A 69,171-nucleotide genomic window follows, 5' to 3' on the forward strand; every position below is an offset into this window, starting at 1 on the left:
GTTGATCCCTACTTGCGGAATTGTACATACAGGCATTTATAAGTGTTGAACATAGGCGAGCACTTCTATTTCATTCACACTTGCAGTGAAATAATGAAGCAGGGATAAATGCGTAATATGTTGTGCAACCCAGTCTCTAAGTGCAGGATGCACAATAGGACTAATGTGGCAACGCCACAACTTTTCTATGCCCACATACCTCTTAATGCTCCTTTATTGATGGATTGATTGATTGTTTGGTTGATTGATCTTTCGTTTGTGGGGAATCTACACCATTTGGGATAAATAAAGTGGTCTGAACATAATTATTGGTGCTTTTGGTAGTTTTCACGTAGAATCGGAGATACACACTTGATGTCTTCAAATCATTATTTTTATCAAAAAAAATTTTGCGGGGGGGGGGGGGGGGGGGGGGGGGCACACTAACAGCCTCTCTTCTGATGGACTTTCTGAGATTTTGCTTGGTGCCTCTCACCCACTGCTCTCACCCCCTCTTGCATTAAATGTGTTAAAGAGGGTAAACGCACCTCCCTCCGTCAATTTTTGTTCTGTGTGGATGCGTGCTTTATATCCCCACACGCTAACAACAACTTTGTAAAACATGCAAAGCTCCTAAAATCTCCTGCACGCGACCCTGGGCTCGTGCGCGTCGCTGCAGCCAGGCAGGTGCAAGGGGCGCAGGGACCCGGCGTCTTGTGGATGGGGGGGGGGGGGGGGGGGGGGGGGGGCAGGCTCGTGCTCCCCAGAGTGCACACAGAAAGGAAAAGAAAAGAAAAGGAGTTACAAAAAAAAGAAAGAAAAAAAAAAAGAAATGTGAAGTCTGACTGAATTAGAAACATTTGCTTTAATGCCTTAAATCAGCAAAGCACATATGAGAGATCTGCAAATAAAGACAGTAGTGCTGAATAGGACACGTAAATAACTTTCTGTAAAACAAATAGTGTGACACTTTACCAACAAGCGTAGTTTTTCGAGATGTTAAAAATGGGTTGTTGTTTTTTAATGGTTCTGTTTGGATTGTTTTAAAAACTGCTTAATTGTGTGGATTTCTTGTAGGAGATTCGTTTAGGACATGCAAAGCTAAAAAGGTCATATTTTATTATTTGAATTCAATACTCTATTGGTATGACTATTATTTTTGTGGGCCCTTATGTGAACCTCTCCCTTATATGTATATATTTATACATTTATTGAGCGTTTTATGGACAAGGGGAAGTTATAAATGAATAACATTAAGATACTTTAGGATAGATAAAGTGGTCTGAAGTGAACTTTTGATATCAGCAGTTATTTATAGATATATGTCTATAGGCTGTATGTGATGAATAGACAATGATCAAATTAATTACATAATACATATATTTTTTAAAGTACATCAAGAAATTTAGACACTGAGATAATTTATTATTATTATTATTATTATTATTATTATTATTATTATTATTATTACTATTACTATTACTATTATTATTATTACACTGTATTGTTGTTTCTTAAAATGTGATTATTTGTGAATGGACTGCCTTATTTTAGTGTGCTGGTGTGTTAGTGCGTACTTGTTTTAGTAATCCGCTTTTTTTTCCTCTGGCTCTTTTGCGCAGACTCCGCTTTGGCTGCGCGCTGGCTTTTCGTCGGGGAGATATTATATGCACACTGCATTAGATGCCGGGGCCCTTCTCCTTCTGATTATTACCAGGGGTAATATTTCATCGGCACCACGCAATCTTTGTTCTCTGTGAAGATAATAAATGGCCTAATCGTTATCAGCAAACTGCTGGGGGTGTCAGCGCCGACCGAGGCTGGGAGCGGGGTCCAAAGTGCTGCTGAATAAATTGGTGTTCCTTATCTCTCACTCCCAGATTATCGCCGCCTTTTCAAACTTGCACAACAAATACATTCAATGCATCTAATGCATCATTTGTGGGGGGAGATCCCGCAGGTTGATAGAGACAGATAGGCGCGGGGAATGAGATGTATTTACACGTTTTACGCGCTGCAGCGGTGCAGCCAATATATAGGCTCTATTTGGCATTAAAGCGAGTTTATTGACTAGACCATTGGGACACGCACTTTACATATCAATGCAAGCCATATTAAACATACATCACTGTGATATGATGCCTATCTGTATGATTAGTCTCATCTATTGCCCTGCAATAAACGAGGCCCCCTTTTAAGTAATATAGGCCTCTTTTTTTTTGGAAGTGTTGTTTTAGTGAATTAGACCATAGTGTCACAGATTTACCAGCTGAATCGCGTACAGTTTGGTTTACAGTTTATTTACACTTAGACGCAATTTAACATCGCAGAGGTTATCTTTCAGAATATATTGCACAGATAAAACAAGATAAGCTCAATTTTCAACTATAATTGCACTTGTGAAAATGATTCCGACCTAATAAACACGTCGAAACATGATAGCATTATCTTCATTTCCACAACAGGATAAGCCGCTTAACATGCACCGTTATTTTTCCTCTGATTTGGTTCAGTGTGGTCAGCAGGCCCACTTCTCCCGACATCTGACAGGCCTCACTTCATGCAGGCCGCCGTTATCGCTCCTAGAAACTGTTGTGGCATTTTCCTGATTCTACTACAATTTAAAATACAGAAGACCTCCTAAATTTGACAATTGATGTCAGGCAGTGCTATTTGATTAAATGTATAATGACCGCAACTTGCATGGCTCGCCCCTTTTTCACTTTGCTCACGACTGACCTTTTCCCTTTTCTTTTTTCTTTTTTTTTTTTTTTCTAAATTGGATTTATAATTTCAGACATGTTGAAGGCGAAGGTGCAGGGGAAATGGTTGTAGATCCACCAGCATATATAATGCAGCATTTATGAGTGACACTCGTGACAAAAAATAAAAAAAGGAAAACATTTTCCAACAAACACACACACACACACGCACACACACACCTTTTAATACCGTGGCATCTCCACCGGCCCCGGTGCTCTGATGGTCTCCAAGACAACCGAGATAACGGTGCTGCAGTTTTCCATATCGGTCCCGGAGTCTATTATAGCTCGGGATTAGCTCTCTTTCCGAAAAGGTCATACACAAAGTCACCAAACCTGCTTTTTGCTTCCCTTCCATATGGCCCCGCGTATGAGGGCACATTCATAAACATGCATGTGCCATTTCACTTAATGCCATTAGACTAATAAGCACTGCACATTTTTCCTTGTCTAGTAAAAAAGATTAGTGATGTAAAAAGAGCTTGTGAGGATAAAGCGGGGGGCTCAGTCTCCCCGGGCTGCTCTGCAGACTGGGGCAGCTGTGCAGGAAGACATGCGCTGTTATATGGCGACCCCTGGCGAGGAGGGCGCGTACTGCAGGAGAGTAGCGAGTGGGATTCAAACCCGAGACCGGGGCGTCTGCAACCCCACATGAGCAAATAACAGGTCAAACGGGGCAAATGAACCAAAACGGTCAAACCGCTGAAATTGCAAAGGAAAAAATTGAAAACAGTCAAAGATTGTTGAACTTGCTTGATTACAAAAAAACCCTCACAGAAACATGGCCAAACCAGTGGAAAATCCAAAATAAATAAATGAATGAATAAATAAATAAATGTAAACAATAGCCGAATCAATGAAACATATACTCAAAATTAGCTGAAGTAGCAAAATTGTTGTTATAAAATGTCATAATTACAACAAAGCAACAGTTATACTGTTTATGACGTGTTATCCTCAATCAAAAGGTGGAACAGGTTTTGTGGCTCCAGACAAATTTCTTTTTAGTAGAAAATGCCCAAAACAGCTCTTTTGCTCATAAAGGTGGCAGACTACCACATATTTCACCCATTCATTATCTTTGCATCATTCTTAACTTCATAGAGAAAACAGACGTTTGCTTTCTAATTTATTTATCGATGAAATCCCCCAGAAATAGGACTTCATTGATGCACTGATTAAAATGTATCAAGGAAATTGGCAAGTCACTACAAACCTTCAATGCCTATTGTCAGCCTACCCGCTCTTCCATCCCTGCACTCTCTGGTCATTATTCTTTATAGGGCAAACACAGAGAGAGTGACACACTCACGTTAGACACATTTTTTAGAGTGAAAACACACACTTACCAGACTCGATCTGGGGTTGTTCTCAACATGAGGCTAAGAACGCAATGACTTGAATACAGTTTGAGATGGATTGATCGTGGGGGAGTTGCCTGCAAGCCTTCTAACAAAATGAGCCATTTTTGCCTTCTTCTAATAAACTCAGTCTGTCTGGAACTCCAGAACATCAAAATGAGAAAAGTACAGTTTAGAACCTTTATATACAGCGTATTTATACACAAACTGTTGTTTGTGTTACATATGAAACTGAAGATCTCCAAATAAGACCTGTGGATTTCATTACTGTTTTTGGCTGTTTGAGTCTTAAACCGATACTTTTTTCTTTGTTTGTTTGCTTAATTCCCTTCTGCATTGTTGACTTTAAAGCCAAATTAGTCTGTACAGATTGAATGAAACGTCTCTATTTTCAATTTAGAAATGGTTAAAGGGGGAAAAAAAGAATAAAACAAATAAACCCTCAAAATGCAGTGAAGTGACTTTTCTCTTGTAATCATCAAATTATGAAACATTCTTTAATCTGTTACAGTTGTCACATGAAACTGTGAAACATTGTCTGCCGTGCAACAATCTTTATCTTAAAATGATTATTTACTTATAATTTTGTCAAATCCATCCGTGCATTCATTTTCTCCCGCTTATGTGTTTCCGGGTTGCGGGGGTGGCAGTCTGAGCACCGTCACCCAGACCACATTGCACCGATGAAGAACTTTTCCTGCAGGTAGTGAGCCCATGAGAAGATTTTGTCAAATAGGCACACATAAAGGTTGAAGACCACTGCCATTGGTGAAACACAATGTGCCTGGTAATTATTCATGTGCAGGCTACAGGCACTTGTTTCTTCATTTACAGTAAGTAAAAATGGTGTTATGATTTTAGTACTTTTACAATATAATACTATCGCATATGTAATCGAAACACCTTGCATTAATTGTATTGATTTGGTACTTGCAAAAAAAATCTCTGAAATGTGTTATTATAGGATTTCAGTGATTTTTTTTTCTTTTTTGTATCATTTGTATGCTTTTGCTTTGTCAAACTGATTTCACCCCACAGATTAGTCAAATTATCATAAGTTTTATCTATATAATTAATGATTTGTGCCATTAGTACTTTTCAAAGGGGCACATGTACAAATGAAAACACCATAATAGTCAGAACTAGATGAATCCAACAAAGGAAGAAAGGTCTCCAAACTGAACGTGATGTCTCTGACTGCAGCTGTACAGCTGAAAGTGAACAAAATACCACAGACAACATAGAAATTCAGAGCAGCAACATATTTCACACTCAGTTTTGTTTAACAGAAATAAAGGTCCTTTTTTTTTTTAACTTTGAGTACTTTTGTAATATGTTTAACTCAAATAGCCCTTTGTGTTATTTCAAGTAGCTCTCACTTTCAAAAAGGTTGATGACCCCTTTTCTAGACTTTGACCTGAGTTGTGATCGTTATTAGCAGCTTGCTGAGCTTAAAAGAGGTGCACTCATTTCCACAGATTGGCTGGATGATCAACCCTAAGAAGAGCACAGCTCCTTCAGACTTTTTCCACTTCACAGCGACTGAGGCGTTTGAAGTGGGACGTTTATCCTCAAGTTAAATTTCCACAAGACTTACATTAAAGAGTCCTACTAAGAGTTTTGCATGGCTTTTGATCTGACGTGCAATTAACCCAATGATACTTAAAACACTGGTTGTATTTGACCACAGTTTGGATTCATAAATGAAAGACTTCAATGCTATCGGTCCATCAAAATCCACAAATAAAAAAGATTAAATATAGATGAATCAGTAAATATGACTTTGTCATTTACCTAACAATATAAATACACACGGCAAAGGATGCCAAGTATAAAGATGAACTAGTCATTTCTGAATTTCCTATATATGCATGTGTCTCTGAAATATTAAAGAAGAAAGCAGCGCAGTGAAAGATGGCGACTAATGTCCAGCTGGATTGTTCCAGCTGGGATTCCCGGTGGCTGGATAGGAAGTTAGAGGAGCTCTGACAGGAAGTGTGTTCTCAGGGAGGGTCAACATCGTGTGGAGAGAGAAAAGGGGGGGGGGGGTTTCCTGTCGGTTCTCTCCTCGTCTCACTTATTCTTACCGCGCCCCTCTTTCTGGGTTCACTTCACACCCCACATGACTGCGTACCGGTATGGAAATGCTCCTGGAAGCATCCGCCCATGCACACCAAATTATCGGAATGCTTTTAGAGGACAGTGGTGAGCCAAGAGAGTAAATCATATACTATAGGGCAGGATTGTGTCACAGGATGCAGATGTCACCACATGAAGTGAAACTTCCTGCCCATCAAAGCAGTCAGTCCAAGTTTAATGGACTCGCAATCTGTAGCCCACAGCAGAAAGTGAGTCTGCGCTCATGGAAATAAGGCCAGAAAATTTAAAAAGAGAGAGATGGCAGAGGAAAGGAGGACAGAGCAAGTGGGGAGGGATATTGTAGGAGAGGAGATGTGATGGAGCGATATGTGGATTGCAAGAGGAAAAATCTCTTTGTCTCCTCTGAGCTCAGTGGACAATCAAAGTTTCCTATCAGCTCTGGAGTAGGGGAAATTGGCTGCCCTGGGAAGGAGAGGGCCACTCTCACAGCCAATGGGAAGTGCCCCTGTCACTCTCATCAGGTCTGATAGAGAGAGTAGGAAACGTGTGTGTGCGTGTGTGTGTGTGTGTGTGTGTGTGTGTGTGTGTGTGTGTGTGTGTGTGTGTGTGTGTGTGTGTGTGTGTGTGTGTGTGTGTGTGTGTGTGTGTGTGTGTGTGTGTGTGTGTGTGTGTGTGTGTGTGTGTGTGTGTGTGTGTGTGTGTGTGGAGAAGAGTGCTTTAATTTAACAGAGAGCAGCTTTGTTTCACTCGTCTTCATGTGATCCCAGATGATACAAAGTCTAAAGTAGACCTTCATCTGCAGATTATCCTGTGCTACTCTGGGACATACATGAGCCACACGCGGTGCGTTTTTTGGCAAAACTTGCCCTGAGAGGCATGACCATCAGTGCTTTGATGGAGCGCCATGTGGCAGAGATCAGGGGGTCTTAGTGGGAGCTGTGGACAGTTGCACACAGGGGCAGCAAGGGAAGAGGATTACTGTCTCATCAATACAAATCCATACCGTGAGGGAGGTTGACATCAATATGCACACAGATACAGGCTCGACGTGGAGGCTCTGAAGGAAAGCAGGCACAAAGTAAACATACTCTTGCAAGGAGCACAAGGGTGGACTTTTGCTCCTGGGTTTCTTTTTGTTTTGTGGCATCCATCTTTCCTGCTGTCCCCCTGTCCTCACCTCCTTCATGCCAGACAAGAATGTGTCTCTCTGCACCCAGAGTCCAATCCTCTGTTTGAAGTCCCATCTCCGTCTCTGCGCTCCCCAGTGCTGTCCTTCCTTTCCCCTGCCTGTCGGACCGTCTTATCTGTCAGCCGCGCTCCTCCCTGCCTCCTGCAGCTGCAACCTTGGGCCACAGACGCCTTCATTGTCCTCCTCTTCCTCGCCCTCACGCTTCTGCACCCGGCCACATCACACCTGCCACCTGCGCAGGACACCGAGCCCTGGGGGCTTTTCATCCGCCCCTCACCTCGCCCCTTCAGAGCCTCTCATCCCCTCGTCCCGGTGCCCTGTCACTGAGGAATGGTTGGAGCACAGGAGGCCGGGGGAAGAGCCGGGCACAGAGCTCCTGTTGTGGTGGCGTGTGTTTTAAGCAGAGCCAGAGAGGATCAGCACAGGTGAGGTGGTGTGCGTTTGAAGCAAGTTTTATGCTTATATTAGACTCATATTTCTTCTTTTTGATGTCACGGCTGAGAGCAGGACTGGATGAATTGGATGAATGTATGTTGTGAGGAACGTGGACCTGGGAGTGTGTGCATAATAACGCACTGACAGTGAGGGTGGTGGCTCTGTCTCAGTGATTTATGAGAGTGTGCTGTGAAGGGTCTTCTGAGCAGGATATTGTTCCCTGACTGGTGACTTCTGCCTCTTTCTCTTTCTACCGTGTGTGCGTATGTGTGTGTATTTCAGAGCAAGAAAGATTAAGAGGGAGAATACGGCAGGTGAGCCCTCAATGTAATCAATCACCACCACGTCACAAGGCCCAGGACTTGTGGATTACCCCCTTCCACTGATAGCTACTTTGACTGCATTTCTTTTTTCTTGCATATTCATTATTTCTGGCAGATAAAGAAAGAACACACACTGCATCCTCGCTATACTTCAGGAGAGGGAGATAATAATCAACCCTATGCCTGAGCAAAGGGGAGGACCATGACAGCTCAACCACAAGGCCCAGCCAGTCCAACACCCTGCACAAAACCCCAGCATCCACCTCACACACACACACACACACACACACACACACACACACACACACACACACACACACACACACACACACACACACACACACACACACACACACACACACACACACACACACACACACTCTCACACACACACACACACACACACACACACACACACACACACACACACACACACACACACACACACACACACACACACACACACACACACACACACACACAAGCACATAAGCACGCTCGGTTTGCCACATCAGGATACAGAGCTGCACACAAATTCCGGTTCAAACAGTATTCTGCTTGGTTTACACCAACAGATAAACCGCAGCTCTTCTGTGACCGGTTATCATATCCTGGGCGAGAGCAGAACATACTGAACAGACCTGCCATCAGCCCCAAACACAATAATACCCTTTGCTGATGAAGTGTCACAAAAAGGCAAATAAAACTCCAGACACACTCGCGGATTTCCATCGATTACACTGGAAAAACTAAGGACATAGTTCTGACTTTGTTAGCAGCAGAGTTATAAATGGTAACTCTTATACTCAGATTTATAGAGAGAATAGATTAGGTAGTATACTGTGTGCTTCCATCACAGAGTTCGACTCGTGATCCAGTTGGATCTGCTTTTAAAGTCCTCATGCTCCTGTGGAAGGAAGACATGTGGAGTCGGTATAAACCGTACAGTTTGTTGTTTGTGCTCCTGTAACATCTCTCTGACGATAGATTCCTTTCTTTTGAATGGCTACCTGATCAGTCACATCTGTAATAACATTCATGCATTCGGGTGAGTGTCAGAAGAAACCCACATTGAGTGGCATTGGGCGAGAGCCATTCTATCACAGAACAATAAGATGCAGTAACTAAAAAAAAAAAGAAAAAGATAAAATCCCACTGAGGGAATTACAATCCCTTTTTGTCTTACTGTGAGGCAAGAGTGCTAAAAACTGAAAAAACTATGGAATCCATTCGTATGACACAGACACATCTCAAAGTATAAGAAAGTATTAACAAAAATCTATAGTTTCATCAGTTGTTTCTACACTTGAAACATAAAAAGCAAAGAAAAAGCATTATTTCTTTTTTGATGGTGGTAATAAATTGTAATGATTTATTTGTGATTTTTCCTGACTTAGAAGTCAAATTTATATTATTATTAAAATATATATTTCTTGAGTGTAAAACATTTTTACAGTTTGAACTAAAGTGTCATTTTGGGATAAAGATTGTTGCTAGAAATATCAGCAAGAGGTTAAAAATAAATAAATAAATATTTCCAAGCCCACGATTTGTGCAATCGGCTATACGTGCCGTTAATCATATTATTTAAAAGAGCTTCATTTAAATCAATATTTTCAATATATTTAGTGAAATCAAGTTGAACTGTCCAAAGAATACCTTGAAGTACATTTATTCTTAGATGAAGTAACGTCCCAAATCACCTTTTGGCACCTGACATGCAGCCATCAGGGAATCATCGCTGCTGATATTCAGCAGAACAGCACTCCCTCTTATGTCTTACTGCTCTTGTAGAACAGTTAAACTAAGAAGCTACAAATGCCTCTACCGCCTTTTTTCCATGTCTTACTTTTTGTATTTCTACAATACTGCAGATTTCACTCCTTTGAGAAATCTATATTTATTGAATTTTCTGAGTTTGCTGTCATTCTTGTTATTACTTAAGTATAAAGCGCTGTCTCAGTGCCGCCATGCTGAACATCAGCCTCTCATTCAGACAGAGTATTCTCTATGAAGTAGCTGTTTTATTATTGTGCTTGAGGTTTCACAAAACGTCTGGATCAACAATTACAACCAGTGAAAATGCCTTAAACGAAAGCTTTAAGATCTGTTTTCACGCCACTTAAATAAATCCATCAAATGTCACACATTTGTTCTCTCAGTTTTTTTCACTGTATGAATAATACATCTCTTCTTCATCAACTGTAGAAATTCATTTCTTCACTTGTTTTGCAAGAAAATAAAACAAAGTGTTTCCTTTTTCTTTCTTTTTTTACAGTTTGGCTCAGACGAGTGAAAATGTCAAATACTGCTTTGTTTGGTTTGTGAGTCTGGACCGGTGATAAGAATAAATCATTACATTTGTGTCGGTTATCCTCAGAGCTCAAGGTTGTTCGCTTTGACCGCACAGATTTTGTTTTTACTGAAATACTTAAACATAAACTTTAGATATTTGTCAACTCCGGAGACGTTTCATGCTCTCCAAGAATTAAATCGAAATGTATTACAACTTTACGTTCACAAGAAAACATCAAGTTAACTGGTGAAGCAATGTGGCTCTTTGTCCATTTGCATGTTCTCTCTGAGCCTGCGTGGGTTTTTCCCCAGGTACTCCGGCCTATTTAAAAAAAAAGAATCTAGATATATGTTCTATAAGTGGCTCACTGACTGTGAATTTGTGTTGGTGAAGGTCTCTCTCTTTGTGTGGGACCTATCAAAGCTTTGGCATTCCCCCCCAAAACCTTTAGAATCGGACCCATTTTAGTAGCGTTGACAGATTTTCAGTTTGATGGCGTCATTACAAAGTGGAGCGCAGACGTGAGCTCAGTGGTCTCTGTGTGAAGGTGGACGTGTGCGACTTGTTCTGCGCTGTGAGACTTCGCCGCTCCCCGACTCTCCTCCAAATCTCCGCTCGAGCACAAACACACAACAAAAGTCGCCTTTGTGTGGCCTTTCACCGGCACCGAGCATCGGCGCTAACAGACATTGTCTTTGCCTTCTCCCCGCTGTGTATTTTCAGAATGATTATTGTATGGCACATACAATATGCCAACGCCATCATTGTGAGGGGAACTGGAGTGTTATTATGGAGCAGGAAATGACCTGCCGGGACCCCTGGTGACCTTGCAGGGAAAGTGCTGACCTCAGACTGACCCCTGTGTTTGTCCTGCGCTCAGACTGAGATGGAGGCAGGTCGGCGGCTCTGCTCCTGATAGGAGGGGTTACTCTGAAACCAGGACTACAACAATGTGCTGGGAATCCCCCCCCCCACACACACACACTTTTCAAATTGCTGCCAGTCACTGTGTAAACGGGTCTGGATATAATTCAGGGACATTGGGATGACATTTAGTTTTTATCTGATTCAGAGTATTTAAAGTTAAAGAGAATAAGAAGTGTAGTGATGCAGATTTTCTTTATAAAAAACAAACAAAGTCCAAGATGGTTCATTTCTTGTTACTGAAACAAGCACGCCCTCTTTTGATGAAAACTGTGTACTGCCCATAGACCGTGAAATAACTGCATGGTGGTCCAGTGGTTACCAGTCTCCGAAAGAGCGGAACCCTGGTTTGATTCTAAGTCTCTTTTTCTCTGGTTGGGACTTCTATAGAAAAGTCTATAAAGAGGTCAATCTGAATAAGCACACACTGTACAACAGCTCTCCCTTCATTTCGAATGGAGCCACTTTAAAGTCTACGTTCTACAATGTTTTTTGTTTGTTGGTATGTAAAGTTAACCATCAACAGCCTGTAAAAAATATCCGCTCGTAGTACAAAGATGAAGACTGATGCAGAAGGTGGCATTTTTTACCAAGACATGTAAGAGTATGTCAAATATCAAGATGGGTGCTAAAGTTTGGATTACAATATCAGACATGCAGAGAAACACAGGAATATGACAGAATTAGGCAACTTCCTTTCCACATCTTCTTGTGAAGATATAATAACATTGAGCAGAACTTACAGCTCGTCTCTCAACACCAGTTTTAGTTTCAAAAAATTTGTTCAAAAATGGAATTGTTCCAATGGTGTTCAGGCACTTCTCACCCATTATGACGTGGCTGGCCCAGTATGAAAGATGAAAGTGAATAAACACGACTTTTTCAAATTTTTATTTCAAACATGACTGCTCTCCATTTCATTGCCCATATTTTTTTTCTTTTCCAAATTTCCCAACTTCCATGTCTTTTCCCACTTACACTCTAATCTCTTTTAGTCTTTAATCTCACAATCAAACGCCATTTAACCAGGAAAAAGAAAACAAACCAAAAACTTACAAAATGTAGAAAACATGACCAAGGAGCATCAAAACAAGTATTTAGATGACACATTATCAGAGCTTCACTTGTGTTCATATATAAATGTCAGTCGGGGGGCAATTAGAAAATGAAAAGAAGTTCCAAGTGCAAAAGAGACCATTATCTTACATATGTGAGCGAAGACATGCGACCAAAACATTTTGGGCCCTTGGGTTACTTTCTTTAAAAAAAAAAAGAAAAAAAAAGAAAAAGAAAAACACTGTCCCTCAACCATACCAACATTTCATTGAGAAGAAAATGGAAAACAGTTCCAATTTGAACAGGAAGGGCCAAGTCAGAGCACAGTGTGGCGAAGTTGAAGGACAGAGGAACAGACGTTGTGATGTAGCTGCTGTGGAGCCGAACACGCTGACACCTCGAGTTTATCACAAGGCACAAAGACACCAGTCTTTGGATAAACCAGCACTACTGTAGAACAAGATGTTGATAGTCCATGTCTGGTTTCAAAAATGATTCAAAAAACAAAACAAAAAAAACAAAAACCTAAGCATGTGTCACATTTTGTTTGATTCTCATACAAATATTAGGTTTGTGTTGAAGCGTGTGTGAGTGAGAGAGAGTTTAGAGGGCGTCCAGCAGACTGTCGATGCGGCCCACCAGCTCCTGCCTCTTGCCGGTCAGCGTCTTCTCGCTCTCGATGTACGCCTCCTTCTTCACTTTACCCGCCACGAGCCGCTCGGCCTCCTGGCACGAGCGGCACACCAGCTCCTTGACCTGACCGTCCAGCTTCTGCACCTCTCCCACCTGAACACACACACACCGGGTGGGGGGGGGGGGTCCATGAATATCGCTGTCCAGTCACTTCATTTAACCGCTTTCCAATTGTAACCGCTCACCTTATCAGCCAGGTCGGAGCCCTCCGCCTTCAGGCGGGCCTGCAGGGAGCTGATCTCATTGGTGAGCGTGCGGTGGTCCGCTTCCAGGGTCTTCCGCCCACTGTTCAGCGCCCCCGTGTCACGGGACTGCTTGTAGCGGTTGACCACCTCGTCCATGTGGCGGTACAGACCCAGACGTTTGTTGACCAGAGTGAGCACCTGCTCCGTGATGGAGGCCACCTTCATCCGCACCTCGGCCGCGGGGTCCTGTAGAGGAAACAGGCGGGGGGGGGGGGGGGGGGGGGGGGGGGTTACAACTGGACGAATAGAAGCGCTCACGTCTGTGAGCCAACTCCCCGATTTGATCTGAACTTGGTTTTGAAGTCTAGTCTGAAAAAAACTGTTGCACATTTAAATTTTGATCCTGACAGAAAACACAAATGCAGGCCCTGTGCAGGGACAGCAAAACACAGACCTAAATCACGTGGTCAAATGTTTCAACAGAAGATAATTCACAATTTAACAGTTATTTTAAAAGGAGGGCCACATAATGGCGTAGTGGTTAGCACCCCCGTCAGTGTGCTTACATTCATCCCACAGTACAAAAGCATGCATTTCAAGTTAATTGGCCGCTATAAATCAGTGACGTGCTGTCATTGGAGGCAGAGCCTCATCTGTCATCATGAAAAGAATCATATATATATAAATAAATGTTATTCAATGTTTTGAACCATAAATAAATCTTCCATTCACCTAACAAAATTTGGATTGTTTATTTATAAAGCAGTTAATTTGCACATTCATTCTTTGGTGTATTGAATGTTCAGTGTTTATCCACGGCAGCCGTAAAGAAGCAGCAGGTGAGACGCGCAGTTCGTTTGCCTCATGTTAGGGGGCGCTCGTGAGTCCAGAGACTCTTGTGCCACTGCTACAGAGGAAGAATGCTGCGCGCTATCTACGCGTTTACGATATACGAGTTTTACACGATGGAGGGTTCGATACCCAAGATCAAACTATTCTGTAAGCTGGACATTCAATCGCAGCAGGAAGTGCTGATTCAATGGATTTTAACCGGAAGCATCAAAAGATGAACTTCATTAGTAAGACAAGGTAAGACCATAAGATCATGTTTGGAACGGAAACGTGCGGCAGGTGGCCTACCGTTTGTAGACGCTGCCTGTTTTACGTTTGAAGTCTGGCCGGCTTATTTACAGGGAACAGCTGATCACTTCTTTGTAAATAGTTTTTACTGTCAAGCCCATCACTGTGTATGTATTTACCAACCATTTGCTTTGTAAATATGAATATTTCATTCTTATTTGAGGTTTTAATATTCTATTCTATTGGTATCTTGTTCCATTCTGTTGAATAGCATCAAGAAAGGCCATCAGAGATGCTGCATATTCAAATATGTGTTTTGCCTTCAAATTAAAATATTAACGGTCCAAGCATCAGCACATACAAGGACATCTATTATTGTTTGAGTGTTTTGAGTTTCTGACTCATTATCTTTCTGTGTGGAATTTACAATATTATTGCTAGTTTGTATTTAATGTTAGGGATAAGTGGGACAACATTACCAGTTTTTACACAAGTCACTTTCAGTCAACCTGACATTTCTGATTAAGAGATCAGATTGTTCTGTTCACATGATCACTGAGCAAAGTGATCAGATTGATGTGTCGATTTATACTAATAATATCCGAATGAGACGGTGGATCAATCACATAATGCTTTGCACATCTGTGAGATGCGCATGTCATTCTAACATCCAGCTTTATCAGTTTATTCTGACATGACAACGCTAAAGAAACATTCTCCTCGCTCAGTCTCATTGGGAAGAGACCACATGTTTTAGAGCAACGTCGTCCCCTGTATCCACCAAGTGCGTTTTGTAACTGCTTTTTTTTTATTCTGACCGACGCACGTGAAGCATCATGTGTTGAGGTTACTTGGAGGACATTTGTTTAAAGCTCCTGCAGTGGGAAGCGGCTACATTCCTTTAACATTGATTCTGATCAGCTCAGACAGTGTCAAACCACCTCATCCAATCCCATTGGAAATTAAATCGAATAGGTACGGTGGCCCAGTAGGGTCAAAGGCACATTGCAACAGCATAAGCAACAAATGCTCTTGTATTGTGGCTTTTTTTTTTTTTGCGTTTGTGCTGTTAGTCGTTCTGGGCCACCGGAAATAGGGACTTCCGACTTCCTAATCAGATAGAAAGTGTTAACTTGACATGATTTTAATCAGATCAACCACAGATACCGAGTTGCCATTCACATGCTTCCAGTAAAAATGCTACAGACATAGGCTACATCTGGAGAATTCCAGCTTTATCTTTCAATTTTCCATTCTGGATCAATAAAGTGTATCTTTCCATCTTACTCCATAACATTTTGGAGCGTCTAGCTTCAAAACAAGCAACACCCGAGTATGAAGAGTCCAGGGTTTGATCACCGACTATCAGGATACTCTGTGTGATTTCCATTGCTCATCACATTGTGCTGCATCAGAGTGTGAATGTACTGATGTTCAATAGTTGAGCAAGATGAGAAATGTTACAGGTGCTAAGTAGGGAACACCAAATTGTTGCTGTACCTTTGTGATGGCAAAGTCCAGACGTACATAGATGATAACAGTGAAGAAGAGAATGTAGAAAGCTCCGACAACCAAGAGCGGCTCCTGTAGCATCAGGATCTTATTGAAGTTGTAATGAACCTGCAAAACATGAATCAAGTTCATTGACATTTCTGACAACTGATTAATTAAACCAGATTTAAACTGCACAGAATTGCTGAGGAAAACTTAAATATTTGTAGATATGCTGGGTAAATGAATAAAGAAGGGTCTAAAAAATGTCATGTTAAGTAGTACAAGTACAATTACACCTTTAATTGCTCAAAGACGGTCTAAAGACAGGATCATCAGACAGATCAGCTCTCTTACAACACAAGGTGTTGAACAGATTATATGTACCGGTGTCCAGGTTAAGGTATTGAAAAAGAAGAAATCATTAATATGTAAAGTAAAAAAAAAGAAAAGATTTTTTTCCCCTTACATATTCACACTGAAAACAGTATATGTTGTTGTGAGCATTTTGTGAATGTCCAAAAACGTATTTCCAGCTGAAACATTAAATGTCCTGCAACTTTTACAAGAACTCCGCACATTGCACTACACATGTGTATCCTCCAACGCATCCATCCACTCTGCAGTTCATCTTACCACAACATCCTGAATGTGGTGCTCCACCAGGTTGTTCTTGGTGGCAACCAGCACTGGCCGTCCAAAAGTATCCAGATACGTGTAGTGCAGCTGGTTTGGCAGGCGGTCGATTTTGTAAGGCATGTCCAGGTGGATGTTTCTGATATGAAAGAAGACGCGAGGAGGCGCAATTATTTCAGCTGTTGCTTTTTGCCTTGATGCACTGTTGATGTGTGTTTGTGTGGCAGAACTTACCTGGCTCCCTCTGGCAGGATGATTTTTACAGTCAACAAGTCGATGACTTGGTCATCATACACATGGTCTACTAGTCGCATTTTCAGTGCGTATTGGTCACCTACAAGATGAAATGATACAACATATTAGCAAGTAAGGATGGATTGGCTCTGGCTTCATCTGCTCTCAAACAGGCAAATATTCTCTAACCGACTTCGAGAAATAGTCTCACCCAGGGTATGAAGATACTCGTAGCTTGGCAGATTGTAGCCAATGATGTAGTGCGTCTTCCAGCCACCAAACAAGGGAAACCGTGGCCTGACCTCCACCTCTACCGAATCATCCAGAACCTGCAGATGGGAGGTGGAGATGTTGCCGATCTCATCTCTGTAGTAAACGTCTTGGGCCGACGCAGGAAGAATAGTCTAGTGGACAAGAAAGACAATACAATTATATTAATCGGGTAAAAAGAGAAAACAGGTGAGAAGAAACTTGTTCATGCCTTGAGTGACAAACCTTGAAGGACTTGACCGACGAGATGCCGCTGTCAGACTGGCGCTGGTAATCATAGCGTGAAAATGGGCCTTTGAGTACGGCTCCAGTGTGCCTCAAGTCGATGGTTTCTTCCACAGCAATGTTGCCCCAGTGAGACACCTCGATGGTGCGAGTGATGCTGCTGATGGTGAGGAAGGGTGTGTTGTTTTCGTAATGGATCTTCATGGTGTCCTGAAAAGCGGGAACAGGCAAATCGATTATCAGCCGTTTTGCGGCTTCGCTTCAGGTTTTTGAAAAGTTGATCCTTAGCCGTACCTCGCTGAATGGGGCAACATCACGAAAAGGCCCGTACTCGATTATCTCGTCAGCCTTGCTTGGGTTGCCCAGCTTGGTGTAGCTCTCAACGGTCTTGGAGGCCAGGCGCACACGCGTTGTCTGGCTGCGTGTGGGATAAGGGGAGTACAAGTAATGGTTGCCCTGGAAGACCACCAGCTGGCGCTCAGCCTGCGTGATCTGTGTGGGAAAGGGCCTCAGCACGTGGCTGAATGTCATCTCCACCTTCGCTTTCAGCTGAGCACCTGCCGCCAAACTGGAGGGCAGCTTCACCTTGTAAAACTCCCCACTTTAACAGAGAGAATGACAGAAAAAGATGGACGGGTTAGCGACTCATTATGGACAATACTGTTAATGCTACTTCAGGAAAACATCTACGTCTCACAGAACGCCGTTCAACATCCCATAGTACGACTTTATTTGTGGATTTCCTAAAGGATGAGTGAAAGGTTTTAATGAACTTGCATTAGAAATGGAAACATACATGAAAAACTGTCAACAAAGCTCTTTAAACCATAATACAAAAAAGCACTGGGTTGAAATAAATCTCAAGATTGTTTTCAACTAGTTATCGCTCACTTTCAACGGCTGATTTGTGATACTTTAATAACAACCGCTTTCTTGTATGTCAGAAACAGAACATTTTCAGCAGAAATATTACAATCAAGACATTAAGCTGTATGATTTAGTAATTGGTATTAACTTAGAATTAACAATTTTGACTGGCAACACATTAATTCTTATTGTTTGACAAAAAACATTATTATTACACATAATGAAATTAATAGTTTTGTCAAGGTTTCTAACATATTTTGAGCAAAGTTGAACAAATACACATTTTATTTCTGACAGCGTCCTGTATTACATGTACTCATGTGAAGCATGTTGTGTATATATAGCTTAATCTGGCCTAGTTTAATTTCTATCATGCCTTAAGCATTTCAATTCCTTATCAGCCTGACACACAGGCTAAAATACTTATTTTGGCCTGATGCTGATGTTTACTTTTAAGTCAATATGGGCAGAAGAAATATGCAGATAACTTGAACAGAAAAACTAGATCACATCACTGTGTTTACATTTGGATGAATTCGTAAGTGCATGAGAGCAATTTCTTACCTTTGGCCCTGTACTGTTGTCTGCTCCAGTTCCAGTGAGCCATCATCCTCCTCATCTGACTTCACCTATTAGGGGGGAAAAAAATGTTCAAGTGTGAACGATTAATAATCTTGGAGATCAGTTTTGAAATAAGGGTGTGTGAGGGATCATTGTGTCAAAAACGGCATTTTCTTTCTCGCTTCATTCATTATGGACAGGGGCTGGCTCGTGCGCAGCCATACACGGAAGTGAGCTGCCCAGCGCATACGTGTCATTCAACCGCTGACAGAGCGTGGACTCCTGCGGAAGTTCACATCCTCTTAAACACTTCCATTACAAATACTGAATCTATGCACATATCGCAGGTTGTTTTGTGTGATAATGCAAGCCCCCTACACTCGGGAACGTGCAGTTTGTGGTGGTCATTGACTAACTGACTCCCCGAGGTTGCAGCGCTCGCCTTGTTGCCTGCAGACTCGCACAATTCACGGCGAGAACCTCTGCATGCCTTTCGGGCACAAAGAATCACACTAACGCTATGCTGCGACTCATCGTTAACATCTACTGCATTACTACATAAAGTAAACGCATATGAGCTGCTGGATTGCAAAGTCAAGGAGTCCGTGGCTTACAATAGGGAAGCTAAAAAGCTAAAGCTAACTCGCCGGTGTTTCGGATAAACTGGTTACCCCGTGGTGACCGACTTCCTTCAGTGTCCGTCGTCACTGCTATTAACAACAGATGTTAAAATAAGACTCACAAAAGGTACGAAACTGCGAAACTTTATTGGAAATGCGGTTATGCTCGCCAGGACCGCTACGGATTTCTTTCGGGTATTTAAACATCTGCAGCAACAACGGACGAAAAAGGAAGTCGGTCACCAGTCAGCAGGGAAACCACTTAATCCGAAACACCGGCTACACATAGGAGGTAAGTGCGGTGGTTTCATTCATAGTTATTAGCCTCACCGAAGCTCCGATGTAGGCCAGGTGCGGGACCAGGTCAGCCTCCACCGCTAACACAAAGCTGTGCACGGCAGAGTGTCCCTGGTTGGACAACACGATCTCCGCTGTGATCTTGGCCAGATGAGTGCTCAGGTCCACAGTCCTCTTCACATCCTCGTTCACTAAGCCGTTCGCTGAAACCCCGGAGCTGAAAGCCGCTGCCAGGAGCAGGCAAGCGGCTATCAGCGGTGCTTCCCTGGTCATTGTTCGAGAAGGAAATCGGGGTTCAGATGCCGGACTTGGAGCGGTGTGACAGGCGGAGATGTGGAGCAACGAAGGAAAAGGCCGCCGCGCCGCTTTACGACAGAAACGATGACGCTTCATTCAGTCATGCGTGATGACGTCATGACGCACGCTAGCGCGCTCTGCACCGGAAGCGATCCAAAACTATAATTCAGACGTGAATAATTGTTCCGTAAAATTATTTTTAAACGTTTCACCTTGACTGTACAAACATCAATGAATCTTGCATGTATCCAGAAGTCATCCTTACGAACTTACATTATAAATTGTTTGGTGTAGCCATGGCAACGTGTGGATGCCGAAATAGCTCAGTTGGGAGAGCGTTAGACTGAAGATCTAAAGGTCCCTGGTTCGATCCCGGGTTTCGGCAGACATGGGTAAATCTTTTATGATGCATTTTGTTAGCATCAGTGCTCACTTTTCATTGTCGTATTGGCGATGGGATTTCAAACTTCTTGTTCTATTCACATACCAGGCCCAGTTTGCAGTTTGCGTTGTGTATTTATATATTTTTAGATTAGTCTTGTGTTTTTGAGCTGCTCATCCCTCTTCTGGTGTTCTCAATGAAATGTCCACAATTCTGAATGACAAAAGTAAGTCATCATTATACCCAGCAGTTTGATATTAAATCCTCTATACCAGGCATCACCAAATGGCAGACCACAAACCGCGGTCAGGGTCCGGACCCAGACACTGTCCCATCTGGACCCGGCCCTACCTCCAGCCCAAACAGAAGGTTACTGATAGAGTGCTTCTTTTTCATGTGGTGCAGCTATTATCGTGTTTAAGACAATAGTAAACCAGACCGTGCGCTTCTATTTGAGTCGGCACGGCTTTTATAGTCTTTACGGTGATAGTTTAGTGGATGAGGAAACACACAAACCAGTTGCATGTGAGTTAAGCGGTCACACGTGAAATCTCACAGCCATTCAAATCTGTGAATTTCAATAGCAGAACTTTGACAGACGGAGGCAGTTAAAAACAAACAAAGTGATAGAAAACGTCAGACTAAAGAAGAGAAAAAACAAATGAGACAGAGGAAGTTGAGGGAAAAGGGTGTGCAGATGACACTCTCCAAAGAAAGAAGTGTTGACAGTGAAAATCAAACATTTACATTCACATAAAATATAAATGGTTAGAAATTCGGATCTTCCGGACCTTTGCATCAAGAAATGTTGTCAAACTGGACCTCTGAACATTCTAATTAAAGATTACAGTCAAAGATCCCTGGAGTTGATCCCATCAGCCTTTAGATGAACACAGAATACAACCTCAACAGGTCAATCTCACATTCACACATACATTCAATTTAGAGTCACCAACTAACCTGAAATGCATGCTTTTTGAACCAGGTACTAATGTTGGTTGTATTCATCATATGAAGAAATTTATCAGCCTGCTGTAGCATTAGACTTTTTTTTTTCTGATTTGGTCCTGTGGAGTGCAATGGCATACAACAACTCATTATTTTCCTTTATTTTGTAAAACCGCATATTAGAGGAAGTGCAACAAGATGACGGACAACACAGAAGTCTGGCTGACATCAATTGCATCTTCCTGGTCATCATTTCCATTTTTAAGGTTAGGGTACCCTAACCCTCAATTGCTGGTGAGCAAAAAAAAAATATAGTGTAGCTTTCTTTTAACAGGTACAATGATGAACTCAAAAACAGTGGCACACTGCGTCTTACCTACATGTATCACATATTCTTGTGATTGCTTTACATTCGTTATGGATACTGTACAGAAGTTGTATCTGGACATTTGGGATCAGGTAATCTTGTGTAAAAGCCTTAGAAGTGTGTGTGGGGGGTTCACACTTTCAATGTGTTTAAACATTTTATATGTACGAACAAATGCATGCAGTATAAAGACTACAGGCAGAGTTTTGAATGGAGGTCAGTGGTTCTGCAAATTCTGAAAATATGATGGAAGTTGTTAGATCAAAACTTCAGAATAATACAAATTATTCATGAAAGGAACATGGTGCTGCCTAGGGATTTCTCCATGTGTGTGATTGGTCAAGCGCTGCAAACTCCGCCCCTTTCATATGAACGCACACAGTTAGATCTGGGTTGAACCAGCGAGTTGATAACCTGCTTCGTAGTAACAGTGATCAGGAAACAGAGAAAGATCCTGGATGTGTCGATCAGGGTTCGTAGAACAGGCCTCCATGAACAATGAGCCTCAGCTTCATGAGGAAGGAAAGCCCCTTGGTGAAATCCACAATCATCTCCTCAGCTTGTTTCAAGGTTAATGCAGAGTGCATCAACTCTCCCGATGTTCATCTTTGTTAATGATTGTCCCACTACTGCTGTGTTGTCAACAAATTTCACAATATGACAGAGTTAAGGCTCAGCACAAAAAACTTTGTTGCATTGGCCGGGAATCGAACCCGGGCCTCCCGCGTGGCAGGCGAGAATTCTACCACTGAACCACCAATGCTTACATTAGCTTGATGCGAAAAAGCTTTGCTCTGAAATCGTGAACATGTTCTGAACTTACACAGTTTCCCTGGGAAACGTATCCATGGAGGCTGGAATCTGAAGATATGGTAACGTGACGATCTTAGCTGTACTGAGAAAGTCATTCGTAGGAAATCACTGCGGTGCATCAACTGGGAGAAACACTTTATTTACATGTAAGATTATCTGTGTGTGTGTGTGTGTGTGTGTGTGTGTGTGTGTGTGTGTGTGTGTGCGCGCGCGTGCGTGAGTGTGTTTGTGTGTGTTGTTTTGATCCTTCTCGGGTTTTGTGCGTCAAGGCGTGTCCAGCGCGTGACGTCAGTCCTCGCGGACGGAGCTTGTTTTGGAGGAAGTGAGCGGAGCTCGGCTGCTAACACTTTAGCTCGACAGGAAAAGCGAGCGTCAACGGGAGCTGAGCGAAACAGACCCACCACAGCAGACCACTTTACTCGTCGGCAGTGGCAGTATTGATTTCGATTAGAAGCGCGAGCAGACAGGCTGGCCGTCCCGGCGAACTGAGCTGTCGACGCGTTGTTTTGTGAAGGCAGACATTTGGAGGAGCTGTTAGCTTGTGAGCTAGCCTGCGCGGTAGCTGACCGAGCCAGAAGAAAAGTCCACTTTTCATTTTTCGACCCCCGAAGGATCGTCGTCCAGGTGGGTCGGTGGTGACATTAGTTTTAAAAATGTACGTATTAAATAGTGGGGCTGCCATCATCGAAGTCTCACGTCTAGTTGGTAAGCCTTCACTTGCTAACGAAATATTAGCTGAAAATAAGAAGTGTCACTGGTTTGGTGTCTAATTGGTTCACTTGTGGTCCCAAAAAAAACCCAAAACGTCTTGCTTTGCACGTCCTGAAGTTAGTTTGTAATTAACGACGGTGCTCTTTAGTGTCCTGCATTTTCTCAGCGATACATTTATCATTTATGGTCCCCTGCTAATCCATCTACAAACTGTATTTCCGGAAGGTCTAAATGTACTCATTCCATAAAGTTTGACTTTATGAAGTATTTACAAAGTGACGTGTTGATGCTCGGTTGTGTGTCTCTCCAGTGGGGGTCGAGAGCACAGCTCACTGTGCTAATCATGCTTGCCAAGTCATGGTTCCGTTAGTCGTGTGTTTTAAAACCATGTGATCAGTCCCTGACACCGTGTCATGGGGTACAGATTATGAGAGCCGCTCCGATTAGCTCTCTGCTAGGCTTGCGTGAAGCTTTCTTACCTGATCAATACCTTAGATTAATCGATGGGAGAGGTTGGGCCGTGTAACTTATTTCAGGAGAGCGCTGTGTCAGTCTTCAAACCTGATGGGAATGATGATTTAAAGGCCACTGGTGACACAGTGTGGACTTTGAACGTTCCAGCTGTATGAGGAGGTTATTATTGCACTGCACACTCGGCCAAAGTCAGAAATATCTGGTGGTGTGTTAAGACTGTGCAAAATAAATAAACCATTTCTGTATTGTTTTATTTGTATGAACATACAGAGTATCCAGATCTGTAATGCACTTTGCATATGAGGAGTAAGAGCTGAGCGTCACTGAGACTTATAATACAGTTTCCTTGGTCGGTAAAATCTCCTGAATCTTGTTTATCTCCGTGTTCAGTAAACAAAAAGCTTTCGCTGAAAAAAAAAGTACAATACATGGTGATTTAATTTAGATGTTGGACTTTCAACATCACGTCAGGATAATCACGTAATCATTTGACTTGTTGCAGCTCATGCCTTCTGATTCTGGCTTCAACGGGGCTTCATGATTTGTGCCATGATGATTAATGGAATCCCTTTTATTTGTATAATGTTGGCCATTACAAAACTACACACTTAGTTGGTGTGGCATCTTTTTGATGGGACTGATAGACAATGTTCACATTTTTATGACATTCTGCAGAAAAAGATAAACACCCTTATCACAGTAAAATTAAATCCACTGTGATCATTCTCGATCTCTTTTGGTTTCGAAATGATCGACACAAATCAGGGTTTGTTTCAGTTTGTTCTGGAGGAATGGGGAATGTGTTCAGATTATTGGCAGTTCAAATAAGGCCACATTATGAATGCACTGCAATGGGCTTTTGGGATTGAAACAATGTAGTTTATTCTATTGAATGGTTTGTCAGTTGTTTATCAGATCATACAATCTGCAATATACAGTTGGAATGAACAAAGAAGATGTAACATAAATAGCAGATGTCTGCTTGGGTCAAAAACCCCAACATTACATTGTTCAAATTATTCTTGAATTGATTGTGTAAAGAATAGTATTAGATACTTTATGGAACAATATAATAGAGAACATTGTTGACATATGTTGTTTGTAGTATAAAGCGAAAGCAAAGTACGGAAGGCATTACAATTGATCTCGTTCTTTCACTGGAGAGTACTTTAAGATGCACATAAATGATTTTAGCTTTCTGTGAGATCTCTGGACCGATATAGAAAGGGTTATCATGAGTGCGATCCCAGTGAATGTTTGCCTGCCGTTGGAGGCCATCTTTTCATGGTCTTTTGTCTCTGCCTTTACAGCTGTGGCACAATGACGTCAAGGAAGAAAGTACTACTCAAAGTCATCATCCTCGGAGACTCTGGGTAAGCTATGCTGAGCTGTCCCAGCGCACACAGTACAAAAGAAATCAGAGTGATAGTTCAGTCAAAAAGACGGAGTGACATTGGCATTCTTGCTTACGTGTAATTTGTCCTGTGATCTTTCTTTTGAAGAGTTGGGAAGACGTCACTGATGAACCAGTATGTGAATAAGAAGTTCAGCAACCAGTACAAAGCCACAATAGGCGCTGATTTCCTGACGAAAGAAGTCATGGTGGATGACAGACTGGTTACAATGCAGGTATTTTACTAATCGAGGCCCGCAAGAATTTCACCCGAACACAATGAAATTGAGGTAACAGTCACATACGTGGAAGGGCACGTAAGGTGTTTTTATATAAAGAGAAAGACCATTTTCAGGGGCCGTTTCCACGAGTACATTTAAAGTGAAAATGCATCGTTTTTGCGTTTTCATTCCAGAAACGTTTTGCGTTCAACGTGAATGTTTTGAAATCACTGGCCATTTACAAAGAAACGACAGACACGCTGAAAGTGATGTAGTTTTCTTGTAGGGCCACTAGTGGGTGCTGTTCGTGTTTGTAATGAAACCGCACACACATGCATGCGAGAAAACAATATGCGATGTCATCCGAAAGGACAGATGATGAAGTGCTTAAAAACATAAACATTTTCGGGCTCCTAAAACACCACGCCATGTGGATAATTTGGCAAAAACTGTGCGTTTATGTGAAATGGCATTCTCGTGAGGACAGGCCCCGATTGTTATATTGGCAATCAGGACACGTCATCCATAAGTGTTGAAGTGGCAACATGCTGTTTACTCTCCTTTGCAGCAGAGAGCAGTATATTAATATGATCATCTTTCAGTTGACTGTATTTCAGATTTAAGGGGACGTCTGTACCAGAAAGTAGCACATAGTCAATCACTTGGTAAAAACACTATCTGCAATACTAAAAGTGATATTCATATGGTTTGTGCCCATGACTTCTAATTTGTATGCTGCATCAACACAGACATCTCTAACAACAAAGCATTAAATGTCTTGGTTGACAATGATCACATTGTCTTGAGCATTTCTTCCCCTCTGTCTGTCAGATTTGGGACACAGCAGGTCAGGAGAGGTTCCAGTCTTTGGGCGTGGCGTTCTATCGTGGCGCAGACTGCTGCGTCCTGGTTTTTGATGTGACCGCACCCAACACCTTCAAGACCCTCGACAGCTGGAGGGACGAGTTCTTGATCCAAGCCAGTCCACGAGATCCTGAGAACTTCCCCTTTGTGGTGCTGGGCAACAAGATCGACCTGGAGAACAGACAGGTGGGCCGAACAGACAGTTTCAAAAATATTTTTCAATTAATGCTGCTGGAATTGTTCAGTGCTAATGTGCACTTGTCCATATTTCAGGTGACCACCAAGCGAGCACAGGCCTGGTGTCAGAGCAAGAACAACATCCCATACTTTGAAACCAGCGCAAAGGAGGCAATCAACGTGGAGCAGGCCTTTCAGACTATTGCACGCAACGCTCTTAAACAGGTGACAGTCCGACAGCAAGTCCCACTGACGAGAGGTGGTGTAAGTACGACCGCGTCGCGTCTGATACTCACTCCAAGTATTGTCATGTGATTCCAGGAGACTGAAGTGGACGTGTACAACGAGTTCCCTGAACCAATAAAGCTGGACAGGAACGAACGTGCCAAGCCATCAGCAGAAACCTGCAGCTGCTGAGGACTCTGTACATCTTCATGGGGGCTGCCGTTGCCCTCACCACCCTGTCTTGCCTTGTCTATATTTCCCCCTACCTATGGCCCACTGTGTTATTCCCTGATGCCCAACATACAAGCAGCATCCCACTCATAGGGTATACAACTACACACTCATACAGACATGCTGCACTCACCATGTTTATGTATACAGAAAAAAACACATTTTCTATTACAATACGAGTCTCTTAGCCCAAAGAACACCTTAAGGAAACATTATGGCATTTACGTGTACGATGCTTGTTACTTCCCAGTGTTTCCCCTCATTCTTCGTCATGGCGGTGGTGGTTTGGGCTCATTTTGTTCTCAGTTTCATGTGTGTCGCTGCGTTTTCTCCCAGTATTGGTTCTAACACTGCTTTCATTTGGATACTGTTGATGGTAATTGAAGCATTACTTCTATACATGTGTTTGTGGTTATTGATTTAATTTAGGCAAACCTTTTTTTTCCCCCCAATCAAAGTTTCAGCAGCAGTGGTGGTTGTTTTTGTACTTTTTCAGCCCACCACCGCTCCGTGAGTGGAGGAAACACTGCACCCTACATTTTACTCATTTGTGTTGTGGCTTAAATTAGTTAAACTCTAAACAAACAAAAAAAAACAACCACTTGTTACTCCCAATTCAATTTACCTCATACAAGTAATTTCTAATGTTTGAACGGGGTTTGTGTGTGTGAAAGTGCATGTATGGATCACATCTAAATGCTGCCGGCTGATTCTTGGTTTTTGCCGATGAATCCAGTACAGTGACAAATCCATCAGAGAAAATGTGTACAGATTTTTGTTTTTCATTTTTTTTGCACTTTGCTGTCATCCTTAGCTGAAGACTTGTTGAGACGTGTCACTTCAGAGCAACAATAAATGTGATTGTGGCTCGGGTGGAGGACATGGAGACTGTACAGACTCGCCTCCTTAATGCAAGTGCTGTTCCTCTAAAGGGGAAAATGAAGGTTCGTCTTATAGTCCATTGATCTTGATATGAGAATGAACAAACCAACGCATCGTGTCAATATACCAGGTAGTCCGGGGGAGATGAATATCAACAGAATACTGTTAGCTGGTACAATTCTTTTTACTGTCGACTATTGGAAGACTTCGTATATTTGCAAGCCTCAATCATGGTGTGGGAAAGGAAAAAAGGTTGTGTTGTAAATCTCCATATCCAGCTGCTCTTGTTGGCAAATGAATTAAGTGCTTGACATTTCTTTTTAACCGATCAGATCTTTAACTCTGTTCGTATTATGAAAGTTTGAATTGCATTATAGGTTACAAAATAGCATACATACTGTAACAGATTTAAAAAAAAAAGACAAAAAAAATGTGGGAGGGGGAAGTATTGGCATTCATCATTATTATATTATTAATATGATAAATGCATAGCATCTACATTGTTTCAAAAATGTCTGTTTCAAGTAATAAGGGTAATAAAAATTCTTGAATAAAGCATTTTGTGTTAGCGCCTTTATTTATAGAATTGTGACAACAGTATCAGACTATAGCACATTTATTTACAATATTTACTTGTCAGGACAAGGAATAACTGAACACCTTCCTTGTTTACAATTGAGATTGAAGAAAGCCTAAATGGTTGTAATGTTGCCGGTTTTCAGTTCACTTTGTTCTTGGCTTCTTACTGGCTCCTTGCAGCCACTGCTGAAGTCCCGTGGATTTGAGCGAATTCTCTGCAGAGTCTCTGCTTGGCTCATCTGTGCCCTCAGTCGCCTTCCGCTTTCCGCTGTTCTCCAGCCAGCTCATCATCATCTTGCTGCTTGCTGTGGGTTTAGGCTCCTATAGAAGGAAAAAAAAAAAAAAAGAGTCAGATTGGTAATATGAAAATATCTCATTTAAATGTGCAATGACTGTTAAATTACCTTTTTGCTGTTAGGATCCACTGGCTGTAGGCACTCTGGGGAGTTGTTGCGGGAATTGTTGACCATTGGAGACACGGGGTGAAAGGTCAAGCTGTTTTTTGACTCGAGCAGTTTTAAAGCATCCAGACACTTCACCTCGCCAAAATTGAGCCATCGCCTCACTTCTTCGTCTCCATCCAATATCGCCGGCATCCTAAAAAACCAAAAAAAAATTCACATACATAAGTACATATATAATATATATACAATATTTAAAAAAAGCTTGTCTCCTGATGAGTGACTCCAACCTGTGGTGGATGTTTTGCAGATTTGGGGAAGCATTCACGGTGATCACGCTGTATGTGTAAAGGGGCTCTCCACCATCTGGTGGTGTCCAGCGGTCAAACAACCCGGCCATAGTCAGCAGCTTCCATCCGGTCCACTCTTCTGCTGCTTCTTCTCCCTGCTCAACACACACGACAGATTATTATTGCAATGTTTTAGATTGTTCTGAAACTAAAGCACAAGTTTTGTATTTTAGAATACGTTTAAACAGGAAATTTACAGCTCCTGTAATTTCCGCCACAGCTGCACCATCTCTACTTCTGACTCAGAGGGAGGAAGTACACAAGGCTCGATCAACCATGTAGAAAACCTAATGCAAACCTCAGTCAAAACAGGGGACCCTTCCCCTGGAGAGCATGCTGCCTCCGAGTCCTCCCCATTGCCACATGAGGTCGCAGGCTCATCCTGATCCTTGTTTTTGTCCCCACTTGGTGTCTGAGGGAAGTAGATGAAGAAGGGCTGCTTGTCTTTACCCGTTTTCTGCCACTCATAAAAACCGTCAGCCAGGATGACACAACGCTGTCCCTTCACCAAGGGATCCTTCGGGGGAGGACATAGGGATCGAATGTAAACAACTTGGAGAGAGAAGCAGGACAGAGCAAACCATAATCGCCTCCCTCACCTTGTAGGTCTTCTTCTCCAATATGTTCTCACTGCGACAGTTGTTGGTGCTGTACTGCATCTTGTTTGGGTTGTTGTCTCTGAACCAAGCCGGGACCAGACCCCACCGCATGGAGGCCAGTACACACTCATCCCCAGGAGCCTCCTGAGTGGTGGACAACATAAAGTGGAGTTTTTAGATGTAAATACTTGGTGGGGCAAGATTTTATATCAGGTCCAGTGATGCCACTGAATTCCAAAGTAAAGTGGGTGCCACATTATAAAAACCATAAAGGCACTGATCTCGTAAAAATGTTGAGGCTTGGAGATAGCAGATCGGAAAAAAAAATCTGAATTAAAAAAAGAGTCATTGATAGGATTCGAACCAATCACGCTGTTTCTAAGACGGAAGCTTAACAATGTTGTCAACATGACATGAGCAGCAGCACAGTTTGTTAAAGCAAACACCTTTAAAGTAGTGTCTCGTTGCTGCCTTCAGTGGATCCACTCTCACAGAGAAACTAGTTTCACTGAGTGAGCAGCCTTCTTCACGTCTCTCTGTAAACCTGGGTCTACCTTGTTAAAATGCCTCTGGGACACCAGCACGGGACTCGTGGACTGGGGACTCTTGTTGTACGACGGTTGGTATTTGTCCGCGTCGCCGTCCCTCCACCGGGGTCGCCTCCGCTGCCCGCCTCTGCTCTTGTAGGCGCAGGCTCGGCTCACCTCGTCCGGGGCGAGAGTGCACGCAGTCCTCCCGCACATGTCGGCGGCCTCAAACGGAACGTTTACCGTCACGAGACAGAGTCAACTAACAAACAAACAAACACAGCCACAGTGTTAGCGTTCTAGCTTCAGAACACTGAAACATTTCTCCAGAATACGTCTTTTGCTTACCGGTTTTCCGGTGATGAGGATGTGGATATGCTGCGCAGTTGTGCTGTTGAGGCTGTGACGTTGTTGAAGTTGTGTGTTGTTCTTTTCAGTGTGTGACACTCAGGCTCAAGAGGCTCAGGAGTTTGCCTGGGCAGCTCCCGCGTGACGTAACAACGCCCTCTCCAGTCGTGTGACGGAGCCAAAATGGCGGCCGAAGGCATTAATCTTTATGCAGTTTCATAGCTAACAAATCTACCGATAGGAAATCCTGCTTCATTGCCTTTTTCGGCAAGTTCTGGCAGTACATCCACTCAATCCATTATTCCAAAAAGCAATTGAAACTGTGTCTGCGTGTAGTATGTTCAGGATGTTGACATAGTTAATAGTCCCCCCTGGGCTTAATTTTGTTTGTTTATTTGTTTTAGTTTTTTCTTTTTTTCTATTTCTTTTAATCTCTCTTTTTTTTTTAATTCAACTGATATTGCAAATTTTTTGTAATATCGCTAAGTGCAATAAAGTTTATTGAGAAAAAAGTTTCAGAGCTAACTGAAAACAAATATCGTGGAAAAATAGCACTTTAGATTATATCACTGACTAAAAACTAGCTGAACTTTGGTGAGTTGAATTGAATGAATAAACTAAGCTTATTGTGTTTTGTGCTAATTAAGTAAAAAAAAAAAAGACTTCCAATGGAGGGTTTATTCAGGATAGTGTGTTTGATAATAATAATAATGATAATAATAATGCTAATACTAATAATAATAATAAGAAGAGGAAGAATAACAATGAGAAGAAGAAGAACAATGAGAATAAGAATAACAATGAGAATAAGCATAACAATGAGAATGAGAATAAGAATAACAATGAGAATAAGAATAAGAATAAGAATAAGAATAATGGGTGTGTGATTTGTGTCCACAATGACATTTAACTTTATTTATATCTCTAAGCGGCCTACAACTGTTTCCATTGGCAACACTAAACAGGGTGCAGTCCTGCAGTGAAACTGAACCTGCGCTGAGCACACCTGAGGATCTCGGTCAGGTGAGAGGGACAAACTCTAAGCTGCTCTCTTTGTATTTTATATTATATTGTCTTTTGTCTTCCTACATTAAATTCAAGTAGTTGTTCAAGTTGTGGTATGATAAGTCTGTACTGTGATCTGCAGCAAGGCTGTATTATTCTTTGGACAATTGCTAGTTGACAAATCAAAACTTGATTTAGTAATGTCATATATACAAGTATGTGTTGCCCATCCATTGATTTAATTTATTTCAAGTAAGCATATTTGTTATTAGCTTTTCTGCTTTTTTTTTTTCTGTTCAAGAGGTAACTGAAGGATCTCACCCTCCCTGGGGTGTTCGATACAAACCTGTCAGGTGCAGCCAATTCTCCTTCTCCTGCAAAGCAACTTGACCCACTTTATAGTCTGCTTCACTTGGAAAAAGAGCTTTATGACCTGTTGCCAAGTATGCACGATGCCAAGAACTGTTTACAGTATTGTAAATGAGGCATTTTTGTACTTGTACAGCTTTACACTGTAAATATTCATGCCTCCCAAATGCCATCCTGTGTCCTCCTCAACAGTTTATATCCCGCCAAGTCATGAAGCATGGTAACATGCATCCGCACAACAGCTGACCTTAGTATGGAGTATGGAGTGTCTGCTCAGGAGGGCCAGGAGAAACATCAAACCACAAAGGGAGTTTGTCCACGGTGTTCAGCCAATGGTTAGTAAGAAACACAAAACCCCCCCCAGATAATCACCATTGTTCCTAGTCTGGGGAATTTTATAATTTTGTGAATGTATAGTTTTGCATATTAGATTAATAAGACACATGCTTTCAGGTTTTCATATTGATATATTGGGAACGTCCCATTATCTGTAGTATCTCATTTCTCAAAGGCCATGACAATTTTATTGAAAAAGCACTCAGATGTATTTTCTTCTCCATAAATTGAATAAACAATTTCATCGTTAGAACCTCAGGCTTATATTTAATAAGGTGAGAAGCACCTTCAAAAACCATTCATCAAACATTGTTATTTCATTGCTTGATGTCTTCAATTGACCGATTCAGTTATTGTGTTTTTTCCTACTGTTGACAGTATACTGAAAAGCAATAGGCCACGGGTGTATGACTTCATACCTCGTCACCTCCTGGCCCTTGCAATTATAGCAGATCATAGATCACTGATGCTGAATTAATCATGAGGTCACACTTGAGTGTGACTGCAAAAGCCATGTCTTAAATTTTAATGACTTGACCTTTCAGTGTCTAATCACATGGTTTTTAGCTTCTTTGACGCCTTTGTGTTCTAGTAATTGGTCATGCTTGTCTGTACTAGTCCTGATGATAGTGCTAGTGCAGTAGAAACTGAATGATTCAAGGATGAAAAGGTCAGAACTGCGCTCACACAGTGTGACACAGATGAAGCCAAACACATGCTTCATAAAGTTACAGTTTTGAAAGGCATCTGTGGTAAGTGCTTCTTATTGGTATGTCTTCGTGCCGGTGTGTGTAAGACGTGATGGAAGTTAATGTTGTATGGAAGTAATTCTCTGAGAACATGAATTTGAGGTCATCTGTCCTCTCCTCTGTAATGATGGAAACATGATTATGTGTATCAGCCGCACGTTCTCAGGTCAAAGTTAGCCGCAGTTTAGACCGCCTACCTCTTCTTGATCCAGATAGCCTGAGGGCAGCCCGGGTCTTTGCAGACAAAGCTGTAAAGGTCAGCTAACATTTAAGGATATTGATGTCTCCAATAAAATAAATTGATCATCAAATGTTTAATTTGCATTTATGTATTTTTTTTCCCCCTTTTATTTTTCTGTCAGAGGCATAAAATATTCTGTGTCCAGGGCCCTTACCCTGTCATCAGGGCGGCACTGAGGGCTCGAGGTTGGGTTGAACAGTGTGCGCACAGCTCCAAGCACAAGGTGCACCAGTGTAAGAGAAACGAGAGCAGAGCTAACGCAAATCAAGCCGATGGCAGCGATCTGGAAGACGGTGAGTTGGAGGTGTGAAATCATATTTATGAACATTCAGATAGATATTTTTTTTTTCTGAATCATATCAGTTTATCAACAATGGCTTTCATTCCCAGACGGCTCAAAAGATGCTGAGAAACTACCAGATCCACAGAGACAACATGATCTCATGGTAAAAGAAAAATAAATAAATAAAGGTTTAAGAATGTTGGTTAATTTTAAGCTGAAGTAATTGATCTCCAGTTTCAGCACTTCTCTCAGTCTCACCTGGTGCGCAATAAAATTGTTTATTTCTACTGGACAAACCGAAGAAACGCCATCAACTTTCACAACTTACACAAAGACCAGATCGCGAATCACTTTGAAAATGCAGGCAGTTTCACCACAAAGGTATATTCCTTTTTAAAGAAAAAGATGCCTCTAGAGTGCGCTCTGTCAAACTCACCATCACCTCTCCATCAGGTGGGGCTGTGTATGAACCTGAGGAACCTACACTGGTTTGATTCAGCCAACCCAGACACCTTCTTCCCCCGCTGCTACAGGCTCGGAGTGCAGGATGAGAGGAATGCTTTCATTGGTGAGGTCCGACTACAAACACTGGCAGACTTAACTGGAATGCCCTGGTGTTGCTCTATTTATTTACTCACACAGACTCTCGTGTCTCTGTTTTTCTCACGTAGAGGACTACAGGAGGACCGCGTGCATCAGTCTTCTGAAGTACATTGTGGAGAAGGACCGAGGTGTTCAGGGAGAGGCACCGAGTTACAATATTAAACGTATGACCATTTCACTCATGACTCTACCAGCTCCGTGTCGTCTGTCAAAAGAGCTACGATTTTCTGTGTCTTAATTCAGGTCGGCGGCAACACAACAAAATGCAATCTGGACCACTGGACCTTTCTCAAATAATCAACCGAGCGCTCAAAGTATGTCAAGAGTTCCTGGAAAGCTTTGAGCATAATGACATTGACATGAGCTCTGAAACACCACCAACGCTTTCACAGGGGGAGTGGGCAGAGTTCATTGACACTTACTACCTCGTTGTTCAGTGAGTGGACACCAGATTGTGTTTCATTGAGCTGTATATGTTCCTGGCTGATTAAACCGCTCCATGGAATCTCGTCAAAGTAGATTTTCTTTGCATCCTCGCTCAGTGCGGGAGCAGAGATTGAGACCAGGGATTTCCTCGCGAGCTGCTGCAAGGCCATGCTCCAGAGGATGAAGGCAGTCAGTCCACAGCTGGAGATAGACGGCATCCACAACATCTGGATCATCAAACCGGGAGCTAAGTCTCGAGGCAGAGGTATTATGGAGTGACATTTAATCAGACAGTTTACGTAACGTTGGAGCAAATCATGCCTCATCTCTTTCACCTGTTTTTTTGAGGCATCAAATGTGCCAGGCGTCTTGATCAGATCCTCAAGCTGGTGGACGGTGATCCGACCCTGATCAATGAAAGAAAGTGGGTGGTACAGAAGTACTTGGAGCGCCCCTTCCTGATCCACGGCACCAAGTTTGACGTGCGCCAGTGGTTTCTGGTCACCGACTGGAGCCCTCTGACTGTGTGGTTCTATAAAAAGTGCTACTTGCGCTTTTCCACACAGCCTTATTCCCTCGATACAATGCACAGGTAAGCTGGTGACGTTATTAAAGACATGTAGGTGGAGATGTGAACCAGAATGAAACAGGCAACTCACCGATTTAGTTGGAAGATGTCATTTTATATATGCGCATGATGTGAATTGCTGTTTCGTTTTGCCGTGTGTGGATTTCTGCGTGCTTGCAGTTTTCAGCCACGGAGAACTTAAAATCAAATTGAAAATGAAAAGCTGCATCTGAAAATATGAACTTTATCGTTGAGAGCAGAGCGCAAGAATCATCTCAAGAGTAAGAATATCATGTGAAAGTTTTGAATGAGGACATATTAGAAATTTTTAGGAATTTCCTCATGGCATTTAAGGATTCCCCCCTGAAATTAATAATGTACTTCTCTTCTATTCTACTAAATAGGAACAAAAAGTCAGAAATAGGAAAAGAAAATCAAAGAATTCCATGTTGTCAGATTCATATTTAAGGTGGCTGTGATTGGGCCACTTCAATAGACAATTCTATGTCCTTGCCAGTAAAGCAAACAGTCTGTCAAAATGTGAAAGTGAAAATACAAATGACAAAGAATGGCAGTAGCTGTAAATCCAATATCACCCAGTTTCAAGGATGGTTTGATGATGCATGTAAAGAATATGAGTGGATATTTAGATTGCTTTAATCACAATATCGTGCCAAAGGAACAAGTGAAGGTTATGGATATCTCAGACTTTGACCGGAACTCAATATGCCTCCATCAACGTATGCGAACCAATACAGTAACAGAAAGTTTGAAATGAAGGAGAGGGACCAACTTTTTGAATGGCTCATTTTGTTCTTTCAGTTCCGTACACTTGTGTAATAACTCAATCCAGAAGCACTTGACACCCTCTCAACAGCGACATCAGTGCATTCCCACCAACAACATGTGGTCAGACAAGGAGTTCAGGGCATTTCTATCCACTGGAGGCCGGGAATCTCAGTGGGAGACTGTGGCAGTCCCAGGAATGAAGAAGGCTGTGATCCATGCGCTACAAACGGCACAGGATCTGATGGACTCGCGTAAAAACACATTTGAGCTGTATGGTGCTGATTTCATGCTTGGTAATGTGGCCTCAAATTATACCACAATACTAAACTATTTGTTTCTCGTACTGCTTCAGCCCACACCGATTTCAAAACAGGGCCCTGTTGTCTGAACGTTTTCAAGTAAAAATGCAAAACTCTTGTTGTGATTTAGGTTGTTTATAGAGTGTTGTTCTCTGCACACATGTGTGTGTGTGTGTGGTTTCATTATATAAACAACTAACAGCAACCACTGGTGGGTTTCTGCCGTTACATGTAAATTGACGTTGTTTTCAAAATGCTGAGTTAAACACCAAACTTTTCTGAAATGGAAACGCAAAAACAAAACATTTCCACTTGAAACGTCGTGTAAGCAGGGCCCAAAGCTGTAAAACTACATTTTCCCTTCACTTTCAAGTATTTTTCATGTAGTTTTATTATGAAAGCCTCATTAGTTAGACATTTGCTGCCTTGTTTCTCAGGTCGTGATTTGCATCCATGGTTAATAGAAATCAACGCAAGCCCCACCATGGCCCCCTCAACCTCTGTGACGGCTCGTCTCTGTGCGGCCGTGCAGGAGGACACGTTACGAGTTGTTTTGGATCGAAGAGTTGACCGCGCTGCAAACACGGGCGACTTTCAGCTAATATTCAAGCAGGTTGGAGGAAACATTTCCCAAGTTCTTGTGTGCACTTAAAAGACTTGAATGTTATGAGGGATACGCAACATCAGATGTTACTCTTCATCTCTAGGCTGCGGTAGACGTTCCTCAATATGTAAGAGTCCATCTACTTGTTGAGGGCTTTGCGCTCAAAGGTGCTTCCCCACTTCCTCCACTGCGATCAGCGCCAAAACCCCGGGACACTGTCAAAGAGAAGAACCCTGCAGAGAAGGCCAAGCTGCTGCATAAAGGGAAAGCTGCAAAATCGCTGCTTAAAAACACCAGTGGCACAGTTCTGCCACCCCCACCTCTTCCTCCTGAACCACCAGTGTGTGCTCACGCAGGTGTCGCTTCGTCTGCCAACAAATGTGAGCAAGCTCGCATGCATAGTTTTATGGCCAATCTTGTGATAGAGCCATGGATCAAGAAATAGCTGCAGATTGTTTTATTTCCTTCAAAAGAAATGAAAATCACACAATTTCATCTGTTCAATGTAGCTACGGGTTGAAATGTGTCGATTAATCAGGAAGGCCCGCCTGTTTCTCAAATGCCAAATGCAAGCTATACGGTTGATACCATCAAGTGTAAATAAAGCTGTTTTCATACAGTTCCTTTGATTACAGAACATTGCTTTACCCCATAAGGCTCAGATCACGACAGCCTGCTTGTGCAGTTTTTACTTGATATCATAGGGTAGCCATAGCACCCCCAAAAAAAAAAAAAAAAAAAAATATATATATATATATATTTTTTAAAGTGCTTTATTAATTTTTTTTTTAGGTGTGAACATTATAATTTCTTGTCTGGTTAATTAATAAATACACAAATAAAACTTGTATTCATGTATTTATTTTATTACTAATAAGCGCCTCAGTGTAATCTGATTCAGCCAATTGGTGCAGCTGACGCATTAACCTTTGAACTTAACACTTCCTGTTATTAAGAGCACACTTTTCTTGGTGACTGCTTGACTCACTTATGGTCATAAAACATCGAGCGCTTTTTGCAAAAAAAAAAAAAAAAAAAGGCAAATATCATTGATGCAACCACAACAACCGACGTATCATTTTATTATGACATCAAATGGTAAGTGCATGATTATTGCGTTTTTGTGGTTGAAATCCGAATTCTGACTCCTTGTTATCTGGATGCAGTGTTTACTAATATGTCATTATATCCATTTAACCAAATCTTTTTCTCTCAGTGGAGGTTTTGGTGACTGGCAGCATGAGTTAGTGGTGTTTTTTGTGTGAGGCTGAAATGAAAATCTGCTTTGTGTATTTTGCTTACTACTGCTTTTGAGGCCCCTTCAGTGACACACTTGTGTTAAAGTTTACATTCGGTGGTGTGTTTAAGTGGCAGGCTTGTAAACCTTTCATCTCTATCACTTTGGCTAAATATCAACTAGAAATCCATAAATTCTCCGGCACCGTCACTGAAGATAGAGCAAGTACAAATGTCTGGCTACGCAACTTCTCTATATTGGTGATAAACAGCAAGTCCAGACGGGACTGAGATGCATTAAATCCACTTATTCCATAAGCACAGCTGACAAAGTTTTTCACATTCCAAAAAATATTTAAATGCTCTGTTTATGAAAAATAGCAAAAATCGAAACGTGCATTAAAATGCGAAAAATTTTCGAGCCAGCCAGGAGTCGAACCTAGAATCTTCTGATCCGTAGTCAGACGCGTTATCCATTGCGCCACTGGCCCGATGACGGAAACGTGGTGACGTCGGGGAAGTTTTCAAGAGCTCCAAAGAGAATTATATTGATTTTAGTGGGTAATCATGCAGCTTTACGTACACAGGGGGAGGCATATTTTGCTGTGGGCCAATGTGTCGAAGTGCTCAGGGCGTTGTTTGTGAAAGGGCACACCGTGTACTGGAGAGGGAAAAAAATCTCAGCCACGGTCTCGTGGCGCCCCCGTGTGGTTGCCTGGAAGAACTGTGACTTGATGTGTTTTCCGCTCACCTCTTGGAAAGTGCACGTGGTCTAAAGGGAAAACCAAGATGGCGGTGTTGCGGGCGCCGCCATCTTGAAATGGTGCTATGCGGAAGCATGGACGGAAATGACACTAAATGACGCACCAGAAGGGACGTATTTAGAAGCCGACCCACAGGAAGTGATGTAACCACCGAACATGCAGGAAGTTACGTACACGAAAGCCGACCCACCGGAAGTGACATGTTGACCAAACACGCAGGATGATAGTAGGCGACACGCACATGCAGGAAGTGACGGGACCCACTCAATGTAAATTAAATGTGTGTGTGATTCAGATCACTATAAAATTGTTCTTCTCTCCTTTTCATCCATTCATATTAATTTTTTTTTGTCTGTTTCTTTATCATAAAGAAATTTTTATTTTTTTTTTAAATTACGTGAACACATCTTTTGTTTTGCAGGATTTTATATCCACAGGTTGACATTCTGGAATGGGTGGAGTGCACAGTTTGCAGAGGCTGGCTGCATGTCGATTATGCCGGAAAATCCACAAATTTTCCCAATGCATCATTCAGCTGTGGATGCAACACCCAAAAAGAGAGCACAGGTACTACAATCAGTGACGTGCAGTCAGGGGAGGCAGTGCCTCACCTGCCATCATGGAAAGAAAAAAAATGTAAAAAGAAATTTTTTTTATTAAATTGTTATATGTATCCAGTGATTATACTATAAAGTTATTTTCCATTTAACTTCACCAGTTTTAGATTATTTTTATTAAAAATCGCTGAATTTTCACATTTACCGTTCAAATACTGAGAAGAGACTTGCGGTGAGGCAGCAGCCAGCTGAGCCTCACCATGGATTGCGCAATGACTCGGCTAACTGCTGGCCTGCTGTGCAGTGAGACCATATTGCTATCTCTCTGTATGTCGCTATTAAAATGTTCAAACACTTTTGCTATATGAATTATATTATAAATTTCCATAGTTTAGTTAACTGAGGTATATAATGTACAGAGTATTTTGTCAACAACTGTATGTGTGTAACGTGTTTCTTGTGCTGAGCAATCATAAAACGGCTGCGAAGACGCACTGGGTGAGGCACGCAGTTCTCCTGCCTCATGGTAGAGGGCGCTAGTGATCCCAGGGATCCTTCTTGCAACTCCTCGGCTGCAGAATAAGTGACAACAAGCTACAGTTGGCAAGTCAAGTGCAGCGGCAGCGATCGTTTATTTTTTCCTCTCGACTTCATTTATAAGTAAAGGTAAGACCATAATAACGTTTTTTTTTTATTAAATGTGCTTTTTTGTGTGCTACAGTTTGTATGTGTAAAGAATGCTGGTATGAGCTTTTAAACATAACCCGTTAACTGCTGCCAATCAAATGGTTGTATACTTGTATAATTAGTATAATTCTTCTGACACGTATTTAAGTGCTTTGGATTTCCTGCTGGGGGGTCCAGGATCCAAGGGGAATTGATCTTTTTTTTTCCTTTACACAAATCACAGTTGAAATCCCCTCCTGGGATTATTCTGCCTTTACTTCCTTTGTCATCGTCACTGAAATGTCTTTAAACAATGTGGGCAGGGCGCCATGGCTCGCTTGGTAGAGCGCTCGCCTCCCAATTGGAAAGTAGCAACTTCAATTCCCATCTCTGCCTGCCAACATGCCGAAGTGTCCTTGGGCAAAACACTGAACCCCAAACTGCCTGGGTGAATGCAGTGTGAGAGTGAGTGGTTGGAGGTTGTTGCTGATGGTGCAGATTGCCACTAGATGGCACTGTTGGTTTGAAGATAGAGTCTGAAAGACTGGCGATGAAGTGGCCTTTCAAACGTTTGTTGAACAGACAGCGCCATCTAGTGGCTCCAGAAAATAAAGACAGTGTTTCATGAAGCTTCATTTGGCCATCACTCTCTGGGCAGCTGAGGCTTCAACGTCCAGTATGGACTGAATGAGTAAAGCAAAGTAAAGCATCTTTGAGTCTCCCAGAAAAAAGAGATATATAAAAAATTCCAGTGTCGTTCATTCATGACATATTTCTGCTCAAACTATTTACAGATCTGTCAGGTTTCCAATATGTGTCCCCCCCAATGTTAAAGTCATTCCTACACCCTTGATTAGAAGAACACGTAGTAGTGGACTGTGTGTGTGTGTGTGTGTGTGTGTGTGTGTGTGTGTGTGTGTGTGTGTGTGTGTGTGTGTGTGTGTAGGGGGTCTGGAGTGATGAGGGTGAATAATATAAAATATAGAGATTAACAATAGTGCAGAATTTCTTGTCATTGAATTCAAAATAGGTAATAAAGTTTTTCTCTTCAATATTAACTTCACATGTTGTTTTGTACAGAATATAGTTCTCCGGTTCTTTTCAAAATGTAAAGCCCCGTTTCCACAGTGCCCCTTGGTACCGGTGCCGGTCAGGTGGGGGTTGACTATCCGTAACCAGACCCGTATCAGTGCCGCGTTTCCATTACACGGGGAACGGTTTGAAATGTAGGCGGGGTTATGAACGGTTGCGTAATCATGCAGGATGTGACGCCATAACGGGAGGACATTTTCAAAAAAGTTTCCTGATTGCTGCAGAAGAACTGATTGGAAATGGCTGCTTGCTGGGAGAACAGCGGTTGTCACGGACCAATGAGCAGACGGCAGTGTTGAAACTCCTCCCCCTCATATCCGGCACATTGTGCCTGGTACCCCAAGTGGAGGGGTAGCGAGAAATGGTTACCAATGGTACCGGTTGGTAACGGTTCTGAGTCAGTGGAAACGCACAACAACCGGTTCCGACCTGACCCGTACCGGCACCAAGGGGCACTGTGGAAACGGGGCTCAATACTGTATGAGTAACCATAAACTGTTCCTGAGTGATCACGTGACGTCAGACCAGAAACAGGAAAGGGAGGAGCGGAGCAAACGCGAGTGGAGTTCGAGGATCCCAAGAAGGAAGCGGCCATATTTCATGTACTACCGCCTCCCACCAAGGGTGGCGCTGTGGTGGTGATTCAGAACAAAATGGCGGAACAATATGGCGGCGATCTCTAGGGAGCCACCATATTGTCGGCCATTTTGGATTCCCCACTGGCAACCTCTCGAAAGTCTTCACTCAGACGGAAGTGACAGAATTTGTTCTTTTTCTCCTGTGATTTAGGATAAAAACAACAGTCCAAGTGACGTCACAGGCTTTTTTTTACTGTTTGTATGCATGTGTGAGCTTATATTTATACTATAGCTTTAGGGATATGGGAGTACAATACATGAATAGAATAGAATAGAATAGAACAGAATAGAATAGAATAGAAATATTATATTAAACCCAGAGAGAAATTCTTTGTAGCGTTGGTGATGTCAACAATAGTTGGCCTGGGTCAGACAAAGCAATCTTTGAGTGAATAATTTCTGAAGCTGTTATTAGGTAAAATGTCATCAAGAGCCTTCAAAACACAGACAAATTCCAAATAATAAAATATCAGTTCAACAGGTACTTTTAAATGTTGTTTGGTCTTTTTTTGCGTTATATTTTGTATTTGGGAACGAGGAGTTTCTAATAGCGCAGTAATGCTTCCTGTACAGTAGATGGCGCAAACACCCAGTTGCAACCTTCTGTGTTCTGCTGAAGAAGAGAAGCGGCCGCCCAGTCCACTCCGCCTTCGAGCACCCTGTGTTAAAAATGGCGGCGTCCGTGTGCCGAGTCGGGAGCACCGTGGGTCGTTCCCTCGCCAAAAACCGCAGTGTGAGTTTACGTTTCACTATTAAAACCGTGTTTCTTTACGTGGTTGCAGAACAGTCGGCAAAGTACCGAAGCGAACCAGCTGGCCCAGCGGTCGGAAGCGGTTAGCTATCCGGTTAGCATCAGTTAGCTCGCAGTGAATGCAAGGTCAATTGGTAAATATACGCGAAACGCTCGCGACAGCCGCTTAACGTGCAACTCAAGGTTGTCACTCGGGTTATTTGCTAGGGGTGGTCATTGTTTTAGTCATTTTTGATCAGGTACATGCTCAGGAAACTTGTTTGTCCTCACTTGCCCTCGAAGCTGCCTGGCTAGCAGCCTTAGCGTTTTGACTTTGGAAATAGATCCTTCCAGTGTAGGAAGTTCACTCTGGAACACTTCATGATCACTTGTCCTCCTGCGGAATCTTCGAGACGTCGATATAAGTTTTCTTTGCAACAGCTGTTCTTTCTGTAATAATGACATTGAAACAGCTGGGCATCTCTTTGAGATTAAATGTACTAATGATGTTGGGGTAGACTTGCACAGCTGGTTGTTTTTCCAAATTTGACAAGAACATGAGTTATTTGGTATACTTGTTAAATACGCCATTAATTATTTGGTCATCAACACAATTTAAATTCGGGGAGAATTCTATATACACATCATGACATTATAAAAAAAAAATCTTTTAGACCTTTTATAAGTGACTGTCGCTATTTTTCATGTCTGAAATGTATGGAGAATAAACAGTGTAAGGACTTTAAATTTACAGAGAAACCATAGCACCATTTTCCACTTAAACTTTCATCTAGTTGTTTATGTTTACCTCTTCCCTTTGCTATCTTTTGGTTGTTTCTTTCACTTTCACTGACAGATTTGGCTCTTTTAGCAGTACTTAATGCTCTATAAATCACAGATGTGCTGCAAACAGATGCTGTACTAGAAAATGTGTCTGTTTCTCTCATTATAATGTATGAGCTTCTCGTCTGACAACAAGTCGTCTGGATTTGAGGTCACAAAACTGTACCAGACAAACTGTACCAGACAGTTTTGTAGGACTTTGGAGGCGTTTAGCTTTAAGATGTCCTTGTTTCATATACAGGTTGTCCACTCCTTTAGTCTATTTTTAGTAAGAGCGATAGTGTGGGTTATTAGTGGTGTCACTTTCATCGTAATCATCTTTCAGTTGTTTAAGATTACAAAATAATGAATGTTTTTTTCTTCCCAGCCGATCCTGCTGTCTCTGAGGCGTGGACAGGCCTCCGTCAGCTATGCGCAGAGCTTGTTGGGAGCCCCCGAGACTCGTGTGACTCCTCTTGACAATGGTTTGAGAGTTGCATCTGAGGATACTGGACATGCCACGTGCACTGTAAGTACATTTCTCTTAACCATGCTATAGAACATATCTGATTAAACACACCCTATATGTTTGTCTTTGAAATGATTTCCATTTGGGATTGTCTCAAATTGCATCATCTGTGCACTCTCTCAGGTTGGACTGTGGATCAGTGTTGGCAGTCGCTATGAGTCTGAGAAGAACAATGGGGCAGGATTTTTCCTGGAGCACATGGCGTTCAAGGTATGCCCCATGACCACGAGATAGATACAGACCATTAAAAAAAAAAAAAACAAGGCTGGTTGGAATTGTAACATATCTAGTGATGTGAAACTTTGCATTTTAATTTTTTCACCCCTCCTGCAGGGAACCAAGAAGCACCCTCAAACTGCCCTGGAGCAGCAGGTAGAGTCTATGGGTGGTCACTTGAGTGCCTACACCTCCCGGGAGCACACTGCATACTACATGAAGACTCTGTCCAAAGACTTGCCAAAAGGTGAGAAATGTGGCAATAAACAACAGTTCTCAAGTCATACCTGTGTCTCTTGCCTTGTACTGTGATGGATGAGATTTGATTTTAATGGAAATAGGCACATATGTTGTGTTGTGATCACGTGCCTTTGTTTCCCAGCGGTGGAGCTGCTGTCAGAGGTGGTGCAGAGCTGCTCCCTGAACGAGGCAGAGATCGAGCAGCAGAGGGGCGTGGTGCTGCGTGAGCTGGAGGAAGTCGAGGGCAACGTGCAGGAAGTTTGCCTGGACTTGCTGCACGCCACAGCCTATCAGGGCACTCCTCTGGGACACAGCGTGCTGGGCCCATCCAGCAGTGCGAGGTGAGAGGAGGGCATGGCGATGCATATGGTTACAATACTGCATTTTAGCTTAAATACTCCTATTTTAAAATCCTCCCAGGAATCTCACCCGGCAGGACTTGGTGGACTACGTCAACAGTCACTATAAAGCCCCTCGCATGGTTCTGTCTGCTGCTGGAGGTATTTACTCCTCACCCCGAAGGTGTCCTCTCGGGTAGCCTGTGGACTTGTGCTGCTTCTGGAATGATCTGGTGTTGGTTGTTCTCAGGTGTGAGCCATGATGAACTGGTTGGTTTGGCTCAAACTCACTTCAGCGGCGTCTCGTTTGAGTATGAAGGTGATGCCGTCCCCTTGCTGTCACCCTGCCGGTTTACGGGAAGTGAGGTGAGAAGGTCTTTAATTTATCAATTTAATAATGACAATTTAATTTATCTGACTGTAGATTTATGTATCGTTACATGAATTCTTAGCTAAAGTTAAACATGAGGATTTTTCTGTTGAAGAGCTTTAAATGAAAGAACATTTGAATATTGGTTTGTTCATTGTGGCGCTTTTATTTGAAGTTGTTCCTGTCCTGCCTCTCTTCAGATCCGCATGCGTGATGACGGTTTGCCTCTGGCACATGTGGCCATTGCTGTGGAGGGTGCTAGTGCTGCCAGCCCAGACATTGTGCCCCTCATGATAGCAAACGCCATCGTCGGCAGCTACGACCTCACGTACGGTGGTGGAAAGGTAGAAACATGTACTTTTTCTTTTTATTAATAATGTGTTTCTGATGTTCCTTCTAGAAAAGAGGACAACATTCAGTTTGATGTTTTAGCAAAGTCCCCTTTAAGCTTTGCCCACTCGAGGTTGATAATGTCTTGAGTGGCCATAATGGAGGGGTAGAACATTCTTCTCTCTGATAAACCTGAGTCAGGGGTCCCATCCCTGTCTCCGGACCTGTCGGGAGGAACACTAATATTCATAAACTATAAATAATAATGCTAGGTTGTTTTTTTTGGGACATTGTTAATTCTAATACTTGATCCACAGATTACATATCAGAATTACTGATAACCCATAATGTTTCAGCTACAGAGGAGTAACTGCCCTTCTTCTGTTTGCTCGCAGCACCTGAGCAGCCGTCTGGCTCGCCTTGCTGTGGAAGACAACCTGTGTCACAGCTTCCAGGCCTTCCACTCCTCCTACAGCGACACGGGCCTGCTGGGTATCCACTTTGTGGCTGATAAGGACCACATCGACGACATGATGCACTGGACCCAGAATGCCTGGTCAGTGGAAGTTGTAGTACAGAGACACATGGACTGAACATGAGACCAGAGCTCTATGACAGTGATTGAAAACGCAGCAAAGCTTCATAGGTCATGAAGACCACTTGATTTTAAAGGGGTTTACTGTTTGTTTGTTTGTTTTTCTATGTCATAAAAATAGGTGAGTCAATGACGCCATAGAACTAAGTTTGCATTAACCTTACCTTAAAAACATGTTCGGACACAAGCTACGACAACATGCCTTGTGGTATAATTCCTTCAGGTATTTTGCTGTTAACAGTGTGTTTATTAACCAGAGGCTATTTGTCTTGATGTGATTTTTCCTGAAACATCTAGTAAACAAACTTGCATCTGGAATGTAAATATTTGAGACTTGATTACTAGGTAGTAGCGTGTTTGCACTTTTTGTGCCCGGTTTGACTATAGCAGAGTGTTTCCTGTTGAAATATAATCTCTGCTTATGCCCGCTGTGAGATTATTTCACAAAATAGAAAATACCTAATATGAATATCTGATGTCATTTATTGATTTAGATTATCACAAAAGTAAATATAGATGTGTCCCTAAGTTGATGCTGTGAACAGTATCAAACCTTAATGTTCACAACTGAACTAGATAACTCAGTTAACTTGCAGGAGATTGTGACCTCATGATTTCTTATTGGGTGTGTTAAATTTGAAAAAGGTAATGTCTCCTAGTCTATGAAGACATTATCTTGGGACAATTGCAAAACATGGACAGATTCACAGGTTTAAAATGTTGACACAATATTTACAAATTCTGGGCTTAATTACTTTGTTCTACCCTTGTTTTACCATATTTCAGAAATCAAGGTTCCCTTTGTGTGCTATCCGCCTGCTATGCTCACTTCTGAGGATTTATTGCCTTCTCTCCCCACAGGATGAACCTGTGCACCACAGTCACAGAGAGCGATGTAGCCAGAGGCAGGAACGCTGTGAAGGCCAGCCTGGTTGGACAACTCAATGGTACGTCAAGTTCCTGCCGATGATCTCCACAAATAAACGCACATTCAGCACGACCGCTAATATACATCCCCAAACTGTTTAGGAACGACGCCCATTTGTGACGACATCGGCAGACAAGTCCTGAATTACGGACGGCGTATTCCTCTGGCGGAGTGGGACGCTCGCATCGACGTAAGCAGGCTGAATACAGGTTTCACAGTCTGGAGAAGCTCCACAGCTTCGTCTCGTGTCTTTCAAAAGCTGAATTTCTTCACATTTCTGCTCTCAGGCTGTGACACCCAGGGTGTTGCGGGACGTCTGCTCCAAATACATCTATGATAAGTGTCCAGCTGTGGCAGCTGTTGGTGAGTTCAGTTGTGCTTCTGCGTTGGTCTCTGCTGCTCCTCTGTCGTTCACTCTGAGGATGTTCTCTAACGTGTGCACACTGCTCTCCTCCCGCAGGCCCCATCGAGCAGCTGCCCGACTACAACAGAATGCGCAGCGCCATGTACTGGCTCAGGTTTTAACAGTCATCGTCTCATCGTTCGGCGTGTTCCACGTTTCGCTCCTCTTCTTCATCCTGGACCACACTTCACTGTCCTCACTGCAGAACTTGATCACCTGAGGATTGCCCACACGTCGTCCTCCATCCATTCTCTCTCCTCTTTTTATCTCCTCCCACCGATTCCTCTTAGTCAGCCATGAGGATTGCGGCCAATCTGCACACATGGAGTCTTGAAATTACTGGTGACACATTGATTGTACTGCAAAAGTACTGGAGAGTAATGGGAGTGAGGGGAGAGAGACTGGATTCAAATATTAGTCCAACTTATATGTGATGTGACAGGAACCGTGCTGAAAATAACTGGTATGGAGCAAGAATATATTTATGATTTCTGTAAAACTTGTTTCTGTCCACTCTTGTACATAACAGAAGCTCTCATTCCGACAAAAATTAAAAATATATAAAACCTTAAAATGCCTCATTTTTTTAAGAAACTCGAAGTATTAAAAACTGGGATGTATTAAGTTGTGAGTTTTAAATGCACTAATCTTTTATTAATTCTATGAGAAATGAGTAAAGACACCAGTAAGCTTCATTGTTCAGTTCAGAGTTTCAATATATTATATATTTGTTTTGGCTTCATATTGTCTGACATAGCACACACACTTTGAAATCATAATTTTTTTTTATTTAATTTGAAATCTGCATTATTTGGAGTTCTGGGCTGCCCAGTGGGGAAGTGGTTAGGTCTCATGCTTCACAATGACAATGTTCCCAGTTTTAGTCCAGGTTGGTCTCGGGGGGGGGGGGACTTGGTGTGAGTTTTCATGTTGTATATATGTGGACTGGCTGATGTTTGTCTTCCACTGTCTGAAGACGGGATCCTGAGGCTAACTTGTGACATGTTGCCCATCTGTCTTTGCTTTGTGATGAACTGGTGACGTGGGATCAGCTCAAGTGCCTCGCAAGCATTCATTTAATAGCGTGATAGAAGATTAATGGACTTGATAGGTTATTTTTTTGTGGTTTTGTTTATGTTACTCTGAGCACAGATTGTGTAGCGATGGCCAAGATGTTTGAGAAGTGGACATGTGATCTGAGGTTCGTAGATTAGAGACTCGTTGCCGCTGTGGGTCCCTGAGTGAAGCACCGTGAATAATTGACTCCAAATAGCTTGGGTTGAATGCAGAGATGTAGTTTACATATGGTGATCAGTGTATGCTTGAAGCTCCTGGATGCTGAAAGTGAACATGAGATGCTGCCTTTCCATGTAACTCCTGTTCTCATCAAGACAAAGTTCCACCATTTGTGTAAGAAAGCACTTTTTGCTTTTCATGTCAACTGTGCACTGTTGACATTTTCTCTTCCTATTGTCTCTTGGTAAAGCTCTCTGCGTCTCTACATCGACTAATATTCAAGGTAAATCAGCAACTATTTGTTGTATTTTTAGGTTAAGTGACAAGTGTGGGTTACCTACTGAAGTTTTGTAACAGTGAAGAAGGTATACTTCGGATTTACTATTGTCCTCTCATGGCCGTTTCAGCGATAACCAACTTCTTGTTTGTGTTTGGAACGGTTCCTTACTGTAGGACTGAAATGGACTACAGACCTCCGTGTGCAGAGGAGTCGGGTTGGCACTTCTCACCGATGATTAAGACGCCCTCAGATACTTTGAGTTCTTTGTATACACGAGGAGGCTGATTTGATGGTAAACTAGGACCTGCTGTGACATCTCTAATATTGTATTATGGGGATGACATCACCTTCCGCACACGTGTTGTCCTGCGTCATATTGTATCTGTGACAGTCCTACTGCTGGTATGACCCAGTACATCTCTACAGCTGCATGCTTGACCCACGTTTGTTTATCTGTGGGTAACTGAGAAAACCCAAGGCCCCTCGGGGCCCAACTATTGTAATCCGGCTCTACTTGTAACATTAACATCATTAGTTAGATGAGAATAAGCTCCTTGATGGGCTGGACTCGGGGTGACTCAGGGAAGAAGGTAGGCTTTGTCCTCTTGAGTCTCCCTCTGGGCGAGATAACTCTGCAGGGCAAGTGTATTGTTCAACCTCTCAATACTTCCCTCTTTTCCTCCTCTGCATTCTTATGTTGTTATACAATATGTTCTTTTAAAAGTCAACAACGCAGTGTCCAATCTTTTGTGTTTTCCTAAAGCTACGAAAGAATACCAAAAAGGCTGGCTGTGCAGAAAAACATAACATTTTTTAGCTCCATCATGAACCATTAAGTTTGTCATTGTAAAATTGACACCCACACAACAGATGTACTTCTTTTTTTGTTCTATGAATAATGGAGAGCTTTCATAGCTTTCGAATATTCACTGTTGAATGTTTACATTAGATAAGGTCACTGTATGTACAAACTGGCTTTTGCGCGAGCTGATTTCTTGATTTCCTTACATTGCTCCCTGCATAGCTCTTGCCACAGAATGACTGAGCCTGGTGTCAAATTACAAGCACCAGATGCTGCGTATGACCAGGTGTGAGACTGCTGAAAGAGCCTCTGTAACAAGTGACAAATCAAATTATTAGAGGAATTATTTAAGTGAGAATTTAGTGAGTTGTTTTGACTGGGAAGCCAATTTTAGTAGTACGACGTCTGCATCGTACAAAAAAAACTCATTAAAATCAAAATACTAGCTCTATTTTAAAAGATAAGAACAAAATGAAAATGTAACTGGTTGTTTCCCTAACGGCACATGATGACACCAGTTTCAATGGCTGCTGACTGATGCCCCCCATAGGTTGGTCTGTTTGACTGTTGTATGTGCATGTCAGATTGAATTTAGTATTATAAACAAAAAAACAAAAAAGCTTGTCAGAACGAACTGCGGACGCTTAACCTTTCAGTTACGACTTGGATCAGGGGGCGGGCACAGCGCTGACTCCAAACTGAGGCAACTATCAAAGCCATTACCGCCAAGTTATTGTGATTGCAATCATGTTATTTTTAGAAAGGGCAAAGACGGCAGCAAGCGCAGAGGAAATGAGATGAAATGAGGGGAGGGCGATGGGGTGTATGGATGTAAAAGATAAAACACGGAGGGGAAGGGGCAGTGACACGGAGAGGGAAGAAGTGTCTGGAGTAGTGGACGAGCAGCCGACTGTCGGGTCCAGTTGAACATCCGACCGCCCGCCGCGCAGGTTGTTCCTCCTGCAGCTCGGAGACAGAAGACAAACTGTTATAGGACATCGGGGAGTCAAAGATCACCACCTGAGCTGCTTGATTCGGAACCAAAGCCTTTTGAACAAGTTACCAACTTTTCACAGTGGTTGCAGTGGGTGAGTATTAATAGAGATTGTGACCTTTGACATTGCTTTCTTAGTTTTGTGTGTGTGTGTCATAGAAAATTAGAATAAGACTTGATTTGACTTGGTAAAGGAAGCTTTTTTTTTTATGCATTCCATCGCTGACTGACCAATGGCTGATCCTCTCTCTGCAGACAGTCTGGAACATGAGAAGTGTGCGTGTCTGTCTCTGCCTGGCTCTGCTTCTGCCTTATTGTGCTCAGAGCCAGAGGAGCAGTCCACCTCCTTCCCGCTTCAATGAAGACACTCAAAAAGACATGCTGGCTGTCGACATCCTCAACCGCGGCGGGGTGCTGAACTCGCTGCTCCGCTCTGAGCATCACTTGGTTCTGCGGCGAGCTCGAGCCCCGCGGCCAGCCTCGCAGGTGCCAAAGAGAGCCCAGCAGGGCTCCCGCTTCGCCCTCTCCCTCGACGTCCCCACCAGCATCCTCAGCGTCCTAATAGACCTGGCCAAGAACCAAGACATGAGGACCAAGGCAGCAGCCAATGCAGAGCTGATGGCACGAATAGGAAAAAGGAAATGACTGAGAGCAATCAGGAGGCTTTGTGAAGAACATCACAACCTGGCAGAAGAGAAGTCACAGTGTCGCACCAACACGTAGAAACAATGTGAGCCCAGGTGGAAGCAGTCTGTTTTTAGTCCTGTAGAGCTTAGATCTGCTTTACTTTTATACTCGTCCTCAGTTATTTTAATAGATTATGCCATTATTCACAGAAACCTCTCCATGGACTTGAAAAAAAAAATTTCAAAAAAGGAACAGATTGAAGGATGTAAAACCTTCACATAAACAGGACTCTGCAAACCACGCCTGCCAGTGTAAGATGGAGCCGGTCTGTTGTCGAAAGATTATTCATCACTGGGTCAGAAAGTGAAATCTGTTTCTTGTGTTTGTCTGTGTAATCTTCAGTTGAAAGAAAAGGCTGTTCAATTAAATCCAATATGATCAACAGATATTTCTCCTCAAGTCTAATTCATTTCCATGCTGTTATCTGACACGTTACAATAATTACAAGCATCAGTGGGCCGTACAACACAAATCAAAGGGTCTGGTCTGATGTGTGATAATGGGACAAAGGGACGTGCAGGATATTGACCTCTGAGACAAAAAGAGATTCTTTCCGTGGACCTTTGTTAATGAATACTTGATAAGATAAGATTAAACTAATACTAGAGGCATGAATCATCTGTGTTCCTACACGGAGCATTGAATGTGAAGCATCAGAGTGAAACAAAATGCTCATCTGATTCATGTTTGTTCTATTTTATGATGCGGTCTTATTAAAAGAGGCAAATACAACTGAGCGTGTGCACAATAAAGACTCTGAAAGTCCACAAACACACCATTTCCAAGCGTAACTGTGAGTGAAGTGAAATGCAGACTAATTACTGACACTACCGATGAATGCACAGAGCAGTCAAAACAATATGAGATGGTTGTTCACATGGGAGTACGAGCAAAATCAGACCGATGCAGGTGCAGCTGCTGACATTGTCTGAAATGAAGATGTTTCTGGTGGCAAAGGCTGCAGTCACTGTCACTTTGTTTGTGTGTGAAGCAGACACGGGCAACAGGAGGACTCTGGGCCACAGGAGGCTCCTGTGTGGACCCTTTGTGGCCTGTCAGCTCATATCTACATGATAATTAATTCATGTTTTTACAGGTAATGGTGCAGTGACGGTCACTGCAAGCACATGTGGACAAGGTATCAGTTGGAATTGCTACAAAATACTTTATTACTGAGGTTATTTCAAGGCAAAAATGTTTTTTTTTTTAATAAAATACATACACGGTATGCAAAGCATGCAGAGAGACCTCTGAGCTCCTACTTCAGTTTTTAAAGAAATCAAAAGATTTAAGTGGGGACATGGGTATTTTTAGTTTCTTTGTATCGTTTTAGGATACTCTTGTATTGTTTACTCAGAATAAAAAAACTGTAAGAAGAATATTTAAAGCTTGATTTTATTAAAACACAACAAAACAGTTAAAACATGATTTTGTGTAATTCATTAATTCGAAAAGTGCTGATTGTTTGTTGTTTTTACCTTCAACACAGAAGAGGAACTATAATTGTTTCATTCCGCACATTTTCCAAGTCTTTTTGGCACCGCTGATTTGAGAGCATGTTGAGTAACCTAAGAGAAGTCTGTCAGTATTTTTCCAGGGAGAGAGATATTATTTGATTCTACGACTTGAATTTCCCACTGACACAACAGAAACACACTTTGAATGCATTGAAATCATAAAGCCTCTTTAGGTAAACTTTGAATATCATGTATCAGGTGTTGGAGCCTCTTCTCTGGGAAGGAAAATATGGTCACCGGCACTCTGTACTAAACTATAGTAAATACCTCTACAGACCATCTTCAATCATGTGTCCTGAAAATATATAGACCAGTTACATGCAGCTTCACTTTCCCTTCTCCTTTATTATCAATTGTAGAGTTCTTTCCTTAAAAAAATTATTTAGGTATGGACATACTTTGTTTATGTAGCTCTGAACACATAGCCTAAGAAATGATCAATATGGCGGCGGGTGCATGCAGCCTTTAATTGTAGAGTAACACAGGTGTGGCTGATGAGCACCAGGCATTCACCACCAGCTCCTCACAGCAGGCGAAGGTCAGTCTGACTGAATGTTCACTTTCACTCTTTAGTTCTCACATTTGTCAATTCTGAATTCCATACCGGGTATATTTGGTTGCTGACAAGAGGAGCAGACATTCCATAGAAAGTAGTTTTACAGTTACATTGCTGAGGGGATTAGTGTCTGAAAAGTGTGTGTCCTAATTTGTGGTTCATTGACATCAGTGGTTCAACATCCCACAGAAGAGGTCGTTTTAGTCTGTTGGTAGTGAATCTTCTTGATGTTGATGTCTTGTGGGAAACATTCCGCAGCATGCATTTTGTGAGGACCTCCTGATTTACCAATAGATTTTATTTCACAAATTAATCTCATTTCAGTTCTCCTTTGAGCTATGGAGGGGTATTTCTTGTGTGATTTTAAAGGAAATCGCATCACAAATGGAGGAAGCTCATAACACAGTATACAAAACACAGTGTCTTTGTATATTTTGTAATGATGCGTTCCTTTTCTCTGAGGATGAACTTTTTGGATATACACTCTGTCTCGGGGTGTTTGGTGGTCTGGTGCTGATTCAGCTTCAAGTTTCAAACTTTCATTCGCCAGTTTGTCATCATGAAACATGCATTCAGCCAAATATGCGTATGTCGCTTTAATTTTTGGACCGATTCATCTTTCGCTTTAGCCTCTGTAATAATAACAACAATAATAATAATACATTGAAATCCAAATGCACTTCATTTAAAGATATCAAAGTGCTACACAAACCCTAAAATTAAGAATTTTAAAAAGAGTCATTAAAGAGGTAAGTCTTCAGATGCTTTTTAAAAGAACCTGAAGACTAATTCTTCCTGTACGTGACTATGCACGGGAATTATGGAGTGACAACTGCTGTGTGCTAACCTTGAAAACTACCAGGGAAGTTTGTTTTCTTGTCTTTTGTGTGTTTATTTTCTTTCAATTGCATGAATTTGAGTTTTCGGTCTTCTCATCATGTGTTTAAGTTACAATGTGTCGGTGTGCACAGATAATGACAGTTTTCCTGTGAACTGAGCTGATGACTTGACACTGGGACACACTTGTCTGCAGCATGAACTATGACCCAATTTTGGAAATATGCAAGATCTGTGCCTTCTGCTGTTCCTCATTCCCATGACATCTGTTATCCTTAAATAATGCAAACAAAGACATTCACCTACAAAACATTGCCATGGCCCCATTAGTAGATTAGAGTTGAGTTGGTACTCATCAGAACAGTTCTGTTATCTGCATGTTTTCACTCCTGGACGTCCCTGTGCTACTAAGATCAACAGTCCTTAAAGGGCCCTAAACACGTTCCTGTAGCTATCAGACTGGAGTCCAGGGTAAGAGGGGCGGGTTCACACAGAGTGACTCAATAGTCTCTCGCAACCAGCTCAGCTGTCAGCACAAAGTTCATCGACCAAGTGGTGCAAGAAACAGTAACAGGACTGCAGTGTTGTCACTGAGGTCGAAGGCTGAAGCCCAACAACGCTTGCCACAGAGAAGACTTTATTCAGATACAGCCAGGACGGCGTCTGGTGAAGTGCCTCTGTCCTAAAACCGTAAGATTTTGTCTTTTAATCAGGGCAGACATGCGACACGTGCTATTTATCTGGGGCGGTAGCAGCTTTTATTTTGCTACCTGTAGCAGAGATGGAGGTCTGAATATCAATTGCATGATGCAATGGGTTCTATGGACATGAACTTTAATTCCTCTTCAAGATCTGTGCTTGTAATTTGAGGTGTACGCTTGAGTTGTTTCCTTTTTCTTATTTGGTGCTTTTAGTCGCATTGAATCTAGTGTCAGAATTCGGTTCAGATTGTTTCATTTATTGTTGAGGTGTTGCAGTTCATGTGGCCCAATCAAAATGAGTCTCTTATCTTTCAGGGAAGTCTCCCGTAGTGTTAATGTGTTTCATGGTCATCAACGTGGTCCTAAACTGATGTTCTTTCCAGCAGCGAGTCGAGGTTTTCTCTGATGGATTATGCGATGAAGTCTCTCAGCCTCCTGGCCCCGTCCACCGTCTCCAAGTAAGAGCAGAGCTTCCTGACGTGGATAATGCAGTCACTTTTGTTTCCAGCTCCTCCAACACAAGATCTCTGTTGTTTCTTGTCCCAGGTGTGTCTCGGCTAGCGCCTCCATGACCCATCAGCTCCTGTCACGCCGAGTCACTCGACCAAAGCCCTTCAGAGTCACAAACGCAGAGCGCAGTGTGAAGAAAGGAATAATGGCAGACTCACTGGAAGACCTGATGAGTAAGGTAAGGGAGTAGTGTGAGGTTTTGAAAGAGCTCAGGCATAGTATGGAGATGAGTAATGTGTTGGAGCACTTGAAGTTGTAGTGGGAAAATTTGGAGAGAAAACAATCAGGTGGTGGAGTGTACCAACAGCATTCGGAGCAAATCAGGATCTTCTGGACTCGCCATCAAACTTATATTAAGGGCCAGAAATCATAGCCGGGTTAGATATGTTCAATCCTATGATGTCATGACACTTTCAGTTCTTATCTGATTGGACAGATAAAGGTGGAACCCCCCCCCCCCCCCCCCCCCCCCCCAGTGTCTGATAAATGACTCAAGCGTGTGGTGGTTGTGAATAATCATGATTATTACGATTAAAATACTCTGGGATGACTGGTGTGTTGCTGGCATGACACTTGTGCATATTTTGAGCGCATGTGGGTGAAAGTTAACAGGACTGTCGTCACTTCTGACTCGTGCTCATGTTCATGCTAGAATGAACCCCAAACGGCTTTTGCATGGATAAATATGTCTGAACAGTTTTAAAGAAATTCTGTGTATTAAATTGTGACCTGTGTTTGATGGTCCATAGACCACATGAATCACTGTGGTTCTTCCTTCGTGACCAGCGGTGCTCATTGACGATGAATAAATTTACATACAGAAAACTCTATATCAGTGGGTCTAAAACATCTTTCCACCAGACCTTTTAAGAAAAACCAACATTTCCATGGCTGCTCATCAGGACATACAATTACCCATTTTTACATTCAAACTCTGCTGCAGTTTTAATTATTATTATTATTATTTTTTAACTTTGTTTATTGGGTTTTCTAACAGACCATGTTCGCATGCATGTTGTCTGTCAATTATGATCATAATACAAGAACCCCCCCCCCATTTTTTTTTCTACCATTTATTTATGAAAATACATGTATGTTTTTGGAGTGTGGGCGAACCGGAATATCTGGAAGAAAACCCATTTCTGTACGACAACATACAAACTGCCCTCAGAATGACTGGGCAAGTATTTGTCCCTGAAAGTTTTTTTTTTTTAAAACAGAGAAATCCCTTGCATGTTGTTGGAGTGTGGGAGAAAACAGAGCAAACAGGGGCAACCCATGGCTCCACAGGGAGAACATTCAAACTCCCCTCAGAATGGCCAGGCCAGTAGTTGCCCATTACAATGTCTTATAGTGTAAACATTTGTAGTAAAAAGAGCTTATCCTGTAGTAAACAGTTTTCATCTTCGCGTGATTCTTCCTGATCTTCTCAAGCTCATCGTCAGAGGGGGAATCAAACTCCCAATATCAGACCGTACTGGTTCCTTTTTCCACAACCATTTCCACAATCTTCTCTGAAGACTAACAGGAGATCCAACTAGGACAGAGTTTATTCATAACCACATAATCGGTCACAAGAAAAGTTATCAAAACAAAGCTAAAGGCACAAGCGATCTTAAAATATAGCAATTTCCATCGAAAATAGTAGGGATGTCCGCCATGTGTTTTCTTAATTGCCGGAGAGAAACTCAGCAGTTACGTGAACTGAAGTATACCGGCAGAATAGACGAGGCAGGTAGAAACATCACTGTGTGAAACACTGAGCAGGGAGCATCTCCATGGCAACAGACGCTGATCTCCTTCGATATTCTTTGATCTTCTTCGTGAGGCGCCTCTACCATCCGCTTGGTAGGGGACATTTTTCCGCAGTTTTGAGGGGATTCATTCTGAAACGGTTTGCCGTTAACGTCCCAAAATCTACTCCACTGGTCCTTGGATGATGACAAATCATCCCTGAAAATTTCATGCAATTCAGGTTAATAATTTTTGCAAAAAGTTGTTAAAATACAAAAATAAAGAAGTACACACAGACAAAGACATAACCTTCTCAGCCAACGTTGGTCAATCAACTCTGGTTGGTAAAGGTAGAAAAGTTAAAATCATATCAGCTGAAGAATGTTTTTTAATTGGACATGTACATAGAAGTACTTATCTCCCATCAAAAACTGTCAGTTTATGGGCCAGTGCTCTCCAGGCATTATAGTTTTTCATGTGGCATCTTGGGAAAAACAATAGCCCACAACAAAACTTCCAAACCCCCCCCCCGCCTCTGCTTCCTCAGGTGTGCGACTCATTGAGTTCACCGTGTGTGAGTGTGTTGGTGCTGGATGAAGACGGCACTGGTATCGACACGGAGGGGTTCTTCCAGACCCTCCCTGACAATGCGGTTCTCATGATCTTGGAGGAGGGACAGAAGTGGACCCCACATCCTGTATGTGTTTGTCTTTTCACCTGAACCACTAGGTGGCACTCTTGATCAGCTGCCTCACCATCACAGCTTGTTGACAGTATGCTGACATATTTCTGCAGCACTAGTTACCCCAGTGTTTCTTTGAAGTAGACAGTGAAACATGTTTCTTCAATGCAGCAGACAGGAACATGAACTAATCTGGGGTCTTAACGATATGAATACATCTGCTACTCTACAATGAGGTGTTTTATCCTTCAGATTGAATAGCACAGTTGTCGGAGGCAAAACCCAGCGTGAACACAACAGATTAGTTTCTCCCTTCATGATTTCTTTCTCAGAAAAATGAATAGCAGGGGGTGAATATTAATCAGACATGTGGGTGTCATCACATTTGAATTGCGTTCACCCAAAAGCAATTAATTTACATAGAAAGTGGCACGAGGGATACTTTTCAACACCCCTCCCCAAATGTTTACCACATTGACCTTGTCTCATTGTCGCCAGCCTCTCGTATCATGACTGGCAGATGCCGCTTCAGTGTGTGGTGCAGGTGTGTGTGTGTGTGTGTGTGTCTGTGGAGCCAGGCGGCCTCATTTAGTCCAGTCAGCTGACTGCAAACAAAGTGCGTCTGCACCCATGCGCCCAGCCTTATGGTTCTTTTCTCATCACTTCATAGAACAGCCTCTCCAGAGACCAGCTCATCCAGAGCCAGATGCAGCAGCGGACAGATGTGGTCAAAGTGACCTTTGACCTCTATAAGAACAACCCCAAAGATTTCATCGGCTGCTTGAATGTGAAGGCAACCCTGTACGGTGCATACACATTGTCCTACGACCTGCGCTGCTATGCTGCCAAGAAAATGCTAAAGTGAGTGATGAAATCTTGTCCAATGTCTCATTCAAATGATTTTATACTTTGCTTTTTTTTCTTTAGTTGAACTGTTTTTTTTGTTTGTTTTTTATGGTATAGTTGGTCTATATATAAAGTATAAATGCCTTTTAATTTTTAGAGCAACTGCACTGATGTGTTTTTAGTTGGTGAGCACTTGTTGCTTTCCAAACAATGTTTTGTTTTTCTTTCTCAGCTCTCATGCAGTTTTTGAAGGAACTCTGCAAAGATCTTTGGGGAAAAAAAATCCCAAACCACAACCCCTCTGTGGACATAGGCTTGATGACATCCCTCCGTCTCTTCCTTCTTTTCCATACAGACTCCACACTGCTGTTCTTCTTGATACTAGACAATGTTCTTGATGACCTGAGCTATATGTTGCAGGCCAGTGTCTACAGAACAAATTTCAAGCATGTCAGAAACCCTCTTGATTGTAATGCTGAAAAGCTCACTGGCAGATTTCGTTTATCCCATGACAGCCACAACGTTTCACAAAGTCCCGTAATTTTACTTTGCTGAAACTCCGCCTGGACCTTTTTATTAGTTCAGTTTTCATACCAGCTGCTTTTATAACATCCGATGAAGTATTGTGATCAGACATGTTAAATCAGAAAAGCGTACTTTATCATGTACACCTGTGTGGGTGGTAAAATAGTGAGTTCACCAGAGGAAAAAATGGTTAGGTTTTTATTGAGATTAACTTTGAGAGGAGTTATGTCATCGCTGATGAGATCTGCTGCTTTTCAGCTTTTGCACGGAGCCCCATTCAGAGAGGATTACATTTTGCAGACCTGTCAGATCTGATGCTTTCACTGCAGAGTGAGAGGCGTGAGAGGTCTCGGGCTTCAAGTTTATGAAACACAACTGTCATCAGAAATAGACATGGCAGTATTTTAGTTTTTAAAAATTTCTTTATTTACTGCATGTCATGAAATTGCATGGCATATTTCCATATTACATCACACCACAAGGATCATGATTTACTGTATATTACATAAAAGCTGTGTTTGCCTTAGTATTTAGTGACGTCTCTCCACATGGGAATGAGCTGTTTATAACTGGTCTCTTTCTTGTCTTTCCTCAGGGAGGCCCTGCGATGGACCATCTTCTCCATGCAGGCCACAGGCCACATCCTGCTGGGCTCCTCCTGCTACATCGAGCAGCTGCTGGACGAGGAAGAGCGAGTGGAGAGGAGCCTGGTGATGCCACCGGAGGGCAGGATCAGGCAGCTGCAGAGCATGCTGCGGGGAAAGATCTCCTACTGACGACAACAAACTGCTAATGGACACAGTGACCATACGTTGAGCTCACGGAAGCAACACTTGCTCCTTGTCGGTCTGTGTCAACGCAGACAACACTTTGTCCTCACAGACACTTTTGTCCGCCTCTTTTCTTTTTCTTTTAGCCCTGTTACATTGTCTGAATGTGTGTAGAGCATAGCTATACGTCTTCACCAGAAAGCACCTTCACTCACCACTGACTTTTCCCTGTTGGGACGACAAAGATTTAATAAATAAATGCAAAACTTTTATTTTCTCATTCATGAAAGCCCACATAGCTCTCAGAATCACAAGTGAGTTTCGATGGGGTAGTGTGAGCCCATTAAGCTTGGTTGTGTGTGTGTTCGTGTGTGTGTTCTTGATCACAGTCAGTGTAATTGGCAACAGGTCCAGCTGTCTCTCCCACGCTTCCCTAATTGTCCCCTGGCCTGCACTGTCCTGTCAGCTGCAGAAAACCAGAGGAGGAGCGAGCAGCTGCCGGGGAGGGGGGCGGAAGAAGACCATTATACCGAGAGAGATGATGGTTTCAGCTGCCGAAAGAAGTACCACTTTGGGCATCCTGTCGAGGAAGGTGGCAGCAAAAGCAGGGCCGAATTTGATCCAAATTGGCCGTCTGATACAACTCAAAGAAGATAAATGTCAGAGGTTTGGATTCAGTGTGACTCGGTCCGCTTTCTGTCTGCCTCATCCTCGAGTCACCTTGTGCTTTGTTCCTGTTCCAGTTGATTCATATCAATACAAAATACAAGGAAAAAAACCCATTTTAACTTTAATATATCAAGAAATGTAGGCGTTTAAAGTGCAATGCGCATCAATAATGAATTTGTGAACTCGAGTTGCACACCCACATACAAAGTACAACACGAATACTGGCCACGTCCCATTCTGTGGTAAGCAGTGAAATGAGTCACAGGGTTCATGCTGGCTATCTGTTGTGCTTTAAGCCATATATACTGTGTTTCACTGTACAAGTGGCGGCATTCAAGTTTATAATTGTAGCAGCTTTACACAATGTGACTGGTTTCTTTTGAATCGGTTCACGTCATTTGTGTTTATTCAAACTGGTTTGAAGTTCTACTCAGATGGTCCACCCAGAATAAGAACTGTCTTGTTAACTCTGGTGGCCTTAAGGTTTGTAAAATTCTACCTGTGCTGCAAATGAGGAACAAAAAATAAATTTTGATTGGTACGGGCAGGAAATTAACCTTGGGAGAATGAACAATCTCTCAAAATGTGGATCTTCACTCTGACTTTGAGGAACACAAGAGTATTAAAAGTTCAGACGTGGGTTTTTGTTTGTTTTTCTATGAAAGACAAAGACAAATCAGAGGCATCTCAACCAGAATACAGTAGAATAATTTTTTTACCACAAGTTATATCCAAATGATGTGTCATCCACATAAAATGTGACCAATCACATATAAAATGAAAAGATTTCCTTCAGTTTCATCATTCCTTATTTTAGGTTTACTCAAGACTTTTCCATCTGCCCATCTTCTGAACAGCTTTATCCACTTCAGGGTCATTCGCAGAGCTGATCCCAGTTGACTATGAGCGTTGATATAAGATATCTGGTTACTAACAGAGAAACCAATAATACCATAAACATTCAACTTGATTCACCAAGAAGCCTCAGACATGTTTTCTGAACTGTAGGAGGAAAATGGAATACAAAGAAAAGTTGAGCACTTCAGAGAGAACATGCAAACTCTACATAGACGGGCCATTAACCTGCAGTCAAACCTGGAACCGTCTTGGCTGTTTTTACCAATGCACCGCTGTGTGGCCCCTTCACTCAAAAATCTCATTTCATAATATCTGATTTGGTTTTTTTCTATTTCTTTAAAGACATGATGACAGAAAAAAAATTTTGTGTGAAGAATATGCTGAAAGTTCCATTTCAAATGTGCAAAATCAAAAAGCAATTATGTTCAAAGTTCAATTAGAGAAAGTAATCCAATACGGCTGCCCTCGTGTGACTTCATTTGATGCAAATTTGATGAGAAAAACTACTATCACCGTAAACTTTGGATCACCCTGAATGTTTTCCTCTTTTACAGTATGCATCTATCCTAAACTACCTTCAAGATATAGCCCTTTGAGATGTGTTGCCAACATTGAGGAAGAGAAAAAAAAATCATCTGGCACCTCAAGAATTAAAATGGAGGCTATGATAGTCACAGTGGAAATAAATGGAATTTATCTAATAAAACAATAGAAAAACGTCATTATTCTCAGAGGGAAATTCTTGCATGACATGATTCAATTTATATTTTAGGGCTGGAGGAATGCCTGGCATAACAACTTTTTCTACATGTTAGAGTTCATGGGCCACATTCAGCCCAATTTGATCTTGAATGGGCCAGACAGGTAAAATAGTGCCAGAATAACCTTTAAATATAAACTTTAAGTTTTTTATTTGTTGTAGCACAGAGCGTACGTGATGAAAATGTATATATTTGTGCAAAACCAAACTATCACAACAGAAAATTACTACAATCTCAACATAAAATCAATTTCAGTGATACTGTCTGGTGCAAAATACAGTGAAATGTCCAATAAAAAAACCATCTTCTACAACTGCTGCATTATGCATGATTTTTACAAATTGACCTTGACAGCATGGCTTTGGGGCTAATACTAGTTTGTAATCTTTCAGGGCAGCATCACCAATATCTCCGCTTGGGTTGCATTGTTGTGTTGTGTTTGCTACTCTTAAGAAATTTGTATTAAAAAAAAATCTGATTTCTTTTCTCGAAATTTTTGCTATTTGCTTAGTGGATTGACGGGCCGGATTGGAGCCTGTTGCGGGCCTGTTTGGGCCCATGGGCCTTATGTTTGACATCCCTGAGTTGAATGCACCTGTACATGTGTTTTAATCTGAGCGACCTTGATAGACGATTTGGCACCTCCTTCCCTCCTCCTCCTCCTCTTCGTTATTCAGACGGAGTTATCCTGACAGGAGCTTCTTCAGTGGATGCAGCGGCAGCCTGCTCTCTCTCTCTCTCTCTCTCTCTCTCTCTCTCTCTCTCTCTCTCTCTCTCTCTCTCTCTCTCTCTCTCTCTCTCTCTCTCTCTCTCTCTCTCTCTCTCCATCCATCCCTCTGAGCTGGTGCTGGAGCTGCTGCCGTTGAGCATGTACGCGCCGCGGACCGGAGGGACTCATCTCATCGACACGCGCAGGCTGCGCACATGGATCACCGAGTGCGCTCTTACGAAACTAAGGTATGTTTCGCTCAAAAGGTATGCAGTAATATGTTAAATTTTTCAAAAACTTCTTTACTTCTGCACGGGGGGGGGATTTTGTTTCATGTACAAATTCACAACCCAGGCTCTCATTAGTCCCTGCAGTCCACTAATACACTTACAACAACGATGCTTATTTGTCTGTGATGAGAGCGCATGCTTTCTCTATAAAACACTTGCGCAACTTTTGAAATCGGTTTTGGCTGAACTTTTCCGCAGCTTGATGTCATCCCGAATCCTGCCTCTGTTCAGCTCTCTCTAAAATTCAATCACGTGCATACTTTGTATAACCTTTTTATTTTGTTGGGTGCTTGGAGCTTTTCAGCGCATCGCTCTGCGTGTTGTTGTTCGGCACAAAGAGCTCCACGAAATATCGATTTAGGAGCGGAATCAGGGTTTTATTAGAAACCTCGGGCTTTGTGTGGGAGTGGGCGCTTGACACAGTTACGGGCTGTGAGGCTGTGTGTTTCTCCCACGCTCCCCGAGGAGTCCTCCCTGCGGTCCGCTGGAAACATCTCACCATGCTCATCAAAGTGCGGCTGTGTGTTTGGATGCTCTGGATTATCCATCGCCAACAACTTTAGGAACAATCAGATCCTCACACATATTTTAAATGCCCTAAACACGAAGTTTCACCTGCCTGTAAGGAGTTTTTTCTGCCTGAATGTGGCTCAGATTTCTATTTCTTTTTTGCGTGTATTGTGTATTTATTGCGGATAAATGACGATCAGAGGTTTTAATCATAAAACATCTTCAGTCAAACAAACATGGTTTCAGATTCTCAGAATATTTGGTGGTTTTCTTTGCTTTTTCCATTCTTTGTCTGCTTTAATTTACGAGCTCTGGGACAAATTTGAACCCAGTTGTTTCTCTTCAAAAGTGACAAATGTACCTGATTGAATATTTTAAAGGACAACAATTTATCCAATAAGTAGTTATGTTGTATTTGAACCAATTCACTTAAACTAATGGGCAGTATTTAACAGTTGGTCAGTTTTCTTAAAATAGCCCTGGCTTGTTCATTCTGGATACAATACAGATGAAAAAAGAAATAGTGCACTGCATCAACAGCAAATCCAATCAAATTTTAGAGACATATATCCGACACACTCAGTGGACAGCAAAGCCAATGAAATGCACGAGTCAAATCAAACAGTTTATTGTGGATTTCACTGGGAAGCATTGTTCAGTTCACAGGCATTCAGGTTTGGGATCAGAAAGCGAAGACTTGAACCCAACATGATCAAACGTGAGGGACCACTGAAGATGACTTGAAACACGAGTTACTGAAGAGCTCAGCAAGCCACAACATGAAACAAGAATCTCTACATGAACATGACATGAATCCAGATTCATCACGAAACCAGAGTCATAAATAATAACCAGACAGGGGATCTATAAATTATGATATTGAGATTGCAGTACAAATAAATGGAGATAGGCTTAAACAGTTATATAAAAAGAAAATGCTACTAACAGCTTTCAATGCTGCTCTTGAGTGGAAATATTGCATTTCCATGTATTTCAATAAATGCCCTAAAAGGGTTCATGAGAAGGGAATAATAAACATAAATCCAGATCTATTAGTCAAGTAATTTTTCAGTTATCAAAAGTATGTCTCTGCAGTTGGACAGGCGGATTAGACGCAGGATTACTGTCAGTTTGGCCCGATGTGTTGCTCAGCATCTGAGCTGCAGCCATATATTTCTCCACGCTCTCATGCTATCCACACATCAGCTGCTCATCACAGGCCAACATTTGTCAAAGAGCACAAAACCCCCTAAAAAGATCAAAGTACAGACGAAAAATACAGGGGAAGTGAAGCTGAACAAGTAAGACGCAGCAGGCGAGATGGGGAGGAAGAGAGACGGGAGGGGCTGGTGGCAACAGTGTGGAGGTGGAAGAAAGCAGAGAGAAAAAGCGAAGTCTTGATGAAAGCGTTCGGACTGAGCTGTGTCTCTGCCATGTGGTCTGCTGTGGACGGCTTTGATTGTGAACATGAAGGATGGAAACCAAATCCTGCAGGACACATGTAGACAGCAAGCCTGGCCGTGTTTGCGTGTGTGTGTGTGTGTGTGGGTGTGTGTGTGTGTGTGTGTGTGTGTGTGTGTGTGTGTGTGTGTGTGTGTGTGTGTGTGTGTGTGTGTGTGTGTGTGTGTGTGTATCTTCTTGCTGCCTGTCTCTCATATAGATGAACCTTCTTCTAATTGCTTCCTTGTGCAGTTAAGTAACCTCATCAGTTTTCACCTTTGCATTTCACAACTGTCATCAAGAACACACATCCTTTAGTTTTTGCTCCTTCTTCTCTCCCCACCCGTTTCTGCCGCTACACCTAGCTCAGGGTTTTCAACAGCTGGCTATTTCAGGTTCATATTTCTGCTCTGCTATGAATAATTCAGGTAACAGGACAACATAAAGGCCCTCAGTGAGAGCCTGGATGATTTGCTCAAACCTGAATTGCCCATCTACCACTTGAAAAGTCGGCCTGAATAATGGATTTATTTCTCAGCACCCAGTGGATTCTGGTCGGGGGCAAAAATGGCAATAAGTGCATTTAATGGGTGTCTGCGAAGTATTCATTTTTTTCTCCTCTGGGCGCCATGCGGATGTAAAAACACTTTAAAGATGAGTCTTCTGATGAAGTTATTTTGAAAATGAGTTTTTCTTGATTTTACCTGTTTTTTTCCTCCCTCTTCTCAGTCAGTGGAGTTATCTATATTTCATGGTCTCGTGATCATTTCCCCCCTCCCAAGCTTCTGTGCTGTTGCTTTAAGAAACGAGCCAAAAATATTTAGAACTTTATCTGAAAGGATCATTGGAGCACAGTATACACACCTGTGCAATAATACTGCTGTCTACTCAGCATGTTGATATTCCACACCTGTGTGGTGGATAGACTATCTCGACAAAGTGCTCACGAACATAGATTCAGACAAATGTCTGAACATTATTTCACAGAAATAGGCCTTTTGTGTATATAGCAAAACTTTTAGCTGTTTGAGTTCAGCTCATGAGAAATGAGAGCCAAAGTGTTGCGTTTATATTTTTGTTTGTTGTGGCTTGAAAAACTGACACAATTACCGGCTGTACGCACACTGAACGACGAGACTGTCTGGACTCATGAGTGTGCATTTGTTTGTGTAGATCATGTGATTTCCTGTATTGTACATGCCAAGTTTATTCTTGTCCCTTTTAATGCAGTATTACTACTTTTCAAGAAGTTCAGCTAGATTTGGCACATTGTTTTATTGTTATTTAGCATGATGAGGCATCTGTCCATCTGGGGGATCAAGAATGCAAGAACATCATAAGTTGTTTTTTAAAATGAACCTTGATTTGAATTGATTTTTAATTTTCCAACCTGATCTCAGTATGACGAGACTTGAATCAGAAGACCCAAACTGTGAACACAGCAGCAGCTCTATGTCAGAGTGATAAACTACCAACATGGGAATGATACAGCACAATCCTTTAAATGTTTAAAGACTGAAACACCCAGAGTAGTACACAGTGGTGTGAAAACAAACATCATCTATTACGGTCACCAATTAACCTGAAACAAATGTTTTTGAACCGTGAGAGGAAACTTAAAAGAAAAAGCCAACCGGGGATAATCTGTGAGGAGAGAGTATTAACTCTACACCACCCTGCAATCACAAACTTTGAGATCACATGGCTATCTACAATCACAGATATGAAAGTGTATTCTTAACTTTGGAATTAATACAATCACCTGTCAATGTCATTTATTGGCTGTCCTGTACTTTTATTGATTAGACTGTGTTTGTCAGTGGAGGCTGTTGGCTCAGCTGTCCTGAAGATGCATCAGTCTGACGTGAAAACAATGGGGTGCCGTTTAACCGGGGACGAAGTCGAGTGCAAATAGATTGTTTCATGTATGGGCTCCTAATGGGGACATATGCTTACTCACAGACATCTGAATGTGTTCAACATTGTAGATAATTGTGACTACAACAATTCACTTGTACCTCTGGCAACATAGAACCAATTTTATACATTCATACATTTACGAGTACCTGAATGCGGTGAGCGTAGTAAGGATAATATGAATACCGGACCTAGTCAATAGTAATTGTAGCCTTAATGTCATGAGAAGTTCAAAGTCATGATGTGTAGAAAGCAGTGAAAAGACAAATTCACACGAGGACGGTGCAGTTAGTTTTGCATTTGTAATGCCTTTAATCTTCCAGCATTAAAATAATCCCTAACATTCACAACGCCGCGCTTTGCCCCCGACTTTCTTCCTCGCTGCGTTCACCTATATGCACAAAGCCACTTACTGCCTGCGTGGCTGCGCGTGTGCGTGTGCAGTGACACAGACGTGTGCTTCGCTCTCTCCCGGGTCAATTGTGCCGAGGATGAGCAGCGGCCAGCAAATGTTTTGCTCTGACATGACATTTTGTCTTCGTCGTGGCGTGGTGACTTGAGAGAACGCTCAAATAACAGCTTGATGTCTCAATGGGAGGTCTATACACACACACACACACACACACACACACACACACACACACACACACACACACACACACACACACACTGGTGGGTGTTTATTGTACAGACTGAATGTACATGTTCCCGGTCCTCGTGTTCGCTCCAGCCTCCTCCCCTAACACTGCGGACTATTAGGCTCCAAAGATATCATTTCCATTTCCCCTTGATCTTTTGCTGCGCTGGTTCATCTGAAGAAATGTTCAATGAGAATGGGTCTGATTTGTGGTGGTATTTTGTGGAGCAGCCTTGTTTTGTTTTTTTTTCACAAAAGTGACAGATAAGACTGTAAATGGGGAGAAAAAGTCATTTTAATGACTTTATCAAAAAAAACAAAAAAGAAGTTAAATCACCTGCAAGTATGAGTATCGTTGTCTCTCATGGCATCAAAAGGAAAATTGATCATCAAACGGTCGTCCTGATCTTTTTTTTGTGTTTTCTGTCCAGCCATCACAGTGTCATGCGACTCTCAGAACAACAGTTAATGACTGGAGCTCTCTACTTTCCCAACAGCTTCCTTCGGTTGGCTTGACGGTCTGATTAGATTTTCAGGCACCTTGCTGCATAACTTTGCATCCTAATGAAGGAGCACAGGTTTCCTCTTAAACTGGTATAAGACAGTGATTCTTTGAAGAATGGAGTACGTCAGACAGCTTGGTTAATGGAGAGGAACGTGGATGTGTTTAGAGAACTTCACTGTGTTGGTGCAACATTTCAGAATTACAAGAGAAACGAAGCAGATTGATGCTGCCTATCAATATGTGACCATCCTCTAATAGATGTACTATTGTTTTGAAACTCAAATGAAATACTAAATCAAGTCTGACTTGATGTTACTAACAACATGGATGCTCACTAATTAGGGCACGGTAGCTGGTGTCACTCAATCCTGCTGACATGGAGCCTTCAGCTGCATGTTCTACATCAGTGTAATGACATTAGGTGTGTTGGAGCCGGTTTTTATCCCAGAAGCCTTCTTCATTACTTGAAGCCCTCACTTCCTTTATAAGGGGAGGCTTTGGACCCCGTCTCCGATCTTCCATGTGCTAAAACATACCCGCTCTCATGATCACATAAAAGCCGGAGCCTTCAAAATAAAATACTCCACAGTTTCCTATCCAGGTCTGCTCTATATTCCAGAAAGTGTGCTATTATAGTTTCCTGTGACATGCGCAAATCAGATTATGACAAACAGAGCAGACAAAGCCTGCTTCAGAGCAGGAAGTGGCTCAGGGCTAACACTGGGAACTACTGTGCCAACACACCTCGGTCAAATAGTGAAGAGAGTGAATATGATACATATTCATACAGTACTTGTACCAGAGCACAATAAGGAGAACTTCACTCTGATGACACAATAATCCCTCATATTTTATTTTTTTCAAATTTAGAGTTTCTTGTTCTGCGGCGTGATCTTTTTCAGAAGGAATTAATTATTTGATCAGTCACGTAATCCATTTTATTGTATGAAAATAAAAATTCCATTCAATAAAATGCATCTCTAAGTTCCCATTCTCCTCTCAGCCCACAAACCCTCAGCCCTCTATAAGCAGTTTGAGAATAAAGAGATTTCTCTCCAAACACATAAATGCCACAAGGGCGAAGGCTCCGTTTATGCTT

General features: G+C 42.2%; 8 protein-coding genes across 9 annotated transcripts in view; 6 read left to right on the forward strand and 2 right to left on the reverse strand.

Annotated features, from left to right (window-relative positions):
- Nucleotides 1-11,939: 11,939 nt before the first annotated feature.
- rpn1 (ribophorin I) lies at nt 11,940-20,020 on the reverse strand. The gene is made up of 10 exons (XM_080461829.1): nt 19,618-20,020; nt 18,671-18,735; nt 17,534-17,840; nt 17,240-17,449; nt 16,956-17,148; nt 16,745-16,844; nt 16,511-16,649; nt 15,884-16,003; nt 13,304-13,549; nt 11,940-13,211 (listed from the first exon to the last, which is right to left on the reverse strand). The coding sequence occupies exons 1-10, from the start codon at nt 19,975-19,977 to the stop codon at nt 13,029-13,031; spliced, it is 1,923 nt and encodes a 640-aa protein (XP_080317955.1). The 5' UTR covers nt 19,978-20,020; the 3' UTR covers nt 11,940-13,028.
- Nucleotides 20,021-22,664: 2,644 nt separating this feature from the next.
- On the forward strand, nt 22,665-28,015 carry LOC308108684 (ras-related protein rab7). Its single transcript, XM_080461832.1, has 6 exons — nt 22,665-23,015; nt 24,887-24,949; nt 25,079-25,205; nt 26,022-26,240; nt 26,328-26,456; nt 26,553-28,015. Exons 2-6 carry the CDS (start codon nt 24,897-24,899, stop codon nt 26,646-26,648), a joined length of 624 nt encoding a protein of 207 aa, XP_080317958.1. The 5' UTR covers nt 22,665-23,015; nt 24,887-24,896; the 3' UTR covers nt 26,649-28,015.
- A 102-nt stretch (nt 28,016-28,117) lies between these two features.
- On the reverse strand, nt 28,118-30,701 carry hmces (5-hydroxymethylcytosine binding, ES cell specific). Its single transcript, XM_080461830.1, has 7 exons — nt 30,374-30,701; nt 30,053-30,287; nt 29,499-29,642; nt 29,198-29,416; nt 28,840-28,994; nt 28,553-28,745; nt 28,118-28,469 (listed from the first exon to the last, which is right to left on the reverse strand). The coding sequence occupies exons 2-7, from the start codon at nt 30,239-30,241 to the stop codon at nt 28,293-28,295; spliced, it is 1,077 nt and encodes a 358-aa protein (XP_080317956.1). The 5' UTR covers nt 30,242-30,287; nt 30,374-30,701; the 3' UTR covers nt 28,118-28,292.
- A 674-nt stretch (nt 30,702-31,375) lies between these two features.
- On the forward strand, nt 31,376-37,090 carry LOC308108993 (tubulin monoglycylase TTLL3-like; the record flags this gene model as incomplete). The annotated part of the gene is made up of 14 exons (XM_080462324.1): nt 31,376-31,396; nt 31,680-31,731; nt 31,940-32,082; nt 33,195-33,366; nt 33,464-33,519; nt 33,591-33,737; nt 33,810-33,924; nt 34,028-34,123; nt 34,203-34,395; nt 34,502-34,650; nt 34,734-34,977; nt 35,776-36,035; nt 36,479-36,654; nt 36,749-37,090. The coding sequence occupies exons 3-14, from the start codon at nt 32,008-32,010 to the stop codon at nt 37,088-37,090; spliced, it is 2,025 nt and encodes a 674-aa protein (XP_080318450.1). The 5' UTR covers nt 31,376-31,396; nt 31,680-31,731; nt 31,940-32,007.
- A 5,081-nt stretch (nt 37,091-42,171) lies between these two features.
- On the forward strand, nt 42,172-47,669 carry uqcrc1 (ubiquinol-cytochrome c reductase core protein 1). The gene is made up of 13 exons (XM_080460695.1): nt 42,172-42,331; nt 43,539-43,679; nt 43,803-43,889; nt 44,013-44,142; nt 44,278-44,476; nt 44,556-44,635; nt 44,724-44,839; nt 45,044-45,187; nt 45,569-45,729; nt 46,630-46,715; nt 46,798-46,886; nt 46,984-47,059; nt 47,157-47,669. The coding sequence occupies exons 1-13, from the start codon at nt 42,269-42,271 to the stop codon at nt 47,219-47,221; spliced, it is 1,437 nt and encodes a 478-aa protein (XP_080316821.1). The 5' UTR covers nt 42,172-42,268; the 3' UTR covers nt 47,222-47,669.
- A 2,615-nt stretch (nt 47,670-50,284) lies between these two features.
- On the forward strand, nt 50,285-51,483 carry LOC308108916 (uncharacterized protein). Its single transcript, XM_080462228.1, has 2 exons — nt 50,285-50,505; nt 50,667-51,483. The coding sequence occupies exon 2, from the start codon at nt 50,679-50,681 to the stop codon at nt 51,054-51,056; it is 378 nt and encodes a 125-aa protein (XP_080318354.1). The 5' UTR covers nt 50,285-50,505; nt 50,667-50,678; the 3' UTR covers nt 51,057-51,483.
- Nucleotides 51,484-54,539: 3,056 nt separating this feature from the next.
- cidec (cell death inducing DFFA like effector c) lies at nt 54,540-60,046 on the forward strand. 2 transcript variants are annotated; one of them, XM_080462503.1, is made up of 6 exons: nt 54,540-54,698; nt 55,096-55,167; nt 55,256-55,397; nt 57,501-57,650; nt 58,306-58,496; nt 59,602-60,046. In XM_080462503.1, the coding sequence occupies exons 2-6, from the start codon at nt 55,115-55,117 to the stop codon at nt 59,780-59,782; spliced, it is 717 nt and encodes a 238-aa protein (XP_080318629.1). In that variant the 5' UTR covers nt 54,540-54,698; nt 55,096-55,114; the 3' UTR covers nt 59,783-60,046. The 2 variants fall into 2 exon arrangements, with proteins under 2 accessions (XP_080318629.1, XP_080318630.1); XM_080462504.1 differs by having other exon boundaries at nt 54,581-54,698; nt 55,093-55,167.
- Nucleotides 60,047-62,922: 2,876 nt separating this feature from the next.
- Nucleotides 62,923-69,171, forward strand: part of LOC308108881 (G-protein coupled receptor 22-like) — a 19,922-nt gene continuing 13,673 nt past the window's right edge. The window contains exon 1 of the mRNA XM_080462172.1: nt 62,923-63,021. The gene's annotated coding sequence lies outside the window, so the exon portion shown is untranslated. The remainder of the gene's footprint in view (nt 63,022-69,171) is intronic.

This window comes from Lipophrys pholis (assembly GCF_963383615.2).
Source record: "Lipophrys pholis genome assembly, chromosome: 4".
Lineage (NCBI taxonomy): Eukaryota > Metazoa > Chordata > Actinopteri > Blenniiformes > Blenniidae > Lipophrys > Lipophrys pholis.

Excerpts from the sequence above, each read along its gene's own strand:
- LOC308108684 (XM_080461832.1), top strand. The coding sequence starts at position 24,897 with ATGACGTCAAGGAAGAAAGTACTACTCAAAGTCATCATCCTCGGAGAC. Across the intron at positions 25,206-26,021 it reads ACAGACTGGTTACAATGCAG|ATTTGGGACACAGCAGGTCA; the intron begins GTATTTTACTAA and ends TCTGTCTGTCAG. Across the intron at positions 26,457-26,552 it reads CACGCAACGCTCTTAAACAG|GAGACTGAAGTGGACGTGTA; the intron begins GTGACAGTCCGA and ends ATGTGATTCCAG.
- rpn1 (XM_080461829.1), bottom strand. The coding sequence starts at position 19,977 with ATGAAGCGTCATCGTTTCTGTCGTAAAGCGGCGCGGCGGCCTTTTCCT. Across the intron at positions 16,845-16,955 it reads CGAGTATCTTCATACCCTGG|GTGACCAATACGCACTGAAA; the intron begins GTGAGACTATTT and ends TTCATCTTGTAG. Across the intron at positions 13,550-15,883 it reads TGGACTTTGCCATCACAAAG|GACCCCGCGGCCGAGGTGCG; the intron begins GTACAGCAACAA and ends TTTCCTCTACAG.
- hmces (XM_080461830.1), bottom strand. The coding sequence starts at position 30,241 with ATGTGCGGGAGGACTGCGTGCACTCTCGCCCCGGACGAGGTGAGCCGA. Across the intron at positions 29,643-30,052 it reads CCCAGAGGCATTTTAACAAG|GAGGCTCCTGGGGATGAGTG; the intron begins GTAGACCCAGGT and ends TCCACCACTCAG. Across the intron at positions 28,746-28,839 it reads CTGCAAAACATCCACCACAG|GATGCCGGCGATATTGGATG; the intron begins GTTGGAGTCACT and ends TTGGTTTTTTAG.
- cidec (XM_080462503.1), top strand. The coding sequence starts at position 55,115 with ATGGATTATGCGATGAAGTCTCTCAGCCTCCTGGCCCCGTCCACCGTC. Across the intron at positions 55,398-57,500 it reads TGGAAGACCTGATGAGTAAG|GTGTGCGACTCATTGAGTTC; the intron begins GTAAGGGAGTAG and ends CTGCTTCCTCAG. Across the intron at positions 57,651-58,305 it reads AGAAGTGGACCCCACATCCT|AACAGCCTCTCCAGAGACCA; the intron begins GTATGTGTTTGT and ends ATCACTTCATAG.
- LOC308108916 (XM_080462228.1), top strand. The coding sequence starts at position 50,679 with ATGAGAAGTGTGCGTGTCTGTCTCTGCCTGGCTCTGCTTCTGCCTTAT.
- uqcrc1 (XM_080460695.1), top strand. The coding sequence starts at position 42,269 with ATGGCGGCGTCCGTGTGCCGAGTCGGGAGCACCGTGGGTCGTTCCCTC. Across the intron at positions 42,332-43,538 it reads CCCTCGCCAAAAACCGCAGT|CCGATCCTGCTGTCTCTGAG; the intron begins GTGAGTTTACGT and ends TTTTCTTCCCAG. Across the intron at positions 46,887-46,983 it reads AGTGGGACGCTCGCATCGAC|GCTGTGACACCCAGGGTGTT; the intron begins GTAAGCAGGCTG and ends TTCTGCTCTCAG.